At 46.2% G+C, this 60,971-nt stretch overlaps 2 protein-coding genes and 1 long non-coding RNA gene across 4 annotated transcripts; 1 reads left to right on the forward strand and 2 right to left on the reverse strand.

The window, feature by feature from the left end:
* Positions 1-9,337: 9,337 nt before the first annotated feature.
* On the reverse strand, positions 9,338-19,469 carry LOC146074296 (uncharacterized). The gene is made up of 7 exons (XM_083182238.1): positions 18,348-19,469; positions 18,020-18,139; positions 16,943-17,048; positions 15,367-15,468; positions 12,638-12,877; positions 11,412-11,803; positions 9,338-9,958 (listed from the first exon to the last, which is right to left on the reverse strand). The coding sequence occupies exons 1-7, from the start codon at positions 18,399-18,401 to the stop codon at positions 9,809-9,811; spliced, it is 1,164 nt and encodes a 387-aa protein (XP_083038364.1). The 5' UTR covers positions 18,402-19,469; the 3' UTR covers positions 9,338-9,808.
* A 15,839-nt stretch (positions 19,470-35,308) lies between these two features.
* LOC146074298 (WASH complex subunit 3-like) lies at positions 35,309-55,824 on the reverse strand. 2 transcript variants are annotated; one of them, XM_083182239.1, is made up of 8 exons: positions 55,686-55,824; positions 45,633-45,786; positions 45,307-45,405; positions 43,532-43,597; positions 39,567-39,695; positions 36,590-36,715; positions 36,290-36,354; positions 35,309-35,532 (listed from the first exon to the last, which is right to left on the reverse strand). In XM_083182239.1, exons 2-8 carry the CDS (start codon positions 45,681-45,683, stop codon positions 35,454-35,456), a joined length of 615 nt encoding a protein of 204 aa, XP_083038365.1. In that variant the 5' UTR covers positions 45,684-45,786; positions 55,686-55,824; the 3' UTR covers positions 35,309-35,453. The 2 variants fall into 2 exon arrangements, with proteins under 2 accessions (XP_083038365.1, XP_083038366.1); XM_083182240.1 differs by lacking the exon at positions 45,307-45,405.
* LOC146074299 (uncharacterized) lies at positions 55,451-56,437 on the forward strand. Its single transcript, XR_014473402.1, has 2 exons — positions 55,451-55,877; positions 56,077-56,437. It is a non-coding gene; the product is annotated as an uncharacterized LOC146074299 (long non-coding RNA).
* The last annotated feature ends 4,534 nt before the right edge of the window (positions 56,438-60,971 follow it).

Consider the following 60,971-nt stretch of genomic DNA (forward strand, 5'->3'; position numbering starts at 1 on the left):
ACTTTTTCACCTACTTAATTTGTCCCCCATATTTTGGGAACCAGGACCGGCTCTTGGGCCTGGTGCTGATTTAAAAAAATACAGGGAACCCGTATTTGCCTTGTTTTCTGTTTTTTTATAAACCAGGACCGGCTCTGTGAACCTGCAGCTGGTTATGGCTGTGGTTGGGGAGACCCCACGCCGTTTTTTTATTATTATTTATTTTTCTCTTTTTTTACACTGAAGCCTGCAGGGATCTGATTGATTTGTGCAGGCTTCTGCCAAATACACCAGGAAAATTACGTTTATTCTCCTGGCGTATTTTACCGGCAATTAGCGGCCATATTCCAATAATTGCTGGTAATTAAATTTGTCCGCTTAGTAAAATTTGGAATCACCATTCTATTGAATGGTGATTCCTATTTGTATTCTGTCAATGGCGTATACATTCGTATTTGTAAATACAAATAAGAATGTGCCATGAATACGAATAGACATATTTTTGTGATAGTAAATACCAAAGAAAAAATATATACATTTGCGTTCTTACTTGTACGCTTTATTAGATAGTACCCGGTGTATTCAGAAATCACACAGCCTTAAGTATAGCTGTAAAATTGTTTGTACTGTGTTTGTATTGTCAGTGTCTACTGTGTGTTTACTGTGTGTCAGTATCTGTATGTTTTATGTTGGATGACTGGACGCCATCTTCACGAGGCGTGACCGATGATCGATATACTGAGTATTACTTCTGGTTAACGCTCAGTTGAAAAGATCTAAAGCGTATATGTTTGTTTGTTTGTTTGGTAAACACAATATAAGTCATAAGGTGTAAAAGTGTTCACAAGACCGCTAAGACTTTTCTTTGATGAATGCTGTAATAGGCTGGACCTGCCTTTTATCAAAGACTGACACTGGAAGTCACTGTGAACCAATTAGGGTACAGCCCTTATGAAACTAAGTGTGTTTATGTACATGTACTGTTTTGCCTGATTACCTGTCCATTTGTCATTTAAACATCAATAAGCATAAGGTGTATATAAATCAAGATAACACTGGAGTAGCCAAAGGTTAATCTGTCTCTTTGGAGATTGCCAGCCAAATGATTCTTGAAAAAGCCCTTATGATATAGTGTTTTGTGTATTTACGTCTCTTCCAGTAGAACATGTCTAGAGTGTATGTATATATATATATATATATATATATATATAGAGCCAAAATTGATTACAGTAATACAACAAGCACATTTTAGAACAATAAGCGAAATAATTGATCTTGATGGCTCAGATTTGATTTTAAGAGTGGGGTGTCGTTTATTTTGAAACCAGAGGTTCTTCAACATTGAATTGGAAAGCATTACCCAAGCTGCCTTGAATTATTACCAATAGAGAAGTGGATATTTCCAATAATTCGCCCAAACAGTTATTCTGGGTTGATACTCATAAGATAACATTCTGTGCACTTTGTTAGGTGATCAAACAAACCCACACTTCAGCGGTGGAGAAAGTGCTCAGAACAGGGTGCCTGCCCAGGTTATGAAAGTGGTATCATTGTATTGTCTTGATAAGTGGTTATGATTTTTTGGCTTAGATTGAAAACAGGGAACTGAAAGCCGCATCTATATTAAACTTCAGCCAATAGAAGCACAGTTGTTTTACCTTTCTGCACAATGTTACACACTGCTTTACGCACGTGGATACAGGCCACACCCAGAGGAAGTAATTAATCCAATGGGAGTAAACATTGTAAGGATAATGGAGCGCTCCCCCCCAGAGGTTGTGGCAGAAAGGGAAGGTAAGAAATCGATCAAATCGATCGGTTCGATTTTAAGAAGGGCTAATTTTTCTAAGGATGAAATTTTAGATCCTGTCACGTTGAAGCGTTTCCAAGTGACGAACGCTCATTGGCTACAGAAAAAAGGTTATATAGATACAGTTAATATATGGCTTACAGTGTCACAAGAATTAGATGATGAGAAAAGAAAAGTTAAGGAGTTGTCATTTGAAAGTCCACCAGATAGGTGGATAATGCACCATTTGTACACCAACATAGAAGAACTAGACTTGTTCGCAGCAGGGGCCACCACACCCAAAACCACAATTACAACAGCAGGTAGAAACATAGCTGGTATAGCCAGGTCATGTAGAGGGACTGAGGAATTGTATCCAACGTCAGATTTGCAGGCCCTTAAAATTGGAAAGTATTGTCCACAGAGGAAGTGTCCATTATGTGTGTGTTCTGTATACCAGAGGGAGACACAAAATGTCCTAATTGTGGGAATTGGGTAGGGTCAGAGGTTTTTACCATGTGACCCCGAAGTAAGATCTGTAATAAGGCTAAAAGATTATAACCAAAGTAACTATAAGAAGAAATTAAAGTGTTGTTTTTTTATTTATTTAAAAATCCTAGGAATAAATAAATATGTGCCCAGATCAAATAACTGATCTGAGAATAAAAAAATGCTTTACATTTGAAAAGTCTGCAAGTTGGTGATTTTGGAAAATATCCTGGCCAGGAGAATAAATAAATATTTTAATTTTCCCTATATTACCAATGAGCAGAATCAAATGTACAGTTTTGTGTTCAAAGTAATGAACTAAAAGTATCAAGTTTGTGTCATTACATGTGTGTAATGTTTAATGTGCATTTCAAATTCATATGTATGCAATTATGATCTTTGCATTTGGTGAATTTTAATACTAAAGTGTATTTGAACATTCAGTATTTAACATTTAAGCATGTTAAGGATTTAACTGACTTCATGACAGCCAAAGGTCACGAAAGGTTACGTAGCTGCAGTATGTAACAGTGAATGTCTTCTTATGTTCAATGCATGTGACATCCAGCTGCTATCGCAGTAAGCTAGCTAAAATAATCATTCTTTACGATTGAATGCGCTAACTTTAAAATTGTTTTTTTATTTTTCTCTTAGAAATCTGATCAGTATTTAAGTTGTATGTTTTATTTGTTTAAAAGAAAAAAAAAAACAATTATGTGACAGTAACATTTGTTTTTTTGTCTCCTTAGTAGAAGGTTAAAGATACGAGTTGACTGCTATTTTCTGTTTCTTTCTCTTTTTATAGAATCATAGCAAACTTTTCAATACAATTAAGTGTATTTTTTTGCATATCAGATATTTCTTATTTGTCATTGGATATTACTACTTGAATTTTTCCTTAAAGTAAGAAAATATGTGGATATATGCACACATACTCAAACACATATGTGTGCATTTAATAAGAACTTAGTATTTGAAGGGAATGTTATACTTCTTTACTATGACATTATTTGGAAATTTAGTTTTTCGTTAAAAATGTAGTGCTAAGAAACACAGTTCCTATTGGTCATATGTGACTATGTTATCTTTCATAGCTTAATATGAACAATGATACTTTACTGGAACATTGTTGCAAGCCACAGAGTGGCTCATTCCTGTTTTGGATATTTCGTTAGAAATTTTATGTTCTGTGTTTAGTTTGTATGGTCTCTCCGGATTAGCTTTCTAGGTTTTGCATTCGTTTTTGGGGTTTTACCTTATTCAATCGTTCTTGTATCTGTGAGCACAGTTGCTCCTATGGATCTATAGCTTGAGTGTTCTGTTAGGCTGCACAAGTGTAGCTTGTGTGCTCATTAGTGAACTTTATAGTCTGTTTTGTGTCATCTGTGGGTATAGGCAGGTTCTCTCTTGTCACCTAACAGTCTCCATTGTTACTTTGTATCAAATATAAATCCAATATATCCAAAGACTCACTACCTCAAATAGATGCCGCTGTGTATGTGTTTCTCTCCCAATCATCTTTTACAGAGTCTGCTGAAAGTTATCCTCCCAGACTGGATCACATCCCAAGTACTGGACAAGCTGTGGTCTAAGGGGAAGATGGACTCTGGCAAGCTGAACGTACAACCTGTCCAACTGCGATTAAAGCCAGGAGCAGTGCCAGTATCCGTAAAGCAATATCCACTGAATCCTGATCAAAGAGTCGCCATCACCAAGCAACTACAAGCTTATCTACAGTCCGGCATCCTTGTTCAATGTAGATCCGAATGGTCGACGCCTTTGTTTCATGAATGATTCATGACCTTAGGGAGGTCAACAAGAGACTGTTAATTGTCCCATTGTGCCTAATCCACACACCTTGCTGAATCAGATCCCACCATCAGGGGCCTGGTTTACGGTGATCGATCTGGCAAATGCGATGCCTATCACTAAAGACTCTCAAGAACTGTTAGCTTTTACACATGATGGCAAACAATACTGCTGGACAAGATTGCCTCAAGGGGGCGCCACTAGCCCCAGTGACTACTCTGAAGCAATGTCACTGGTTCTCCAGGCTTGGAGACCCTTTTACTCAGAAGAAACTCAGCTTATCCAGTATGTCAATGACCTCTTGTTAGCTACAACAACTCAAGACAAGTGCCAGCAAGAAACAGTGTTTCTACTCAAGTTCCTGGAAGAACAAGACTGCAGGGCTTCAAAAGACAAACTACAGCTCTGTAAACAAAAAGTTGACTTCCTTGGACATTGTATCTCTCAAGTCATCAAACACCTGACAGAAGACAGGAAGAAGCTAATACTACAAGCTAAAATACCAAAGACTGTGAAACAAGTCAGGTCATTTCTAGGCCTGGTGGGCTACTGCAGGGACGGGATACCTCTTGCATCAGTTTACATGCAAACATTATACAATGCAATCAAAATAGAGGGTCCGCATCCAACAGATGAAGACATGGCTCAAGCAGTTCAGCAATTAAAGTTGGCCATTACCTCTTCACCTGCCCTAGGCCTACCAGACTATTCTAAATCTTTCACCTTATATTGCCATGAGGAAAAAGGACATGCTTTGGGAGTGTTAACACAGATCCACAGAACAAGACAAAGACCTCTTGCTTACTATTCCAGCAGGCTTGTCAATATCATTCAAGGATCACCTACATGTATTAAAGCTGTAGCAGCGGTTGCTGTATTGAAGGATAAGTGCATAGACATTGTTCTTAATCATGAACTAACCATACAAGTACCACATGCTGTAACAGAAATCCTACGACAAGCAAGAACCAAACATCTTTCAGCAGCTAGACTCACCAAGTACGAAGTGTCCCTATTGAGTGCAACCAATGTGACAATCAAGAGGTGCATCACTCTTAATCCCGCAACGCTTCTCCCAGCCCTGTTGCCAGAACAGAAGGAGTATGAACATCAATGTTCAAAAAGGAGGGAGAATGAGAAAGAATGAGGGAACAAGCACCTTCGGTCAGCACAGTATCGTCTACAACAGCCCAGAGAATGGAAGTAGATGCAGGAGGTGGAGGTGAGGACAAAGAGGAAAATACTTGTACTCAAAATTTTCTCATGACTGTCTTGCTTTGATGGAATAAGAGACCCAGACATTGCCACCCGTCCAAGATATGCCCATACCCAATGCTCATTATGAACTATACGTTGATGGGTCCAGATACTATGAAAATGGCAAGCCCTACACTGGATATGCCATCACTACCGACACTGAAGTAGTAACTTCTGGAGCCCTACCAGCACACTTATCAGCAAAAGCAGCTGAACTTGTCGCCCTTACTAAAGCATTGGAGCACGCAAAGCATACAACAGCGAACATTTATACAGATTCCAGATATAGATGGGGAGTGACAATGATCTGTTGATCTGGAAAAGCAGAGACTTTAAAACAGTTACAGGTAAACAGATACAGCATGCTGACCTCATTAAAAAACTTTTCCAAGCATTAATGAAGCCACACAAAGTTGCCATCATCAAGATTCAAGCACACACAAAGAATCAAACAAAAGAAACAAGAGGAAACAATCTTGCAGATGCAGAAGCTAAGAGAGCAGCAAAAGCCCAGCCAGTAGGAAAAAGACACTACTTGGTTGTGACAGAAACGGGAGAACCACAACACATGGCAGATATGCAACAATTAAGGAAATTCCAAGACCAAGCAGGTCCAGTGGAAAAAGCAGAATGGCAAAGGAGAGGAGCGTCAAAAGATCAAGAAACGGAGCTTTGGAAAAGAGATGAACTGTTATGCCTACCCAGAGTACTCTACCCAGCTATGTGCCAAATTACTCATGGACAGACCCACCTTGGGAAGGATCAAATGACTGCTATTACTAATGAGAGATGGATAGCTCCAGGATTCCAGATTCTACAGCAGAGAACAATCCTCATCATCTCCAGCCAGGAGATTGGGTGTATCTCAAAAGACACGTTCGAAAATCGCTTGAGCCCAGATATGATGGTCCAATGGGCCACATCATATAAATAAGAAAAGTATTGGGAAAGCTAGTCAACCCAAAGAGTATGAATCCTGGTTCGATACGGCTTTTGGAACTATGTTAGGAGTAATCCTGGGGAATGTAACTTCTCTGAGAACCACAGGTACTCCTTGTAATGATAGGCAGATATTGGACCTGGCCAAATTATTGAATAATATTATCAGAATTTATGGTCAAGCTTTTGACTTGGTAGTAGAGGATTTGAAAATGATAAAAGGGGATAGGTTGTTGGAATTTTGATGACTTTATATACGCAAACAGGAATATTGTGCTGTACATTTATTACCAATGAGACTGACAATGCTCGAGACAATAGAAAAACATATACAAGAGATAGAAAATGAAACACGGATATATGCCACTGAGCATAATACACCTGACACTCTAGGAGGTGATTGGGGCTGGCTATCGTTCCTAAACCCATCTACATGGTTCACAGGAGTCAGTGGATGGGTTATGGGAATTCTTATGTTTGGCCTAAAAATTATAGGGTTATGCATACTTGTTTATATTGCTTTCAAGATATTGATGTGTGTTTTCTCTGTTTGTCTGAAACAGTGCCAGTCTGCAATAACTACAACCAAGTTCAAGAAACTCATATCTGGAAGGACACAGAAAACAGAGGATCAGTCTATTCCGATGGATGTGAGCCAACGGCCATTTGCCTTCTGACCTCAGGAAATAGTTTCCTGGTCTCAGGACTATAACCCACTAGACCCATCTGATGTGACTAATACTTTGCATAGGCAGGTTGTATTGTAAGATGTCTGACCACTATGAGTTTCCTACGTTTATAATAATTTTTTTTTTGTGTGTGTTTTTGTTTACTACTGTATGTAAACAATATTAACTCAATTGTAATGTTTAATTATTATAAAAAGGAGGGAGTAACTGATAGAGTGAAACTTACTAAACACTATATTGTCTATATAAGCTGAATATTCCTTTTAGTAAGATGTATTATGTGTTATTAGAGTTATAGCAAATGCATGTTCAAGAAGCTGAAATAGTTAATCTTTACATATAGTCAGCTTGTCCTTGGTTCTACTAGAATCCCAATTAAAATGGATATGAACCAGCTGTGAGATGTAGGAGAAGACTACATTCTTAAAGTAAGATAAGAAAGAGAAAAACATGCAATTCCATTTTAATGAGAAGAGTTTTGATGAAATCCATATGCCTTTGTGAAGTGACTTAGAAATACTCCCATCATTAGAAGTAAACGCCTATGTTATCGTCAGAGATACTACGCTTTTGCACGTTGAACCAAAGTTTTAATTGTAACCCCACCTTTGGGGTGTGTTGAATATGAATATGTATGCTTTCTTTAATATCTCCTCCTTGCTGGGAGGAGAGCAACATTATGTTAAAGTATAAATATGAGATACTGAGCTCATTAAACAAAGGAACTTTCCAAGCTTCCCTGACGTCAGCTTATCTTTGTTGGTGCTGTGATTTCTGAATATGGCCGATGCTCAAATTACTTTTTCACCTACTTAATTTGTCCCCCATATTTTGGGAACCAGGACCGGCTCTTGGGCCTGGTGCTGATTTAAAAAAATACAGGGAACCCGTATTTGCCTTGTTTTCTGTTTTTTTATAAACCAGGACCGGCTCTGTGAACCTGCAGCTGGTTATGGCTGTGGTTGGGGAGACCCCACGCCGTTTTTTTATTATTATTTATTTTTCTCTTTTTTTACACTGAAGCCTGCAGGGATCTGATTGATTTGTGCAGGCTTCTGCCAAATACACCAGGAAAATTACGTTTATTCTCCTGGCGTATTTTACCGGCAATTAGCGGCCATATTCCAATAATTGCTGGTAATTAAATTTGTCCGCTTAGTAAAATTTGGAATCACCATTCTATTGAATGGTGATTCCTATTTGTATTCTGTCAATGGCGTATACATTCGTATTTGTAAATACAAATAAGAATGTGCCATGAATACGAATAGACATATTTTTGTGATAGTAAATACCAAAAATGAGAAATTGTAAAAAAAAGGTGTATTTCTAGATACGAATACACCTATTTTTTACAAAGAAACCTTAGTAAATTTCCCCCTTAGTGACCAATGGTCATTAATATGGTATCCAATTAGCTGCCATTTTTTTTTCCAACATAAAATGGAGCTGAGATCGTACGGAAACACATGGGATTGGGGATAATGTAAGCTCTCATGAGCAGGGCCCTCTTCCCTGATCTGCTTTTTCTTCTCTTACGTAAACCATCTTCCACATCATACTCACTCCATTCTTGTATGTTATTTAGTACTAAAACATGTGTATAGTTTTGCACCAGTACACAATGTTTAACATTATGTGATTTTTTGCATTAAATATTTTTATTATTTTGCAATATAAAAGTTATAATAATATAATATATTTGGGATAATTAACTCCATGCCTAATGTGGGTACTTGTTTCCTAGCACTGCGCCCAAGATTTCCATCTTATGGCATCTTATGCCATCGCATCGCATGCCATATAGCCGCATGCGATGTGATGCGATTTTTTATTGTAAAGGCACCCTAATGGGTACTTACAATCTTAAATGCACCCCCACGCCATCCCCACTATCAACGTGAACCCGAAGCGTGGGTTTACACTATATAATTACACTATATAATATCAGCTCCACGCCGACGTGAATAGTGGGGTTATGAAAAGGTCGGAGGACGCGTACCTCCGCCGCTCCCGGGCTCGCTGCGCTCGCCACGCTTCGGGTTGGCGTTGATCGTGGCGTGGCGTTAACAATGGGGGGGCATTTGACATAGTATTTACCCATCAGGGTGGGTATGCAATGAAAAATCGGGTCTGGGGGGGCATTTCACATAGGAATCAGCCATCAGGGTGGCTGTACAATTAAAAATCGGGTCAAATCGGTCGCATGCGATGCGACCGATCTTACACACCCCGATTTTACACACCCCATGTCATACAATCTACATCGGTGGCGCCGTGCTAGGAAACAAGTACCGAATATTTCTACCCGTGTGAATTGTCGACATAGATAGAGATACTGTGAGTTGGACCTATAAAATGTTGTGTACCACAAACAGGCAATGAGCATAATTAGAGAACACATCTTTATAGTGTGAAAGGGATCCAGAATGCTGTGTGTTCTCCAGGTTTCTCCCTGATGGACACCAATAACATAGTGGGGGCTAGCTCCTTATGCCTCCCACAAAAAGAGAGTAGAAAAAACACCTTATCCCAAGAGCAGTATCATTTGAAATAGTCAATCTATAAAATTATGTAAGTAAAACATTAATTGAATAAACCAGTAAAAGGTCAGTAAGTGTAATTAAGGAGATCTGTAAAAATAGTTCACATCTGGAGAAGGAGAATGATGATAATTCACCACAGGTTGGGTAACAACTGCTAAATATTTATTCACAGTTATGCCAAGGTCATGTCTTTAAATGTGCTGGGGGATGATAAAATGATGTTTTCTGCAAGACCTGGCTTGATCCCCAGTCACAAATGTATACTAATTGTCCCCATGATGTTAATATATTGTAGGCTTTTTCTTAGAAGCTTAGCTGAGGTCCATGAGGAAATCATCTTCATCAGAGGTTTCCTCCATATCGATGTCATTATTATATGTAGATGTAGATGGTAATGGCGCCTGTTTTGATGCAGCCTCAGATATTTTGCGCTTCATTGGGGGTTGTTCATTTAATGGAATCTGTGGAAGTGACAAAACATAAAAGCATTTTACAAAGGCCCAGTAGTTTCAGAATGAGACATTTTTTCAGTGACATGTGTCAGACAAGAAATCTAATATATATATATATATATATATATATATATATATATATATATATATATATATATATATACATATATATATATATATACATATATATATATGTATATTAGTATATACAGTACTTTTAAGAAGTTTGCTTACTTGGGTGTACTTAATTATTGATTTCAGCACAGCAAATGACATTTTCATCATAATACCCTGTACATGTTACCCACACTCAGCAAAGGTGTGAAACAACCAATGTTCTAGGAACATGACCTTGTTTCTCAGTGAGGTCCATGATTGTTAGAAAACATACAGACTACATTGTTCTAAAGATCATCTGAGTCCATGACATGCTGAATGTGTGATTTATGATGCTATTCTGTCCAGTTGCATAATGCTAATGAAGCAGTGATACTGTACTTTCCACAATAGAGGCCCTGTCCTCACTACCAGGTGGCTTTATTCTCATGTCACAGCTCACCTGCCTCAGGAGCAGTTGCAAGATGGAGAATGTGAAGCAAGGAAGCCCTCCGGCACCAGGACACCAGTTCTGAATGTAAGGCCCAAAGCCCAACATTCCGTGGCGTAAGTTCATCCCAGTTGCCCGGAGGCAAGATATATATTGGTGCCCCCAACACATCCACACACACATACACATATATATATATATATATATATATACGGTATTCGGCGGCAGTCAGTAAAATAAATAAGACAGAACGCCAGAAGACGCCAACGTTTCAATGCTTTATGGCATTTTCGTCAGGGCTGCCCTGATGAAAATGCCACAAAGCATTGAAACGTTGGTGTCATCTGGCGTTCTGTCTTATTTATTTTACTGAGTGCTGCCGAATACCATGCATATTGGACAGGCGGGGTTTGTGGACAAGCCGGTCAGCGGAAGGCACCGGGACCTGTGTCTGTACAACTTATAGTGAGTGCCGGGACCTCCTAAGAATATATATATATATATATATATATATATATATATATATATATATACACACACACACACACACACACACACACACACATATACTGTAAACACACATATATGTCTCATGAAATATATAGTTCTATATATGGAGAGAGAAAGAACACATATATATTTCAGAACTCAGCCACATATGCTATTTCAATGGCTTTCAATTAATGGATTTCAATTTGCAGGGGAGGAGAGGTGTCCCCTTGAGAGCAGGAGCCCGGCGGCAGATGACTCCATTGCCTCCCAGAGTTCTACCAGTGCCAACACTCTCTTAAGAACAAAAAGCGCACAAGGCTTATGTACAGTAAATAACATTTCTTGGGATTGCGCCTCTAGGTGAGATTCATATGTTTTTCTAATACATTATTAAATGAAAATAGGTGCATGAGTTTTACTTACAGCAGGGGGCTTCCTCTTCCTCCCAGCCAAGGTAATAGCAGAGCTCACTCCTGCAGCGATGGGGACTTCTGACTGTTCACACTTTCCAGCATTTATTGCCTTCATTGCCAAATCAGAGCTTACATGTGTAACTCCCGCAGCAATGGTGAGTTCTGACTCAACGCACTTTCTGGATACTTTGCAGGGGGTTGATCCTATGTCCTGCACTTGTGCTTTATCTCTCATGGTGGCGACTTCACAATGTTTGCGCTTCTTGGTGGCTTTTAGAGGTGTGCTTATTGCCTTCATTTGTGTGTTACTTAAATCACAGCTCCGAGGTGTCACTGCAGCAATGGTGGCGTCTGACTGTTCGCACTTTCCAGCATCATGAATTGCCTTCACTTGTGCGTTGTCTGTAACCAAGAATACCGTCAGTTCTCTTACACAGAAAATAAAATAAAGTAAAAATTCCAAACTGAGAAATGAAGAAACACTATGGTATAGTTGGGAACATGTCCACATCCAATATCCCTCCCATTTGTATCTATATCTATACTGTATCTGAACATAATGATTTGCATGTATCTACCCAGAATTCTTAGACAGGAGGTTACACTAAGGGGGTTATTCTGGTTGATTCGCAAGGTTATGAATTACAAGCCTTGCAAGTCTACCAAACCCTGCCTTGTGAATGGTTGGCTGGTGCCACCCATTCGCAAGTGCGATTCGCACACAGGGCATGCAAATGGATGTTTCACAGTACTATCCATTCACAGGCCAGGGGGAACCTACCACATCTTTCAATGGTTGCTGACCTTCGAAAGATGTGGAAGGTGCACGCATATGTAAGGTTGCTCTGAGCAACCTTACATGTACATGCACATTCAGGGGGAAGTGGGCATGTAGCTAACATCCGGTGAGGTCAGCTGCCCGCCGCCATCTGTCCGTCATGGCTGCATTAGCATAAAACGCTGGGTGAACTGAAATGATGCAAAGATGAGGTCACCTAGCTGGGTACTGGGTGATAAATGGCAGTGGTATATCCATGCTATTAAACTGGGGCATGTAGGGCCAATATTGCATGCAGGTGGGGCAGATGTAACATGCAGAAACAAATATAATTGGGTGGGATGGGTTCCAATTGAAATCTACTGTAAATTGCAGACTAAAAATAAAGCTATCTAACATTTGTGGGCTACATGCAAAAGCAGCCAGTATTTACCCTGCACAGAAAAAAAATAACCTACACAAATCAGAGCTTTGTGGTGTCACTCCTGCAGCAATGGGGACTGCGGACTCGTCACACTTTCTGGCAACTTTGCAGGGGGGTGCGTCTGCTTTATCTCCCATGGTGGTGACTGCAGAATATTTGCGCTTCCTGGTGGCTTTTAGAGGTGCGTTACCCATATCACAGCTCCGTGGTATCACTCCTGCAGCAATGGTGACTTCGCACTTTCTGGCATGAATTGCCTTCACTTGTGCTTTATCTGTAACCAAGAATACCGGTCAGTTCTCTTATACAGAAAATAAGCCCAACACATCAATCTTCTGTAAAGTAAAAATTCCAAACTGAGAAATGAAGAAACACTATGTTATAGTTGGGTCTATGTCCACATCCAATATCTCTCCCATTTGTACTATGTACCGTGTTTCCCGATAATAAGACCTACCCCAATTATAAGTGTGAGAAATCCAGCATTGGTAAGGCCCCATACACTAGAGAGAGCTCCCTCAGCCAATCAGCGGCCACCCATTCTTCTGTCCGCCTGGGATGCAGAGCGCTGGGGAGCGCCTCACCTGCCTGGGGAGATTGACTGGGGCAGAACACCTGTCAAATCGTAATGCAGGTGTCCTCAGGTTAGCTCAGGGAGGACAGAAAGCTCCCATGGAGCAGATATCTGCAGAGCGTGGAATCTCCTGACCGGGGGTTCCACGCTCTGCAGATAGGTGTGTGCCAGCAGATAGACTCTGTGTGTTACCTGATAACTTACAAAGCCACATTATCTTTGTGGGAGATGCAGCATAGAAACATAGAAACATAGAATTTGACGGCAGATAAGAACCATTTGGCCCATCTAGTCTGCCCCTTTTTTTACCGTTCAGGTAATCTCAACTCTTTTTAATCCTTATTTCTTTGTATGCCTATCCCAAGCATGTTTAAATTGTTCTACTGTGTGTACACACTTGTACAATTAATAGACTATCTGCATACAATATATACAATTTAGACTATCTGCATACAATTTAGACTATATAGTGCAGATCTGCACTATATAGTCTATGCAGCCAAGACTTTCTGGCTGCGATACGGGAGCGCGCATCAAGTACGCATCTGGATCGCAAGGGATAAAACCCATACAATCTGCATGAGATCCAGATGAGATTTTGACTATATAGTCAAAATCTCATCTGGATCTCATGCAGATTGTACAAGTGTGTACACAGCACCTCTGATGGGAGGCAATTCCACTTATCCACTACCCTTTCTGTGAAGTAATTCTTTCTAACATTTCCCCTGAACCTACTTCCCTCCAGTTTCAGTGCATGTCCTCGTGTTCTATTACTTCTTTTCCTTTGAAGAAAATTCCCTCCTGTACTATGTTAAAACCCTTGATATATTTGAAGATTTCTAACATGTTCCACCTTTCCCTTCTCTGCTCCAAACTAAACATGTAAAGGTCTTCTAGTCTTTCCAGGTAAGTTTTGTAATGTAGGCCATGCACCATTTTAGTGGCCCTTCTTTGTACACTCTCTAATGTATTTATATCCTTCTGAAGATATGGTCTCCAGAACTGGACACAGTATTCCAGATGAGGTCGTACCAATGACCTATAAAGGGGCATTATTACTTTTTTTTCTGCTACTGATTCCTCTCCCTATGCAACCAAGCATCTGACCCTTCTTCCTTATTGCTTTGCTACATTGCTTTCCTGCCTTTAAGTCACTTAAAATAGTGACTCCTAGATCCCTTTCCTCCTCAATAGTTTCCATTATAGTACCCTTGGTACTATATTGAGCCTTTGGGTTTTTGAGTCCCAGGTGCATAATTTTGCATTTTTTAGCATTAAATTGTAGTTGCCATGCTCTTGACCAATTCTCAAGTTTACTTAGATCATCAGTCATTTGATTTACCCCTCCTGGTGTGTCTACTGCATATCTTTGTGTCATCTGCAAAAAGGCATACTTTCCCTTCAATACCATTTGCAATGTCACTAACAAAAATATTAAAGAGCACTGGTCCAAGTACAGATCCCTGGGGCACTCCACTGGTAACATGTCCCTCCATAGAATGCACTCCATTTACTACAACTGTCTATTTCCAATCCTGCAACCACGTTCTTATCCATTTAATTGTTTTATAATCCAATCCCACACTTTTAAGTTTAGCAGTCTGCAATGTGGGACAGTGTCAAATGCCTTACTAAAGTCTAGATATGCCACATCTACAGCCCCCCCTTCATCTAGTATTTTGGTCACGGAGTCAAAAAAGTAAATGAGACTTGTTTGGCATGATCTTCCTGCAGTAAAACCAATGCTGTTTTGGATCCTGTAAGTTGTTTAATTTTAGATATTCCACTATTCTTTCTTTAATAGTGTTTCCATTAATTTCCCTACTACTGATGTAAGGCTCACTGGTCTGTAGTTACTTGCTTCTTCTTTGCTTCTGCTTTTGTGCAGTGGAACTACGTTTGCTCTTCTCCAGTCCTCTGGAACTGCACCTGTATCTAGTATATAGTGCAGATGAAGCCTCATCACACTGTAATTGGGCGGCTTGTTTATGCAGGAGAGATTTATTCTTCTTAATTTTTTCAATGGTATTTACTTGCACATGATCTAGAGACTGTGAACCGACTTTTATCTTTTTTAAGATTCAAAGTTGTTGTTTTTGGTCCCACATTGATGTGAACAGTATCACTTGGGACAAGTCGTTTAATTGCATCACATCTAATATTACAAATAAACACTTCTTTGTTACCTTGTTGCTGCTTGTTGTCATCCAGAGTTTTGTTCTTTTTGGCATTTTCCCGGCGGATTTCATCCCAGGCCAGTACTTCAGCAATCAGCCTATCCGCTCTCTCTGCAGGAAGACAGGTGTCCATGAAATATTAAGCGCTTTTGTATTCAACTATTATAGACCAAACTCTAAAGTGGAAATTTACTAAGCTAAATTCATTAAAAAAAATTGTATTTTCATAGTAAAATACAAATAGTTTTGGCGTATTCGGATGTTTGGCATTTACTATGCCAAAAAATATGATTATTCATATTGATGCGGCCAATCACGTCGTTTTTAAAAATGTATTTATTTATTTTTCTATTTTTTTTTTTACATATTGCAGCCTGCACAGATCTGACTGATCCATGCAGCCTGCCTATAGGAATTCGTATTAGCAGCCGTATATTTGGCCGCTAAATTTGACTGCTTTGTAAATTACCCTTTGGAACACGAATTTGCATATGGCTGAAACAGCCGTATGCATTCGTATTCATTCGTATTAAGAATACGATATATCGTATTCGTATTCTTAGTAAATTTCCCCCGAAATATCTCATAGAGCGCCCTAAATATACCGTGTTACACAGAGAAAGGAGCTTTCAGTAAGATATAGCCTTTTACAGGCTATTTTTATTTAAAACTATATGTATTCTCCCCCTCCCACAATGGTCCTTATTTAACCTAATTTCTATAATGGGGCATTACGGAGGGTGTGGGGCAGTACGGATGGTGTAATGGTGAGCATTATGGCCTCACAGCACTGAGGTCATGGGTTCGATTCCCACCATGGCCCTAACTGTATATTCTCCTTGTACTTGCGTGGGTTTCCGCTGTTTACTCCAGTTTCCTCCCACAATCCAAAAATATACTGGTAGGCTAATTGGCTCCCCAAAAATGAACCCTAGAATGTCTGTGTGTCCATGTAGTAGGGAATATAGATTGTAAGCTCCACTTGGGCAGGGGCTGATGTGACTGTTCAAATATTCTCTGTAATGCGCTGCGGAATATTTGAGCGCTATATAAGAAACTAGTAATAAATAGTAAATAATGCTGTATTTGTTCTGTCTACACAATATGCAGTTACCCATTACTGTGCTGGTCTACTGGCTACTTTAGGATACTGTTTTCCTTAGTCAGAACAATGGATAAAAACACTAGCCCATCACCTTGCTCCCCACACAGAAAATGTAAGTACATCATACATAAGGCAGCAGTAACACCATCAATTACCCAGGACACCTTTTGTGGGGGTGACAGATATTTGGGTAGATATAACATGGCCACCCTGGTGACCACTTGGTGAGAGATGTGACTGTTTGGAGGTTTTCTTCTCCTCTCTCTTATTGGAAGACTGTTATTTAATATGATAAATTGAGGAGAAGAGGTAAGCACACAACGACAGGGCAGAATAACCAATGTGCACATTTAGGGCCTCACATACAGTTAGGAACAGTTTTAATTTTACGCTTGAATTTGCAGTTTTGCCGAGATGTCTCTGCCAACCCAATCAGTCCGCACACTTATAATCTGTGTACTCTGTACACACAGCACTCACCACTGTCATCCAACTTTTTATCCTCTCCAGGTACTTTTCTAGGACGTGGCTTATCAACAGCTTCTGGTAATTTTGTCATGGGGGTCACAAAAAGCTTGCTTGGAGCCTATGAAAGGGGAGAAATAAAATATTTAATATTGTGAGGACCGTTGGTGTACCCACCATGTATGGAAGAGATCAGCCTCAGACATATGTTTATGCATAGGTGCCAACATCCTGGCTGCAGGTCAGCACTGCAGGAGCTGATGTGGGGGAGTGTGGCCTGAAATAGGGGGTGGCACATGGGCATGCTGGGGGCATGGCTACATAATTACAACATCCTGGCCATGGCCCCTGTTATACAATACCAACATTATACAGGAGTCATGGCTACAATGACACAATTCATCACATTAGCGGCCCGATGTATGCCCACAAGTGGGCATCTAGCTGGAGTGCAGCAGGGTGGCTGCAGGAGACTGGCCCACTATTATGGATAGCCAGGAGCATCACGTAATAATCTAGGCAATTTTGATTACGTTGTCAAAATCGCCTGATCAAATCGCATCATGTGTACACCCCTTTACAGTCATTATGAAAAAGATCAAAGGGTCAATTATACAGTTAAAGACAACACTGCCTGGCTCAAAGGAGGGATGGGAAATAGAAAAAATTAATGGATTGAAAGTCTAGGCAATGTGAACAATTGACTCCACAACAGAGAGCCCAAGGCTTACAATAGTTGAGCCATTGGCAGGGAGCCACAGCATGGCCAGAGAGGTACAGAGAAACCACCCAGAAAATCACCTCCGCCAGCCTAGCATGGGTGCCCATTCCAAATATAACCAATAGGAACTCGGACTCTGGGTATGATATACATTTTTAGTTAAAAAACAGCTGGAACTAGTTAAGCACATGTCATCTAACGATGGCGGTTAAGCCGCGCTCCCTTTACAGTATTTTTGTTTTTTTTCCTACTGAAACCGTAAAATGCCTTTGACGTTAGTGAACATAAAGCCCAAGAAAGCACTTTTTACTTGAAACACAAAGTGTCAGGATATATATTTTACACCTTATTGATTGATCTTGATCACTTACATTTCTCGCCTCATCACAAAATGCAAATTCTCTCCAAAAGCAGCGGCCTTCCTTCCATAGATCGGCATCGGTCATATTTCCTAGGGCTGCCTCACGTTTCCGGAAGGGACAGCTGGCGCCCTGTATGACAGAAAACACTGGCATTGTACTTATTCATCGCTACTGGACTACACACAAACATTATTTTAGGATTTCTCCAAAAGAAAAGAAAATGGCAGTGCAGAGTAAAATGACAGAACTGACCCCTGTCATTTATTCCAACACCCCTGACTCTATAGTACAATTTAATGTAGTTGAAATGATTTATCAAATTAATTCTGGATGTTACCATAATGCAGGTGTAGTGAAAATAAAAGTGACAATCATTGTCCTTGTCGGACATCTTTGCTGACGTCTGCGAACCGCAGATCAACTGCGTATCAGGATTACTCCCTACAGAAGAGAGAGGAAGGAAATGCAATTAATGAAGAGAACATATCACGACAAAACATTGGATAAAATGGCCTGCATTATAAATTGTCATGTATAATGTGCTATGCAAGTGCATCACTACCATAGCTGCAGGGAGTGCAGCTGCTATGGGGCCCAGAGCTGAAAGGGGCCCACATTGCCTGTCAAAGTATCATGTGCTATATACATTTTTCAGCATTAGGTGATAAATAGGGGCCCTTACAAACTTTTGCTATGGGGCCCACATGTATTTAGTTACGCCACTGGTGCTATGGCCAGATGAATCAGCCTTAACCATGTTCTTGACATTATTGCTATCGTGCACATGTGGCCTTCAGCCAGTAAGGAGGACCAGTGGTACCCAAACTATGTGCCGTGGCACCCTGGGATGCCTCGGGACCCTTGCAGGGGTGCCCCAGTTTGGTGGCTCAAGACCAAATCAGATTATTTTTGTTATTGTAATAGGCAATACCAGTGCTGTTAGCTTCAAATCATAAACTACATGTGGAAGAACAGAAGTGAATCATGTCCCTCCCCATATAATTATACCTAAGGATGACATATAAACATCATTTTCTCAATTTAATATTTTTTTGTAAATCAGAAACTTTAAGCCTAGTATAATTCTGATACTCCAGGGTGCCGTGATTAAAAAAAGTTTGGGAACCACTGCCGTAGACTGTAACACAACTTTCTGTCCACCAGCTGCTTGTTATTTTTTTTTTAAACTGCACCTCACATGTGTGAAATAGCCAATGAAGTTTCTGTAGCCAGGGCACCCGAGAAGGGGGGGGGGGGGATTGCTGGAGGGGCCCTGCGGGGGCCCTCGTCCGACCCCCCCATACTTTCCCCCTTCGTCCGTCCCATGCAGCAGCAGCAGCACACACCTACAGCATGTGCTGACAGCCGGCTCAGCATGAGTGTCTCACTGACAGCGCGAGAGCTCATGCTGAGCCTGCTGTCAGCACTGCACATGCTGCAGGTGTGTGCACACCCACCTTAAACATTTTTGGGGCGTGTAACCACCTCCCGCTATTAGGCCACGCCTACAAAATTTTACTGGGGCCCGGCACACCTCTCGGCTGCCCTATCTGTAGCACCACTTGATGATTGGCTGATTAAACCATTTGGTACACTATAGTACTGCATGTTTGTCAGGGATCTGCAGTTGAGTGTGTAATAAAGGATTACGAGCCTAATTCAGACCTGATCGCACAGCAAATTTTTTTCACAGATGGACAAAACCATGCTGCACTGCAGATGCGGCAGATGTAACATACTGTAGAACAGCAAGTTTGAGCGGCTTTCGGCTCAAAGCCACCCAGTGTGTATGGCCCGGTGGATGCTGCGTGCTCCCGTATAATCGCTGGGAAACCATTCATCTGCTGGTATTACCAGCAGATGAGCGGCTTTAAGGACGGCTTTGCATAGCACACTGCACTATGCAAAGCCATCCTCCCCCGCTGATGGCGCCGGGCATAGGACAAACGCTCAGTGTGTAAGCACTAAGCGGCTTTCCCCCCAGAAATTATAGCGATCATCGCTGTCCATATACGCTGGGCATAATCGCCCAGTGTGTATGGGCCTTAACTCAATAATGTATATACCTGTTTAGTTACATTGTTAGTTATTTTATATTAATTTAGTTATTTATTCATTTTATACATATTATAAATGCAGACTTGACATTTTATTTTAGATCAGATTATTTTCCCAACATGACAGGGACAAAATGCTCTGCTCCTGGACTGCCTTGCCAGTGGCAGTTGCAGAGGTGGGACTGCACCACTGTCCAATATTCAAATAGGGGAGCCACATCTGCCAGTGAGTATCGGACTATGGTGTTTGGGGTGGCAGTTGGTGGGGTTCCCCTATCTGAATTTTGGACTGTGCTGCAGCCCGGCATATGCCACTGGTATGGATGTCCAGGAACAGAGCATTTTGTCCCTCCTGGAATGGGTCATGTTGGGAGGTATGCTATGACACAGCTCCCAACTGTCATAGTATGAAAGGCAGAAGCCAGCAACATTTCATAAACACAGACTATAAATTCTTATTTTAAACCAGATAATTTCCTACATCTCCTCCATTTAGGCTCTAGGCTACGTACCTTAATATGATGATTGAATACAGTTGTCTTTTCTCGTGGTATGTTCAATAGATTCCCAAAAAAGGTAGTCTAATCTCACACAATGCTGTCTGGCATCTGCTATGCGGCAGTGACTCAGACAAAATGGAGACAACACCTAGTGGGCTGCTTTGTGATGTCACAACTCCCAACTGTCATTTTTCAAACCCAGCCTGTAACATGGCAGGAAGTAGCTGATTGGCTAATACTCTCTCCTCTTTCAAAAGCTGTGTACACTTAAGCACAATATACATAGAGAGAAACATACATATAATACATAGCGCAGTATAGGTAATTAGCACATAGTATCCACCACGTGATGAGGAGTATTTCCAGAAGACTGATCACTGCAGTCTCTTTGTGGTATTCTCCCTATCAAATATTTAATGAATAAAAGTTAATCAGAAAATAGAAAGACTATGTATTTTCTTAGAGTAATCAACCGGTCCCCAAACCCTCTTTTGGGGGAAGTGTATCAAACCTTGGAGAAAGCTAAATTGGAGATAGATAAAGAACCAACCAATCAGTTCCTAACTTTCATTTTTGAAACACGACCAGTAAAATGGCAAAAGCTAACTGCACATGTGCCACAATGTGGAGGCGTGTGTGGGCCTTATAGGTGCCTTACTGTGGATGCACTAATATCCTGTAACAATTAGCAACACTGTATGAAGAGTGCATACAATCTCTCTCCATCTAGATTACTAGAAGTGTGGGTACTTGTGAGTTATCCGGGCTGCCGATTTTTTCATCGCGCCCGAAATCGTGGGCATCGCGTCGGTCGTGGCCGTTATAAGGAGCCGCGACGCGATGCCCGCGATTTCCCATAGACAGTAATGTTAAAAGACACGATGGACACGATTTCCGACACGATTTCCCATAGACAGTAATGTTAAAAGACGCGATGGACCCGATTTCCCATAGACAACAATGTTAAAATAAAATGACAATGTGAAATTGGCCAATATGGGCATTTCACATTGGATATGTTTTAAAAAAAAATGTTTCATGGCCCCCCACCACCGTTAACGCCACCCCGCTATTGACGCCAACCCGAAGCGTGGCGAGCGCAGCGAGCCCGCGAGGGGCGGCGGTACGCGTCCTCCGACCTTTTCATACCCCTACTATCCACTAGGGCGTGGAGTGAGAATAGAATAGTGTGGCGAGCGCAGCGAGCCACCGAGCCCGAAGCGTGGCGAGCCCCGCGAGGGGACGCGGACACCTGTGAAGCCCGCAAGGGCACGCGGATACCTGTGAAGGTATCTGCGTCCCCTCGCGGGGCTCGCTGCGCTCGCCACGCTTCGGGCTCGGTGGCTCGCTGCGCTCGCCACACTATTCTATTCTCACTCCACGCCCTAGTGGATAGTAGGGGTATGAAAAGGTCGGAGGACGCGTACCGCTGCGCTCGCCACGCTTCGGGTTGGCGTCAATAGCGGGGTGGCGTTAACGGTGGTGGGGGGCCATGAAACATTTTTTTTTAAAACATATCCAATGTGAAATGCCCATATTGGCCAATTTCACATTGTCATTTTATTTTAACATTACTGTCTATGGGAAATCGGGTCCATCGTGTCTTTTAACATTACTGTCTATGGGAAATCGCGGGCATCGCGTCGCGGCCCCTTCTAACGGCCACGACCGACGCGATGCCCCCGATTTCGGCTAAATCGCGGGCATCGCGTCGGTCGGGTGTCCTTAAGTTAAGGACAAAATCGGCAGCCCGGATAACTCACAAGTACCGAAGTGTGTTATATGTAATATACTGCTCAATTAAAATAAAGAAGATATCTTTGCTGTTAGTGTCTAGGTTATAGTAGTTATTACACCTAAAATACGCTCTGTTACACTGGGCCTTATTCTAGTTCACTCTTTCTGAAAAAATCCTTCTTAGATGGACAAACCATGTGCACTGCAGGGGGCAGATGTAAAATGTGCAGAGAGAATTAGATTTGGGTGAGTTAATTTTTTTCTGTGCAGGGTAAATACTGGCTGCTTTATTTGTACACTACAATATAGATCTCACTAAAACCCCACCCAAATCTAACTCTCTCTGCACAAGTAACATCTGCCCCCCTGCAGTGCACATGGTTTTGTCCATCAAAGAAGGATTTTGTCAGAAAGAGTGAACTAGAATAAGGCCCACAGACAGAGAAACGTACATGACAGATAAAAATCTGCATGAGATAGGGGGAACATATTTATACCAACCCTATTTTTGTAATACAATTAGCCTATCGATTGCATTTCAGAGAATTAAATAAATTATGGGACGTTCCAAGTTACTATCAAAATGTATATGACGGAGACTACTTAGAAAGATTTTAAGGCTTTGCACCCTACCTTGATATAGCGGTATACTAACAAATGATATAACCAGAATCAGCAGATTACACACATGAACTGAACTACTAGTGGAAGTACTTTATTACAAACAGAAATAATTACTTTGATAAGAGCTTATTGAGGACAGAGAGAATTGCAGACACCTCTAATACAGTGCACAACATTTTAATATTTTTTTACATATTTTCATTTATGTCAAATTAATGTTTATATCTCGCTGGCTTCCAGAAATGTTATAATAGTAACAATAAAAGTTACATTTTATTTGTATTTTTGTTTTCAAGTTCAATAATAATTCTAATACAACTCAATATTAGTCCTATAAGTGCCCCATAATAGGAATACTCTCTCTCTTGTTTTGTACTAGTATTTAATATTCCTGGGAGCACCTCCAAGCATACCGGCCAACAGAATTTAATTTACCAAAATAATATAATAATAGGAAATTACCTATACATGGTAAAGAGTAAGTATAGTGGTCTGTGCAGACACCCCTAAATATATATAAGAGGTCTTACTGTACAGCTTTTAACAGAACAGCCATGGCAGACATCTACCATGAGTGTAGGATGTTATGGAAACTTACATTCCCGATGCTGCTTTTAGATACAGTACTCTACAGTCTACATAATCAGTTTTAGGTAGGAACAGACATTGGTGTGATCACTACCAATGGTTACCACTACCTATCAATGGTTACTTATCAATGATCCTCCATTTTCTTTGACTGACTGGCTCGTGGGCCAATCCGAACCTCAGGGCAAGGCTTCAGTCAGGGGCGGGGTCAGGTTATACTGTGGGGTCAGGTTATACTGTGCCATCAATGGAGGAAAATCGCCTGGTTCTATACCTATAGATGTCAAAACTGTTCTATATCAGTCATAAACCATCGATGATCACAAATCAATGACCATCCCTAGTTTTAGGATACATCAAATGATATAACACTCTGCACCAGGAGAATGGGTCATAGGGTCAACTAAATGTAGGTCGACACTATTCGTCAACACAATAAAAAGGTCAACATGGCTTAGGTCGGCAGGGTCAAAAGTTTGACACAAGAAATATGATGACATGTGTTTTCACACTTTTTGTTGTCTATGTTGATATACATAAAGTAAACAAAAACACCTGGGTACTTGTGTATTATCACGGCGCCCACGTTTTCCATTGTAGGGCATTGTACGACCAAAAATCGCGTTGCATCGCATGCGATGCGATGCAACACGATTGGACCCGATTTTTAATTGTACAGGCACCCAGATGCCTGATTCCTATGTTAAATGCCCCCCAGACCTGATTTTTGATAGTCATTACCCATCAGGGTGGGTGTACAATGTTAAATGCCCCCCATTGTTAACGCCACCCCACTATCAACGCCAACCCGAAGCGTTGCGAGCGCAGCGAGCCCGCGAGGGGAGGCGGTACGCGTCCTCTGACCTTTTCATACCCCCACTATCCACATCGGCGTGGAGTTGATTTTATATAGTGTGGTGACTGGCAAACGCAGCGAGCCCGGAGCACGGCGAGCCCCGCGAGGGGACGCGGATGACTTCACATATATTCCGCGTCCCCTCGTTGGGCTCGCCACGCTTCGGGTCTGGGGGGGCATTTAACATTGGAATAAGCCCAAATTGGGCATGATCGTGTCGCATCGCATGCCATTATACTGGCATGCAATGCGATATTAAAATTGTATACCTCAGCCCGGGGAAAGGCTGAAATCGGGTCCCATCGCATACCTTAATTAGTGGTATGCGGTGCGATGCGATGGGCGCCGTGATAATACACAAGTACCAACACCTGTATTGGAAACAAATATGAAAAACTTATGTTGACCCTTTTCATGTTGCCCTTTCCCATATTGACCGATATTATGTGTCGGCCATTTGACCACGTCAAACTCAGGTACGTTGACCTTTTTCATGTGTTGACCTATGGCATGTTGAACAATAGTGGTTGACCTATTGACTGTTAACCTATTTAATGTCAACCTGCCGACCTCATCCCCTGGGGTCGAATGTCACATGGGTCCCCGGGGACACTGTGTGTGCACAATGGGCCCTCGCCATGCTTTGGGCAAGGAGCCTCGCTACACTCAGCACACTATTATAATCTCACTCTATGTCCACTTGGATAGTAAAGTATGAACCAAGTCGACCTTTGGCAACAAAATAGTGAAAACTCATGTCAACCACGTGACCGTCAACCACAATGCAATCGCTCTCATGCTGGCACCTATCTCCCGTTACTGTTGATCTAGATGTGGGTGATTATCTTTAGGCGTCGACCTAGACGGGTTCGACTCAGCATTGTCGACCATAACATGATCAAAGTAGACATCGTAGATCTGTTGACCAGCTACGGTTCAACTTAGGTGACAGGAAATAGGTGACATCGGGACTCGCATCTAACGGCATGCTAGTGGGGCACAATTTAGACTATATAGTGCAGATCTGCACTATATAGTGTTGCCTGCCCTCTCTATCTGGCTGCCGATTTGCGCTCACACGGGAGCGCGCATTGGCAGCGCATCGGGCTCGCAAGCCCTAAAAAAACATGCAATTTAGCTTCCGATGTTCACTATATCGGGAACATCGGAAGCCAAATCTTACCATGTGTACACACTATCTGTTCTGTGCTAATTCTAATAAACAGATGTTTAACTTAAAAAAAGCCATCACTCCTATGTTGTGCACAAGAGGAACAAATCCACGTGTGGCTGTGTGGTCAGGGGGTGTGGTCGATGATCGTAGCACTGAAATGCCCCTACCCCTCTCTTCTAGTGTTATGCTGTGCACATATGATTTACTAAGGCCCCCATACACTGGCCTGATTTGTTCTAAGCACAAGTCGGATCAGTTTGCCCAGAGCCCCCTGGCAGCTCCCCAGGAGGCTCACGTGCCGTTTTAACATGCAATAAATTGCATGCAATTTATTGCATGTGATTCTCCCGGGGAGCTGCTGTGGTGGCTGGGGGAGGACAGCAGGATCCGGCCAGCTTGTTGTGGTTAGGGGGGGGGGGCAGGTAGCTGCTAGTGGTGGGCAGCAGGGTCTGGCCGAGCGGCGGTGGCTGGGTTGCTGGAGCTTGTAGCAGCATTTTGCCGGGTGGCAGGATGCGGCTGCTGAATATTTTGAAATGACTGGCTGGCCGTTGATTGGCTGAGAGTCATTTCAAAATATTCAGCAGCCGCATCCTGCTGCCTGGAAAAAGAGGATTTTGGTACTTACCGGTAAATCCATTTCTCTGAGATCAGCAGGGACCACTGGAATCACTTCGGGTATTAGAGCTGGGAATGCTGGGAGCTAGGCACTTCTTAATATTAATTAGGGGAAACTGGCTCCTCCCCTCTAAGACCCACAATCCCCCAGTGAGGAAATTGGCCCCCCAGAGGAAAGGGTTACAGAAAAAAACCACAAAAACATGACCATACATACAACACGCAGGCACCTGACCGGGCCGCAACAGCAACCACAACAGACAGAATCCAGCAGCCGGGCGGGTGTCCAGTGGTCCCTGCTGATCTCAGAGAAATGGATTTACCGGTAAGTACCAAAATCCTCTTTTCTCTGACATGCAGCAGGGACCACTGGAATCACTTCGGGGAGGTTCCAAAGACCAAGCCCTGGGTGGGAGAGTGCTGAGGATTCTGCAATACCAGACGACCAAAGGTCGAGGCCGAAGAGGCAAAGGTGTCGAACTGGTAAAATTTCACAAACGTGTTTTGAGACGACCAAGTGGCCGCTCTGCACAGCTGAGAGATTGAAGCCCCTCTCTCAGCGGCCCACGATGTACTCACCGATCTGGTAGAGTGCGCCGTTAAGGAGACAGGAGGCACCTGTCCCGCATGAAGATAAGCACTACGGATCGTCCACTTGATCCATCGTGCAATTGTCTGTTTAGACGCAGGCCAACCCCTGCGGAAAGCGTCAGAGCACAAATAAAGAATCCGATTTACGTATAGACCTGGTTCTATTCACATAAATCCGAAGAGCCCTGACCACGTCCAATGAGGACTGTTCCGGAGAATCTCCCTGAAACGCCGGCACCACGATAGGCTGGTTAATGTGGTATGAGGATACCACCTTCGGAAGAAACCCGGCCTGGGTGCGCAGTTCTGCTCTATCCTCGTGGAAAATTAAATACGGAGGCCTACAGGACAGAGCACTAAGCTCCGATACACGGCGAGCTGAGGCAAGGGCTAGTAAAAGCACTGTCTTCCAGCACAAGAACTTGAGTTCCACCCTGTCCAGTGGCTCAAAGGTTTCAGACCTCAAGAAAGCAGTACCAAATCCAGATCCCAAGGAGCTGTGGGAGGTACGAAGGGAGGCTGGACCCGCAGAACCCCCTGAAAAAAGGTTTGCACCTCAGGCATGAGAGCCAATCTCTTCTGAAAGAGGACGGACAAGGCTGAGACCTGGACCTTAAGAGAACCCAGTCTCAGACCGCCGTCCAACCCTCTCTGTAAGAACAACAGAAGGCGGGACAAACTGAAGACTCGGAAAGGCCAGCCCTTAGACTCGCACCAGCACGCATATGAGCGCCATATTCTGTGATAATGCGCTGCTGAGGTGGGCTTTCGGGCCCTTAACATCGTAGGAATTACTGCTCTTGGAATTCCCTTCTCCCGCAAGACCTCGGTCTCAACAGCCACGCCGTCAAATGCAGCTGTGGCAGATTCTGATGAAAGAAGGGTCCTTGCAGAAGAAGGTCCGGTCTGAGGGACAACCGAACTGGCTCGTCTGCCAGTAACTTCTGGATGTCTGAAAACCACGTTCTGCGAGGCCACCAGGGCGCTATCAGAATAGCCTGCACTGGTTCCCTCTTGAGTCTCTTCAGCACCTGGCCCAGAAGTGGAAGTGGAGGGAACAGATAGACAAAGCTGAACTCCCACGGAGTTGACAGAGCGTCTACCGCTATGGCCTGAGGGTCTCTTGTACGTGCCACGTATGCTGGTAGCTGATGGTTCCTCTGAGACGCCATCAGGTCCACCTCGGGAACTCCCCACCTGTCGGTGAGTTCCCGAAACACCTCGGGGTTGAGAGACCATTCGCCTGGATGTAGGTCCTCCCTGCTGGGAAATCGGCCTCTAGATTTTCCCGACCTGGGAGGAATACCGCCAGCAGAATTACTCCTGACCGTTCCGCCCACTGAAGGATCTTCCTTACTTCCTTCATGGCCATGCCGCTTCTCGTGCCGCTCTGCCTGTTCACGTATGCGACTGCCGTGGCATTGTCCGATCTTATCTTTACGTGCTGCCCCTGAAGGAATTCCTGGGCCTCCAGCAGAGCATTGTATATGGCTCTGATCTCTAACACATTGATGGACAAGTGACTTTCGTGAAGGTCCCACCTGCCCTGGAGACGGAGGTGAAGTACTACGGCACCCCAGCCGCGGAGGCTTGCGTCCGTCGTCAACACAATCCAGTCCTGGACTGCAAACCGACGGCCCTCTACCAAGTTCCTCCTGTGTCGCCACCACAGTAGGGAGTGTCTCGCCTCGGCCGACAAGCGGATCCTTCTGTGAAGATTCAGATGCGAGCCCGCACCCTTCCTGAGAAGATCCCACTGAAACGGTCTTGAGTGGAAACGTCCCCACGTCAGAGCTGGGAAGGCTGCCACCATCTTCCCTAAAAGCTGCGTGCACAGGTAAAGGCTGATCTTCTGTGGAAGTAAGACCCTCTGAACCAGGAGCAAGATTGCCTGGATCTTGTCCTCCGGTAGGAAGATTCTCAGAGACTCCGTGTCTAGCCAAAGACCTAGAAACAAGATCCTCCTGGATGGGACTAGAGAGGATTTCCTGAAATTCATTATCCACCCCAGGCTGGTGAGCGTCTGAGTAGTTAACCTCGCCTGACTCTCCAGTAACTCCTTCGTTGGAGCCTTGATCAGGAGATCGTCCAAATAGGGGATTATGGTCACCCCCTGACATCTGAGGTATGCGATGGCCACTGACAGAGTTTTGGTGAATACTCTGGGCGCTGACGATAATCAGAAGGGCAGAGCCCTGAACTGAAAATGATCCCGACCGATGGCAAAACGGAGAAAGGCCTGGTGAGAAATCCAAATCGGGATGTGTAGGTAAGCATCCTTGATATCCAAGGATATCATGTACTCCCCTGGTTCCAACGAAGCAATCACTGAGTGGACTGATTCCATCTTGAATGGTTGATAAGAGACTAACAGATTCAAAGGTTTCAAGTTGAGAATGGGCCTGACTGACCCATCCGGCTTGGGGACTACAAAGAGGGTTGAGTAGTACCCTGTGTTCCTCTGAGCTGCTGGAACCGGCATGATGACCTGAGCCTCCAGCAAGATCCGAATGGCCTCTAGCAGGCTCGTTCTCTTTTCCTGAGATGTTGGCAGAGCCGTTGTGAAGAATCGTACCGGAGGAGTGGAATCGAACTGAATTCGGTACCCCTCTGAAACGACCCTGCGAACCCAAGGATCCTCCGACAGGGAGAACCATTGGGTTCTGAAGGCCAACAGACGGGCACCTACCGGTAAGCTGTTGACAGAAGCTGGTAAACCGTCATGCCACCGGCTTCTGCTGGGGCTTAGGGTCCTGGACTCTTGGGGCGGCCTGAGGACGGGCCCTGGCCCGGGAACCTCTGGATGACTGGAAGCCCCTTCCTCTGCCCCGAAAGGGGCGCTGAGTCCGAAAGGACTGAAAAGCCGGACCTGCGAACTGTCGCCTAGGAGGGGGAGGAGCTGCAGACGGTAGGAAAGCCGACTTCCCCCCCCCGTCGCCTGTGAGATCCATTTATCTAATTCAGGCCCGAAGAGGATGTCCCCAGAAAAGGGAAGACCCTCGACAGCCCTTTTAGATTCCGCGTCCGCCTGCCAGGAGCGTAGCCAGAGGGCTCTCCGCGCCGAAATGGCGCTTGCTGAGATTCTAGAAGAAATTAAGGAAACATCCTTAGCTGCTTCCCCTAGGAACATAGCAGACTCCTTAATGTGTTCGGCTAGGCGGCGTAACTCATCCATAGGCATGCCGGCCTCCAACCCCTCGATGATTAACTCCGCCCACTTGACGTTAGCCCTATTTACCCAGGCCGAAACTATTGCCGGTCTGAGTTGAGTCCCTGCTGCTACATAAATGGCCTTGAGAGTCGCCTCCATCTTCCTGTCTGAAGGGTCCTTCAAGGCCGAAGCCCCAGGGACTGGCAGAGTGGTCTTCTTGGATAGCCGGGAAACTGAGGTGTCCACAGGCGGTGGAGTTTCCCATTTGCTTAGGGCGGCCGGCTCAAAGGGATACAGAGAAGGAAAACGCCTAGGAATCTGGAACCTCTTGTACTGATTTGGACAGGGAAAGACCACTGACGTCTTCTGAACCCCGCCAAACAGATCAAACTCTTGCGGCTCTGGCCTAGGATCCTCCGGTAAACGAAGCACTTCCTTTACCGCCATAATAAGAGACTCTATACCTAATGGCGTAGGCTCTTCCTCAGGAATGGCATCCTGAACCTCTTCCCATTCACCATCCTCCATTTCATGAAATGGATCCTGCTCCTCCTTTAAATCATCCTCAACAATAAGAGCCTGATAAGGCCGCTTATTGCTGGATGTGGAGGGCCTCTCTGGTCTGCTCATGGAGCTAGCTAACCCCTCCACAGACCTTGCTAGGGCTGTAGCCCAAGAAGGCTCAGCTCTGCGAGCCAGCGCCAATTCAGATGTGAGCTTGGACATAGTACCTACCAAGGTTGAGGCCCACTGGGGCGCCTGAACCCCCGCCAGTGATGCATATTCAGCACCTGAACATGACTGACAAACAGTGGCATTTCCCTCAGCTGTGTATTGAGAAAACTTCGCTGTACAAACAGTACAAGCAAAAACCTTCTGAGAGGCTTTGGACTTGCCCGTCATGATCCCTGCTCTCCCGGTCCAATAACTGCGTGCGATACAGGACCACAGTTTCACACACACACACACACTGAGTACAGATACACCTCTCACAAGCCAAAAACCTCAGGGTTCTGTGAGACCTGGAGGAGAATGAGCTCTGTTAACACAAAGACCTATACAGCGCAAAGCACTGTATATGTCAGCACATAACCTTTACAGAGCCTTCCAAGCTGCAGTCACCTGTAAATAGGAAAGAGTCAGCCTTACTGTGTATCTGCATAATGGCCGCGCCATGCCCGCCTCCGTTGAACAGCGTGTCCCCTCTCCCTCATACCTAGCCAGCCTGTGCAGACCTGACAGCGCACAGAGTCACCCGCTTGCTAGCGCTCCTCCGTGTAATGCCTCCGGCAACTCAGTTCTGCCGCGTGGGACCTGTAACACGAGGACGCGCCGTCCGCAAGATGGCGTCGCCTCACAACGCTGCAGGGAACAGCGCACAGCGCGGCAGACGGGGAGCAGGGGACGGCGTGTGGAAAGTGCGCTCAGCGCAGTACTCACCACCGGAGGCTTCCCAACTTCGTGACTGGCGTCCCCTTTGCTGGAGGGGCGGCAGGAACACGGAACACGTGCAGGCAGGCACCTTTAGCGAGGTCCTGACTGACGACCTGGATATCCAGGGGCGCTGAATACCCGGACCCACACCTTTCAATAGGTGGGGAAGGGATTCACAGTTAGCTACCAAGAGAAAAGTACTCTTGTAAAAAATAGAGAAAAAAAAACTAGAAAATGTGCAGGAGCAGAAAAAACTGTGACCTAACTCCCTGGCACAATTTTCTCACTGGGGGATTGTGGGTCTTAGAGGGGAGGAGCCAGTTTCCCCTAACTAATATTAAGAAGTGCCTAGCTCCCAGCATTCCCAGCTCTAATACCCGAAGTGATTCCAGTGGTCCCTGCTGCATGTCAGAGAAAATTCCGTTATAAGCTCCGGCCCCCCAGCCGCCACTTGGATAGACCCCACTGCAGGTCGTGGACTGGAGGTACATGGACCACATGACAGGATGCCACAGGGGATAACGCAATGGTGGATAGCTCCCCTGGGACACCATGCAAACTTCCTGCCCACTGTAACTTCTGTAGGGTCGACACACATTCAGGGAAGCGGCTCAGGATGATGTCTGCAGTGTCTCTCCCTCCGCCTGTACTGCGCACACATTTCTCTGTGCTGCCTGTATGTCAGGAGTCAGGCTGTCCGAGGCTGCCGGAGGGGAGGGAGCAGTAGAGGAGAGTAGCGTGGAACCGGGTCCCAGTGGCAGAAGATTAAGGAGCTTAGGAGGATGCAATGCAGAACGGGGAATAAGGCTGCAGTGAACATGATACCAGAGGTCCCCATGGGATGAATGCAGAGGTGCAGTGAGGTGAGTTGGTCCAGAGTGTCCCCTATAAGAAACCTTCTTTCACGCATAGGGGGCCAGATTAGTAGCTACTACACACCCCTGGAAGCCTAGCAATATCTCCCCTGCAGCCTAACTCTAACTATATACCACCTCCCCCGCAGCCTAACTCTAACTATACACCACCTCCCCCGCAGCCTAACTCTAACTATACACCCCCTCCCCTGCAGCCTAACTCTAACTTTACATCCCCCGTAGCCTAAATCTAACTATACACCCCCCTCCCGCAGCTTAAGTCTAACTATACACCCCTCTCCCCCGCAGTTTAACTCTAACTATATACCCTCTAGTATCCTAGCCATAACTATACACCCCCCAGTAGCCTAACCCCCTGTGGACGGGTCTATGAAATTAAAACAATGATTTACTTGGGCGTGCTGATAACCTGCAAGTTCCAGCTGTTCAGTGCTGTACGCCCTCCAGCAGTCCATGAAAATAGTGGTGCCTGGCTCTATATTGTCAATTATAGCCACCATCAAAGAGCTGGCATCGCGTCTGTGCACCATGGTGAGTAAACACTGTCCAGTTTCCCAACAAATTCCACCAAAAACACACTGCTGTGGTAATGTACGGCCGACATTCTTCGATATGTCCAGCTGTTGCTGACAGTAGTTGATCGATGTCAGCTCCTGGGCCCATGAATAGATGAAGCGCACCAAGGTGACAAAGGATAAGCGGCACCCTGGAAACCAGTGGGCCGCTCTGAGGCTCACCTTGAGCCGGCACGCTTTAACATGGCACCTCCACATACACTCCTTCACTGACAGCCGCATAGCATGCCCATTAGCGCAATTCTGCATCAGCGGAAGGAGATCATGCTGCTGGAAGAAGTTGATAGCCTCCTCCTCCGTTTTGGGTTTGCTGTGTAGCAGTCAGGTGGGTAACAAGTAAACAGTATAAACAATATAAACAGGTGGGGGAACATGTACAGTCATATAGAAAGTTATTCCGAGGGGACAACGTGTTAGATTACGTGCAAAGGGTTATGGCGCGACTAGACAGTGGGAAGAAAATTTTTAGGCTTCTGGTGGGAATAGCCCTGTAGCGTCTGCCTGATAGCAGCAGGTTAAACAAGCCATGGCCAGGATGTAGTTGGTCCTTGACTATCTTCATTTCCAGCTTTTTTGCTCTAGACAGGTACAGGTCCTGGACAGAGGGAAGGTCCGTCCCGATTATCTTCTACTTTTGGAGTCTGCAGAGTGCACTACACTATCCTGCTAAGTAGGTCCCTGAGTAGGCTGGTAAGAGGCTGTACTACCACTTTAAAAAAACGATGTCACTAGAAAAAACAAAAAGCACTAATACTACCTGCATGGATATTTCCACCAGCGTCACTTGCAAAGACTCCTGGGGGATAGAGGAGGAGGAGGAACAGTGGCGAGTAACAGTGTTGTCTGAAGTCAACTCCGCATTAGAAGGCTCTTAAGAAAGTGTGAAATGGCGGGCGTACAGAGGTGCACTTGAGAGGGGCAGATGGTCAAGGTCATTCCACTTCTGGGCTGACAGGCAGACTAATGCTGCTCTCACACCGCAAAACCTGCTTAGACCAGGTATTTAAAACGTTTTTATAAAACGGGTCAGAGCAAGTTTAACCCCTTTCACACTGCATGTAAATACCTGGTCTAAAGCAGGTTTGCGGTGTGAAAGCAAAGAGAGACACAAACACACACACACAGGTGACCCCAGCACGGGATGAGGCAGGACTCACAGTCAGAGGAACAACAGCTATAACAGATCAGCAGCAAACCCCGACACCTCCAGCAATGGACCTGCGCATGGTAGCAGTTAGCAACCCCGAGAACAGAGTAGTGAAAGCTGTAAAATTCACTGCCCCCCCTTCAGCCTCCTACCCCCATCCCCCACCCAAGGACCTGCACCTGATGCCGCTCTCTCCTGTGCTCCAGGAACAGTGCTGAATGCTCTGGGCAGTGCGGGTACTGCTGCTGGGAGCTCCGGGCATCTGATCCTGTGTGTGACGCTCCGGGTCGTGCCAGTCTGTACTCCGGGAGCCTGGCTGCCCGCTCTGGCACTACTCACCACGGTGCTGGACTGGCCGCTCAGCCTCGGATGTCAGGACTGCAACTGCCTACTTCTTTCCTGGCTGCTCCCAGACTAGCCGCCTGCTGTGGAAGTTCCTCCGCCCGCTGCTGCCCCTAAGTGCCTTCTCCGGCACCTGCTCCCTGAGCCCTGCTGCAGCCTGTCCCGCCCCCAGAGTATCGCACCCAGAATCATGCTGGTCTCTCGATGGTGATGGTGTCTCGGATGTCTGATCGTAGCAGGCACACCGGCTGGGACAGGGCAGACAGCCGCTCGCAGCCCAGCCTGAGCCACCCATCCCCGCTCACATCTCCCCTGCTCCCGGCAGCCAGTAGCACGAGTCCGCCATGCCATGCCCCCAGCGTGATTATTCCCTTCCCTGCCCGCTGTGGGGGGGGAATACCGTTTCAGACACCCCAAAAAAAGGGTCTGAAACGGGTAGGACCTTGCTTTTTTACCGATTCCAAAAAACGGTAAATTCACTCTGCACCTTTCAGACCGCACATATTACCGTTTTAAAACTGTTAAAAATCGGCAAAATACAGTTTTTTAGTGCGGTCTGAAAGGGGCATAAGGCACCAATGGGAGGCTAACATACAGTAGGAAAAGCTTTCAGTGCAGTTCTTGAGGGCAACTTCAAATTGCTCTAGATGCTACTCCTTACGCCCTTTCTCACCAAGCTTGCTTGTAGTTCATAATAAATATACTGTATTTAGATAAAATTTAAACACTATGATGTGGCATTTGTTAAAAAATAGAGTGTTGTGGACAACACAAGACTTTGGTAGAATACTGAAGAACATGGTTGTCTTTCCATGGATTTTTCCACACTCGACAACTCCTGCACAAAATGTAACAGTAACTGTGCTTTACCAATCTTGCTAAACACTTACCCCAATACAGGGATTAGCAAAATATACTATGTGTGGTACTGTATGTGTGGCTGAGATTATATATATATATATACACACACACACATACACACACACACACACACGGTATTTGCTACTTACGAAAAATATTGGCTACGCAATATAACAACCCTAACTTTTATTATATTATGTGGATTAATCCACTGATTATTGACAATTGTGAACAGTGCTACTGTACATAGAAAATAATCTTTAGAGTCCAATCGATGGCATCCAGCTGCAGAGAGCATTGGCAATTTCAGGCATCTTCAGTCACTGAAAGATGATTCGCTGTCAGAGCTGTCTTCTGCTGCGAGTTCCCCATCTGGGACTGGTGCGTTGGGTGTCCTGGGGAAAGTACCAATTCATAAGGCACACAGTGGGCTAAACACACCATAGTAAATACAGCTAGCAGCAAACAAAAGCTGATAATATTGTATCAGCCAATTATCATTTGGAAGTGCAGGAGAGATACTGTCTAAAGCAGGGATGGGGAGCCTTTGTCACTCCAGCTGTTGATGAACTACACATCCTAGCATGCCTTGCAACTGTCTTAGCATGGCTAAATAGAAAAACATGCAGCAGGTTCATGATTGTTGATGCTCAACAACAGCTGCTGGGCCAAAAGTTCCCCATCCCTAGTCTACAGTATTAGAATTTGAGCTCTGCTGAAGAAAAGCGCTATAAAAATAAAATACTATTATATTATATAACAGACTATGACCTGTCTGTTCTCTGTCACGTGCAGTGAGTGTGGTGGGTGTGTGCCAAAACAATGGCTCCAACTACAGTGACAGGACAGGACAGAAGGAGAGAGAGCAGTACAGGGGCACATTGTTGTGGTACCAAAACCGACCAAGCGGTGGATGCAGGAAAGCACTTACTGATTTGCCGCCCAGCTGTAATGTTAGCATCCACATCAAGTGGAGCACGCAGCCAGATGCCTATCTATCTGACGATACATCAGCAGTCAGCTGTGCTGCATCACCGATGTGATATGTCTGCGAGAGAGACGTTCACAGAAATGGCGTTTGCCTACACCCACAAGCGATATATCTGTCATTCGCACTAAACCTCTGGTACTGGAAGAGTCTATTGTACTTACTCTAAGAGATCAGGATTAAGGCCTTCTGCTATCATTTTATTTCTGATTGCCATCACAGGAACACCCTATAAAAATGAACAAAATAAGACTGATGAGTAATGCAATAGTCTGAGGAACGCTAAATAAATAGCTGAATAAATGATACATTTATAATTCCACAAATGCAGTTTTGGGCAATGTACATCACTATACGGATAGAAGAAACCAGTACCTACAGTCACTTCTATCATCAGCTCTACTACACAGCACATTCACATTAATGGCCTGGATAACAATAGTAAGAAGAGATTGGGATCTTACCACTTGGACCATCTTTAGATATCGGGCATATCTTGGATCTTTAGAGACAGTGGGGACGTTGTCTGCTTGTATTTCTTCCTTCTGTAATGTTGTGTGAATATCATTTATGGAATTTTGTTGTATGACCTGAAAAATACCAGCAATAGTTGTATTTCAGCAGAAGAGAAATGCCAGCGACCCCAGCTAGTTATGTATAATCTCCTACACAGAGAGGCGGAACTACCAGTGGTGCAGCAAATGCAGTGCACCAGATCCTCTGAGGACTAAGGGGCCAACTGCTGACTCTACCACCCTCTTCCTGTCACCAAGTTTTTCCTGACACACCCTGCATCCCCCTGCCTCTCCCTGTCACCCACTGCCATGTTGCTAATGTGAACTTGGGTTGGGGTGTTGGAAGGGGGCCCAAATTATATTTTAGAACCTGGGCTCACCTCCCACAAAATGCGCTTTGTAAATAGTTTGCTCACATACCACCAGCACTGTTATCACTATGAATAAACAACAACAATCACCTAAAAGAATATCTCCACCCCAAAAGTTAGACATGTAGTTGGTGGCATTGCATTTAAAAAAAATATTTTCTAGAAAACCCAAAAGGCTTAATTTTTCTTTATCAGAGAATGAAGCTGAAAGCCAGGGTTCTTTATGACTCCATAAGAGATTAAAGAAACACAATAAGCCACACCCCCATACCACCTTATTACCATTCAGAGAACTAGAACAAATGAACATCTCAACTCAGCGGAACAGTCATTTTATCCTGTAATATATATTTTCTATTCATAAACGACCCCCAGACAGTGCCAATTAAAGTCACAGGAAACTAGAATAGATCATCGTGTAACACTAGGAGTTTGAGTGCGCAGTGGAAAAATCTGGGCTAATGGTGTGTACTCACAGCAGATACTGCCGTGAGATGCGAGTCCCGATATGATCAGATCGCATCGGGAATCGCATCTCACCGCATGCTAGAGGGGCACCATTTACACTATATAGTGCAGATCTGCACTATATATAGTCTTGGCTGCCCTCTATCTGGCTGCCGATATGCGCTCACACGGGAGCGCATCGGGCTCGCAAGCCCTAAAAAAGCATGCAATATGGCTTCCGATGTTCCCTATATCAGGAACATCGGAAGCCAAATCTTAACATCTGTACACACCATAAGACACACAGATATCTAAAACCTTACCTACTGTAGCAAACAGAATGAAAACAAATATTAAAAAAAAAAAAAAAAAAAAAAAAAAAAAATTTCAAACCAGACTCTCCTGTTCAAAAAGCAAACTGTCCAATGGCAATGCTAGACATGGAACACACCCAGTGACAGATTGCATGAGCATAGCTAGAATATACCCAGGCACATAGCACTAGACAAACAACTGCATCTCAAAACACAAGAATACAGTATTTGTATATCACTTGTAGGGAATGGTTTGCATGCTATAGCAATTTAAGCTGTGTGACAGAACTAAAACCCGAGTACTCACATTTTTTTGGTTAACTATTCAGCCATCCATGACTGGTTTCTGACAGAATATGGCCCTCTCCCAGATCCTGGAGGCAGGGAAGGGAAGCTCCTCCGAGCTTGTCAGAACCCGGCAGCATGAATGATCTGTAAAGCTCAGAGGCATGCTTCCATCTGTGGAAACAAATGTCTTGTGGAACCACCTGCCCCATTAGCCCTGCTAGTCAGACACGGGGAGGACATGATGGGGAAGGGAGGTCCACAACAGCTGGAAAGCTACTGGGTGCCTATGTATGATGTAGCTTCCTTCCATTCAGATTATGCAGCAGAGATAGAGAGAGCAGGTCTGTGCTTAACAACTATGGAAGAGACGCTGTTCCTGTGGGATACGGTCACTAGGTCGGCCCTATGAAGTTTGATATACATTAGGTCGAGGTGGCTTAGGTCGACACCTGAAATAGGTCGACATGGTTAAGGATGACACAAGCATTAGTTCAACAATGGGGAGGTTGACATGAGTTTCTCACATTTATTTTAATGGGTAGCGTATTTCATGCCCTACCATCCACTACAGCGGTGGGAGAATATAATAGTGTTCCGAGGGCAGCGAGCCACGTGAGGGGACACGGTACACTTAGATGGTGTCCGTGTCGACTAGGTCAACATTCTGGACTAAAAACTGGAAAATCTCATGTTAACCTTTCCATTGTGGACCTAATGCATGGGTCACATTCTTCTCCCAGAATGAGAGCATAATGCACTCCCTAGGAAGATCTCTGGTAAATAATGGTTTGCACGTATCTGCCAACAAATCCTTAACACCGCCTTCACCTTGCAAAATGCAGGGTCGCACCGGGACTTTGAAACATTTCAGTCCCGCTGCGACCCTGCATTTTGTGTTATTTGGATCGCTTCAGCGAAGCAGCAATATTTCCGGTTCGCTGATGTCATGCGGGGTGGAGCGGCAGGGGAGGAGGCAGCGCATAGAGCTAGCGTTGCCCCAAGCACTGCCTCCTCCATAGTGTGAATGGGAAACGGGTTGTTCGAATCGATTAACCTGTTTACACCGCAAAACAACACGGCAACAAACCGGTAAATACCCTTCTTTTTTACCGGTTCGTATTGCCGTGTTGCTACCAGTTTGCTGGACCAGGTAACCCCTTTCACATCGAACCAATTACCGGGTCAAACCCAATAAATTAGGTGCGATGTGAAAGGCATATAAGTTAGGAATAAATCCCGCATGGTTTTGGGTTTACATCGGGGGGGCATACAAATGCTTTTAAAGTAAAGGTTGGCTCAGCCCATCTCCAACCTCATACATTATATTTAGTTAATTACTTAAAAAATAAAAAAACACATCGGGGCATTCATAACATTGTGACACACACTCCATGCCGTGCACATTTCTCCCAGCATCAGGGAAAGTTCTACATGGATTTACCTTACTGTATTTCTGGCACAACAAAGATATACGGAACCAAACACAACCAATGACAATCAACTCACTTCTGATGGAGGAGACACCGCGATAGATTCTGTATCAGTCTGTGACTGCAAATTTCCATTGGGAATAGTGTTCTTTGACAGATGTTGTGTTTCAACTTTAACATCTTCTAAGCCAGGAATAGATGAAAGCTAAAAGAAAAAGAAAAAAAAGGGAGATGGCACATAAGTTTAGCGAAAAAAAAAACTTGAAGCTTTGTCATAAACAAAATGTAATTTAATAGTTTCCGACTTTACCTTTTAAGCTTCTTTGTGATTGTTTTGGTTAAGTAATTCCAACCCTTTTAAAAACATTATAGAGAACCGAAACAGATTCTTCAGGGACAATGCGATTATCGGTAATGTGCGATCATTCTCACAGCACACAGTCAGCATCGCTGACAGTAATAGTGCTCCCTTAAGGCCCCCATACATTACGGCCCCCAAACAAGTTGAACCTAATCATACTGACAGCTCCCCAGGGTGAGGGGGGGGATGGGGAGTCACACACGATTTGGCACTTGATGAGACAATATTTGCATGGAATAAATCGCATGCGGAGCTGTGAGGGAGCTGTGAACTGAGCAGAGTGTGGCGGGGGGAGCCAGGCAGAGAGCCAGTAGCAGCACTGGGCGGCGAGGGGACCAGTTCCGAGTACTGTAGGGGAACCTGGGCAGCAGCGGGCACACCTAGAAAAAAACAACACATAGAAATGAATAGACAGCCAGTGACTGGCTGAGAGCTCTCTGACTGAGCCAATCACTTGGGGCCTTATTTTGGTTCATTCTTTCTGACAAAATCCTTCTTAGATGGGCAAAACCATGTGCACTGCAGGTGGGGCAGGTGTTACTTGTGCAGAGAGAATTAGATTTGGGTGGGGTTTTACTTCAAAGTGAGATCTATATTGCAGTGTAAAAATAAAGCAGTCAGTATTTTCCCTGCACAGAAACAAAATTACTCACCCAAATCTAATTCTCTCTGCACATGTTACATCTGCCCCCCCTGCAGTGCACATGGTTTTGTCCATCTAAGAAGGATTTTGTCAGAAAGAATGAACCAAAATAAGGCCCTTAGTGTCCATTCATTTCTATGTGGTTTTTTTCTATATGCGCCCATACAAACGAATAGGAAGTCATTGATTGGATGAGACCTATTTTTTTTTTTTTTTTTTTAAGTGCTCTGCTCGTGCTGCCCCGCTGCAGCATCTTCTCCTGCCTGGCACTTTGCCGCCCCCCCCCCGCTGATGGCAGCGGCTTCCTCCACTGCCCAGCTCTTTGCACCCCCCCCCTGCGCCCTCTGTCAGGCTATGGTAGCTCCCCCGCCAGCTGCAGTCCCCCGCACGGCTCCGGGCAGCAAATCTTATGTGCAGCCCGTCTGACCTCCCAACTCCGATGCGCACGGTACCACGCGTTGGGTCAGTGGGGATGTCTCCATATGGGATTTGGGACGATGTCATGGCCCGATTCATCTGAATCTGGAGAAATCGTGCCCAAATCGCATAGTGTATGGGGGCCTTTAAAGTGTGTGTTTAGCTACAAGAAGATCCAGCCCTTTCAGTGTCTGGCAGACTTCTACATCCTGTGCTGTTAGGACAGGACTGTTACCTACACCCAGCTCCTGCAACCCCTTACCTGTAAATTAGGGGAGGGGAACTGTCTGCGAAGGGGCCAGATGCAGGAGGTGATGGCAGGGAATTAAACTATTCTAACAGTGCCAGGGTGGTTATTGGGCAGAAATATCAAACTAAAATTAGGCACAGACATTATTATTACATTTTATTTATAAGGTGCCACCCAATAACGGTCACAGACTCCATATATTGCAACAATTGGAGTCTGTGATTGTTATGCATACTGAGTGCTGCTTGCAGGACATCTACATATTTGTGTATGTGCACCTGGGTACGTTGAACATTGCTGTAGTGAGTGCCGGACCCAAACCACACACACACACACACCACATATTAGAACAGTACAGGGTACACAGAACAGTAACTTAAAAACTAAAACAGAGCACAGTTAACAATTAGCAGCACAATTCTTAGTACACAATACAGGCGACATGTAGGGAAGCAAAGGAGTTGTCTGCATGCTACCAGGGGCAGGTTGTTGTTGGTAGAGATGAATGAACACTAGTGGGAAGAGAAGCAAGCATTGATGGTAGTGGAGTAAGAGAGCTGTAATTGAAGCGCAAGAGAAGAAGAGGGCCCTGCTCCAAGGAGCTTACAGTCTAGAGGGAGTGGGAGACAGATATGCAACATGAGGTGCAGGCAAGGAGACCTGAAGGCAGTAGAATGGCAGGGATGGCCATGATATGAAGGTGGCGGGTAGGGAGAGTGGTTTTGGTGCTAGTTTATGCAGAAGGGTATGATTTTATGAACTGGTGGCCCATGCCAGTGAAGGGGGGAGCGATGGCAAAATTTAAGATACGTGCATGGCATTCAGTGACCAGGGTCATTGGCTCACGGGAGAGGGCAGCACGGAGTGGGTAGGGAAGTGAGGTTGGAGATGTAGGGTGCAGTGGAGGTGTATGTGAAGGGGAGGAGTTTGAAGAGTATTCTGTAGGGCACTGGTTTTCAAACTGTGGCTCCCGACCATCACAGCATGGGGTCACGACTCCATGTTGCTGACCATCAGATGAATGTGTCTGTGGAGGGGAGGGGGGAGGGGATAACTCATTAAGTAAACACCTTCTGCTTCCCTCTTCCATCCCCTCATTACCTACTGCCAAAATAAAGGTTACTTCACACATGTGGCGTCCATTCTGTGGTAACTTGCTGGGGTCCAGTAATAACTTTTATTGTCTGTATTCCTGAAGGTGCTTGGCAGAAGTGGAGTGGCGGTAGAGGAAGAGAAGTCTAGCTGCAGAGTGGAGGACAGACTAGAGGGAAGCAATCTGCTAGTGCGGGAGGCCAGGAAAGAGAATGTTGCTGTAATCGCGCAGTGAGTGAATAATAAGTTCAGTCTTATGCTGGCCACACATCAGACCAACTTTCTTCCAACCATCCAACTAGTTGGTTGGATGGAAGAAAAACCTGGTACTGGATAGGAGCAAATGTAATTTGTAATTAAGTCATTTTGTTTCCAAAATCTGAAAATAAATAACAACTGTCACTCAGACAATGTACTGTAGTTGGACCTATTTGATTTAAACAATTTCACTGAATGTTTTTGTCCATTCTCCTGAGTTTGTGAGCAAATTGCTTTTTGGCATTTGCCCCCATACGGTACCAGATTTTGAGTCCAACCAACCAACTAGTTGGATGGTTGGAGGAAAGTTGGTCTGATGTGTGGCCAACATAACTCTGGAGGAGAAAAGACCTGATGCAAGCAAGTTTGCATAGCTGGAACAGACAGGATTAAGCCAGGGGGCACATGAAAGCTGGGAATCGAGAATGACACTCAAGCAGCAGAGAAGGCGAAGATGATGGAAATATTGGGGGGAGGGAGACTCTGGATGGAGGAAAGATGAGGAGTTCAGTTTTGGTCGTGTTGAGCTTCAGAGAGCGCTTAGACAGGGGGAGATGGTAGAGAGGCAGCTGGATACCCAGAAAGGACAGAGGGGCAGAGAAAGCAAGAGTAGGTGGAGTACGGTAAACATAGATGAGAGGGAGGAAGGACAAATGAGACAGGATTACATGGGGGAATAAGTAGGCCTACAGAAATGACACATGGATAAGTACGGACACACACACACAAAAAAAGAGAGGAAGGGATATGGGGGAGGAGGGGAGAGAGATACAGATGGGGAGGAGGGCAGGGGACAACCTCCATCGCCAAACATGATAACTAGCAACCCTTGTTTGACAGGTAGACAACACTACAGTGCAAATATTCCCCTATAATGAATGAACATCTATGTTCTTGATAAAAAAAACATGAAAAATGCAATAAATTACTTCACTTTAGACAACATCGGTTTATGTATGTATTGAAAGTATTTTTAATTAATCACCAGCATTTAAAACAGATTTTTTTTTTTTTACAAACCTTTGCATCTAAAATATTAAGCGTTGTTTCAATTTGTTGAACACGAAGTGACAGAGCTGATAGTTTCTAAAAAAAAAAAAAAAAAAAGAAAGAAAAAGAACAGGTGATGAAAGATTGCCTAATTCCAAATATAAAATCAATGAAATTGTTTTTTTGAAAGACTAAAAACAAAGGGGCAGATTTATTGAGCTTGGTTAAGTGATAATGTGGCTGGTACTTTATCACCGGCCAATCAGCTCTTAACTATGAAGTTACAGGCTTGGTTTGAAAAATGACAGGTAGGAGCTGATTGGCCAGTGATAAAGACCAGACACTATCACTTCACCGAGCTTAATAAATCTATCCCAAAGTGACAAGTGAGGAATAACATCTATTTTGCCAGTTGTAGGGTGGTATGCAATTAGTGATGTAAAATTATTGGGATCTGGATTTTTAGCACCATCCTAATGCCTAAAAAAAACACAATTACTGTAAACTTTGAACACCTGCTTGAGGCAGGTAAAACAAAATCCCTGATAATCTGTGGCACACTTTTTGGAGGCAATAGGAAACCCCCCTAATGCCCCGTAGTTAAGCGATGCACCAGCGATGTGTGCTGAGTGATCTGTCACGTCCAGTGATCTCAATTGAGAGAACGGATTCAGTACTGAATCCCGGCGGTCGGGATCCCGGCGTTCAGAATCCCGACAGCCGAAATGCCGACAAGGGGGGGGACGTGGATCGCCCCCCTTGCGGGCTCGCCACGCTCGGCACACTAATTTATTCTCCCTCCAGGGGTGTCGTGGACACCCACGGAGGGAGAATGTGTTGGGATTTCGGCGGTCGGGATTCCGAACGCCGGGATTTTAACTGCATCCCGAGAGAACACTGGTGAGCGATCCGTGCTTCATTTTAAGCAATCTAGACAGATCCCTTAGAAATGGGTCTGTTATCGCCCTATGTGTCCATGTGTATGACCCATTAGGACTTGCATTAATTTGAACAATGCAACTGCACTAATAATAGACAAGCAGAACAAAACATATCATAGATGAAGCTAAATACGTTGCTAGGTATTAGTAATAATGGTTAGAGGAATTACCATGTACCCTATGTTTCATACAGCACTACAGACGGGTTGGGATCATTTGGCCTATTGCATTATGGTAGAAAGTCATTAGGTCGAATCCATTAGGTCGACATGCCAAAAGGTCGACATGACTCTAGGTCGACATGGGAAAAGGTCGACATGATTCTAGGTCGAAAGGTCATTAGTTCGACAGGTCATTAGTTCGACAAGGTCATTAGTTCGACATTGTCTATGTCGACATTCACAAGGTCGACATGGTGTTTTTCACTGTTTTTTTACCTGAATGTCAACACAGTCGACATGGACACAGTTTAAAGTGCACTGCATCCCCTCGCATCGCTCGCTGCGCTCGCAATGCGTCGGGCACGGTGCCTCGCTACGCTCGGCACACTATTTTATTCTCCCACCACGCCCTAGTGGATGGTAGGGCATGAAATACCGCCTGTCGGCACATGTTGGCTCAAAAAACAGTGAAAAACTCCATGTCGACCTTGTGAATGTCGACATAGACAATGTCGAACTAATGACCTTGTCGAACTAATGACCTGTCGAACTAATGACCTTTCGACCTAGAATCATGTCGACCTTTTCCCATGTCGACCTTTTAGCATGTCGACCTAATGGATTCGACCTAATGACTTTCTACCATAATGCAATAGGCCAAATGACCGCATTCCCTACAGACAGTACAGGGGATTTAACAAACCTCTTCACAAACTGTTGAGAAGCGATTAAGAAACTGGACCGTGTGCACCACAAACTGATTGAGGAATGCCACCGTTCTCTTCTGCTGGATGGCTGGGACCTGCACAGACACAAATACCACCGCTTTACAGATGTGTATGGTTATTGCTGCCATAATGTACTGTATATACTGTACATCGGGATCAGCAACATAAAGCTGCAAAATATATGGCATTCATTTAGCCTATCCGGAAGGCAGGGTGCTGATTTGGAGACAGTTGGTACACCACAGCTTTATCACAGTCACCACGTAATGCAGTTTCACTATTAAACATAAAATGTGCACACCTTAGTGAGGTCTATGCCGGATCCAACTATAGGCAGTCCATCCTCGTCCATCCTGCCAGGAGATGACCACACAAATGCCTCACTTCCTCCAGCTGTCAGGAGTCGCTCTTGTGACCAGTCTTAGCAGGTCACACAAATACAAAATAACGGTGACCTGTAAGGGTGAAATGGCATATGTATGAAGATTACTCAGGATGTGACCATTCAACCAAAATAAGATATTTATTTATGACTAAAACATAAGCCTTTAAAAATTCTCTTCTTAAAAAGGTTTTAAATGTTAAACAAGAAGAAAATCACTGATGTCTCTGCTGTGTTTTTGCACCAGAAGATGCAGTGGGACAGCAGATGTCATCAACTTATGAAGCAGCAAAAAGCCCGGCTAGCACTCTGCTTACCAGAAGGACTTACCAATGCATGGCACCATGTAGTAACGGTTATTCTCTATTGCTTAGTGACAGTGTTTCACCATGTAATACCCTGCAGCCGCATACCCACAGCCTGTCACAGTGGCAGCATCCCCAGGCCTGTCACAGTGGCAGCATCCCCAGGCCTGTCCCCACAGCCTGTCACAGTGGCAGCATCCCCAGGCCTGTCCCGACAGCCTGTCACAGTGGCAGCATCCCCAGGCCTGTCCCCACAGCCTGTCACAGTGGCAGCATCCCCAGGCCTGTCCCCACAGCCTGTCACGGTGGCAGCATCCCCAGGCATGTCCCCACAGCCTGTCACGGTGGCAGCATCCCCAGGCCTGTCCCCACAGCATGTCACGGTGGCAGCATCCCCAGGCCTGTCAACCCCGGGGCCTGTCACACTGGCAGCAACCCCAGGCCTGTCCCCAAAGACTGTCACACTGGCAGCATCCCCAGGCCTGTCACACTGGCAGCATCCCCAGGCCTGTCCCCACAGCCTGTCACACTGGCAACATCCCCAGGCCTGTCCCCACGGCAGCATCCCCAGGCCTGTCCCCACAGCCTGTCACAATGGCAGCATCCCCAGGCCTGTCCCCACAGCCTGTCACACTGGCAGCATCCCCAGGCCTGACCTCACAGTCTGTCACACTGGCAACATCCCCAGGCCTGTCCCCACGGCAGCATCCCCAGGCCTGTCCCCACAGCCTGTCACAATGGCAGCATCCCCAGGCCTGACCTCACAGTCTGTCACACTGGCAGAACCCCCAAGCCTTCCCCACAGCCTGCCACAATCCACAAAGCTGACAGCAGGGTAGTGGCCGCCACTGCCACTCTCATTGAGGAAGGAGGAGACAGGGGGGCAGATGTATGAAGCGTCGTTATGTGCTTTATGCACATAGCGCACGATAATTACCTGTGTTACCGCATCTTTCTAATGTATGAAGGCAGTGTTAACGTGCGAAGTGTCAGTGCGTTCCTCATAACGAATATCTGGGTAATGAGTGGGTTTTTTCCCCTTACCCGAATGTATGATCAGTTCCTGGGTGTTTTTCGCTCGTTATCTATTCCTGCTTTCTTCGCCTGCTCAGAGCTGCCGATAACTGAGTATTTTCTGCTCTGTTGTATTTTTTAATAAAGTTTTTTTTTTTGTATCCTGAGAGGATTGGAGCCGCACTGCAGGCAGGCACGCCGGGGCTGGGGCGGCTGACAGGACCTGCGTCTGAGAGGAGAGGATCGGCGGCTGGTGACTGGTGAGCAGATTGGCGGCCACAAAAGGGGATTTGGTGAAAACCGGACCGCCGGACCTCCGGACCGGACCAGCTGTGTCCGTCTCCCTGCTTTGCGCGCTCCCGTCTGTCCGGGGGGGAGTGATTACTGACACACTCCTTCCCCGTAGCTGCCGGACCGGACTGAGACGTACTCACGGCCCCGGAGCTTACTAGCGCTGTCTTCTGCTGCTCCCGCAGTGACGGCGAGTGCAGCCAGTGTCAAACTTACATGAAGCAGGGACTGGGGACATGAATTGCAGTTCATCTGTCATTCATTTGAGTAAAAGGAGCGAAGGAGGCGCTGTCCCCGGCCGCTCTGCATCCCTGCTGCTGCCACCTCTTTGCCTGTCAAGCTGTGTTTTACAGCTTGACAGGCAAAGAGGCGGCGGCAGCAGCAGCAGGGCACCAGGAGCACACACAGATTTAGGGGGGGGCACCCGGGCACTTCCCCCCCCCCTGTCACTTCTACCTTTTTTTTTTTTTAACTGACGCGCGTAGGAGCTTCCAGGGCTCAGGCTGCCCCGTCGGCTGCACTGAGCCGCGCGCACACAGCGAGTGGTGCGATCCACTATTAAATTGTAGTTTTACCCACCCCCAGTGGCGTAACGACATTTTGGGCGCCCCCCCCGCCGTTAAAGGGAGCCGTCAATGCCGCTGGGGGGACGGACGCTGCGGGGGACGGACGCTGCGGAGGACACAGAGGCGGCAATTACTTACAGCTGAGCCGGGCAGGGGGAGCCGGGAGCTCTCACAGTCATTACGGAAGGGAAAAAAAAAAAGCCCATACAATGAATGGGCAGCCTGTGATTGGCTGAGCGCTCTCTCAGCCAGTCAGCAATTGGCTGAGAGAGCGCTCAGCAGCCAATCACAGGCTGCCCATTCATTGTATGGGCTTTTTTTTTCTTTTTCAGTACAGACAGCTCCCGGCTCAGCTGTAAGTAATTGCCGCAGCTGTGTCCCCCGCAGCGTCCGTCCCCCCAGCCGCCTCGCAGCGTCCCCCCCACCTGTACAGGTAAAGACTGGGGATGGTGCGGCGGGCGGCGGGGTGTAATGTAACTATAGCACTGCAGCCCCCGGCGCCCGCACATGCATAGCGCCCCCCCGTGGTCACGGGGGCTGCGGTGCTATAGTTACGCCCCTGCCCACCCCCCTGTGTTGCGCCCCACAGACTAGACTGGCAGGTGGAGATAGAGTAACCTCCCCGCCTTCTGACCCGGCTCTTGTAGTGTACGAGGTGCTGAGTGATGTCACTCCTGCACGCTCCCTGTGTTAGGGGGACAGGTGGATCTTTCTGCAGACACGCACCAGAGGAATGCTAAAAAGGAGGGACTGCTGACAGCTGCCTGTCCAAGAAAAGAGACAGCAGGTATTTAATCTGGCATTTGTCATGTATTTTTCCCCCCCTTCCTCTACCCGCCCATGTCCTCTAACCATGGCTTATGGCCACAGCCTGTCACCCCACACACATTGTCCCCACTCATCCTGTCACCCCAAACTCGCTATCCCCACCTTCCCACTCCCAGGCTGTCACCTCACACCCATAGTCCCTGTGCATCCTGTCACCCCACACTGGCCACACTCACCTTCCTGCTCACACCCTCACAGGCTGCCCCTCCCTCCCTATCACCGTGTGCCTCAATGGCTGCCCAGTTACAGCCTGCCCCCCTACCCATGACGGTGTCCCTCATAGCCTGCCCATCAAAGTGTGCCTCACAGCCCAACACACCCTCCACATCACTTCATGCCTCACAAACAAACTGCACCCCATCACATTGTGCCTCACAGCCTGAACCCTACACACATAAGTGCATGCCTCATCATAGTTCCTCAACTCCCAATCACTGTGTGCCTCAGTCTACCCTTAGCAGAGGGATGAGTGCATGACACACGGACAATATAAAAACTTCAAAACCAAATTTATAATTAAATCAAACTAAGTGGGGAAAATCAATTGTTCAAACAATATATTAAAATATAAAACTTTAAAGACAAATGTCATTTAACAACCATGTAACAAGACAAAGGAGCAAAGGCAAAAGAGAGGGGAGAGATAGAGAGATAAAAAGAGAGATAAAGAGAGATAAAGAGAGAGCTAAAGAGCAAAAGAGCGAGCGAGAGACAGAGCGAGAGAGCGAGCGCAACAGAGCGAGAGAGCGAGCGCAACAGAGCGAGAGAGAGAGCGCAACAGAGCGAGAGAGAGAGCGCAACAGAGCGAGAGAGAGAGCGCAACAGAGCGAGAGAGAGAGCGCAACAGAGCGAGAGAGAGAGAGCGCAACAGAGCGAGAGAGAGAGCGCAACAGAGCGAGAGAGAGAGCGCAACAGAGCGAGAGAGAGAGCGCAACAGAGCGAGAGAGAGAGCGCAACAGAGAGAGAGAGCACAACAGAGAGAGCGCAACAGAGCGAGAGAGAGAGCAACAGATCGAGAGAGCGAGAGAGAGGTAAAGAGTGAAATAAGAAGGATAAAGGAGCAGATAAAAAGAGAGACCATTCTGGCTGCAGGGAAGGGCTAAAGTGGAGAGAGATGGATTAAAGGAACAGGGGGAAGATGGTATGAAGTGAGAGAGGGAGGCCAGAGTACACAGATCACAAACACACCACAATGGCGGGTCTCCACCCAGTGCAGCCATTCAGCTCCACTGCTGCCTTGCAGATGGATGCCGTACCAGCACTGGCTTCCGGACGGCAGAAGCTTCCATCACCTGCTCGGCCCCAAACAGGCCCTCAGACAGCACTGGCTCCCAGGGGCTGATTGCGATTGAAAAGCAGCCCGGTAAAAGTATGAAAGCAGCCCTGACGGGGTGGAATCTTTTGAGGGCCTGTTTCTCACTTGAACACAATTTTGGCTGTCCTTGAATCTTTGCTGCAGTTGCGTCTGGACTTCTTTGTTCCTAGACACATCCCTCTATACCGCCACTACATTACTGATCCCAAAAAACCTGCCAGTATATTATAGTCCTATCTATACATGCTCCCACTTTACTGACCCCTCTATACCCTACGCTACATTACTGACCTCTCTATACCCAACACTACATTACTATCCCCATTATACCCTACACTATATTAATGACCCGTCTCGAAGTTGAACTGCTCTGTAAAACATCACTACTACCTCTGTGTACAGGATGTGGTCATGGTGCCAAAGCCGTAACGTCTACAGCCACCATTCCAGGTTAGGGTATGGCTATGGAAGGGGGTGAATTAAGTTCAGGCACTAGTAGGATTTAGAGTAAGGCTGTAGGTAATGGCGATTAAGGATAATGCGGCAGAGGAGGGGGGGGGGGGGAGGCAAGTTTAGGCAGTAGGGTGCAGGGATTAGGTTTAGACATTAGTATGGAGGGACATAGTCAGGCTAGAGGGGGGCGGTTAGGGTCTGGCTTTTTGGGGGGAGGAGGCATAGGCTGCTGTAAGGGATGGTTAGGGCTGGTGGGTAGGTAGGGTGGGTTAGGACATATACAGAGCCCCTGTAAAGATTATCTGCATAGAAATGCTGGGGTCAGTCTTTGGACTGCAGCATCCCCACCACTGGAATATTTTATGTATCCCCTGTGCACTACATAAATACACTATTTTACAAGGTAAAGTACAGACAAAATGGGAAAACCCCCATCCTCAACTGAAAACTCAGACAAATGTATTATACTCATACTATCGACAACCTTTTACCAGCCTGACAGATCCTACACATGCACACACACTCCATAGTACATGGATTTACCATGGGGACTGTATGTATTTACCATGGGGACATGTGTCTGTATAATTTTTTGCAGGCGCAGGCCAGTATGTATAGGTTATCACTGTCACTTTCCACCAACGTTTATTAGAATATGCGGTATCATATACATTGCTGTTGCAGGCTATCAATGTATATGTGATCGCTACCACTGCCCACCAATATTTATATTTCCACTGCCCATCCAATATTTATATGCCCACTGCCACCAATTATTATATTTTTATATGACCACTGCAACCAATGAAAATTTAATTAAATGATCACTGCCCACCAATGTATTTATTTAAATGGCAAATATATATATGTGTATGTATTGCGTGTGCAGGCCAGCAATGTATACATTAATGCTGTGTACACACGGGGGAGATATATTGCTAGCAATATATTGCTGAGTAATATATTGCTCAGTGTACTTGCAATATATCTCCGCAATATATTTCTCAGCAATATATTGCTCAGTTTCCAGTTTTTCAGAGGGACCTGCAATTTTCCCTGAAAATTGCTAGCAATTTTGACTAGATTTTTTTTTACCCTCTATTTAAAATCATTTATGAGTGACTTGGGTTGTGGGAAGTCCTTCTGGAAGGGAATAAAAGTGTATATGGTGTATATACAGATGTAGCAGGGGTCATCTTTGTAGGGGCAGGATAATCTAGCGGCAGCAGCCGCTAGTGCCCCGCTCCTGCCAGGGGTGTGGGGGGCACAAGACGGCCGTGCGGCCCCTGCCACCCCGACACCAATGCCCCCTTCATTTATATTGAGCCCACATACTATTGGTGTGGGGCAGCATGGTAATGATCATGCCGCCCACCGATGGTGCAAATCACCATCGATGGGCAGCATGAACATAATCATGCTGCCCGACGCCAATGCCCCCTTCATTTTTTCAATGCCACATACTATTGGTGTGGGGCAGCATGGTAATGCTCATGCCGCCCACCGATGGTGCAAATCACCATCGATGGGCAGCATGAACATAATCATGCTGCCCGACGCCAATGCCCCCTTCATTTTTTCAATGCCACATACTATTGGTGTGGGGCAGCATGGTAATGCTCATGCCGCCCACCGATGGTGCAAATCACCATCGATGGGCAGCATGAACATAATCATGCTGCCCGACGCCAATGCCCCCTTCATTTTTTCAATGCCACATACTATTGGTGTGGGGCAGCATGGTAATGCTCATGCCGCCCACCGATGGTGCAAATCACCATCGATGGGCAGCATGAACATAATCATGCTGCCCGACGCCAATGCCCCCTTCATTTTTTCAAAGCCACATACTATTGGTGTGGGGCAGCATGGTAATGCTCATGCCGCCCACCGATGGTGCAAATCACCATCGATGGGCAGCATGAACATAATCATGCTGCCCGACGCCAATGCCCCCTTCATTTTTTCAAAGCCACATACTATTGGTGTGGGGCAGCATGGTAATGCTCATGCCGCCCACCGATGGTGCAAATCACCATCGATGGGCAGCATGAACATAATCATGCTGCCCGACGCCAATGCCCCCTTCATTTTTTCAATGCCACATACTATTGGTGTGGGGCAGCATGGTAATGCTCATGCCGCCCACCGATGGTGCAAATCACCATCGATGGGCAGCATGAACATAATCATGCTGCCCGACGCCAATGCCCCCTTCATTTTTTCAATGCCACATACTATTGGTGTGGGGCAGCATGGTAATGCTCATGCCGCCCACCGATGGTGCAAATCACCATCGATGGGCAGCATGAACATAATCATGCTGCCCGACGCCAATGCCCCCTTCATTTTTTCAATGCCACATACTATTGGTGTGGGGCAGCATGGTAATGCTCATGCCGCCCACCGATGGTGCAAATCACCATCGATGGGCAGCATGAACATAATCATGCTGCCCGACGCCAATGCCCCCTTCATTTTTTCAATGCCACATACTATTGGTGTGGGGCAGCATGGTAATGCTCATGCCGCCCACCGATGGTGCAAATCACCATCGATGGGCAGCATGAACATAATCATGCTGCCCGACGCCAATGCCCCCTTCATTTTTTCAATGCCACATACTATTGGTGTGGGGCAGCATGGTAATGCTCATGCCGCCCACCGATGGTGCAAATCACCATCGATGGGCAGCATGAACATAATCATGCTGCCCGACGCCAATGCCCCCTTCATTTTTTCAAAGCCACATACTATTGGTGTGGGGCAGCATGGTAATGCTCATGCCGCCCACCGATGGTGCAAATCACCATCGATGGGCAGCATGAACATAATCATGCTGCCCGACGCCAATGCCCCCTTCATTTTTTCAAAGCCACATACTATTGGTGTGGGGCAGCATGGTAATGCTCATGCCGCCCACCGATGGTGCAAATCACCATCGATGGGCAGCATGAACATAATCATGCTGCCCGACGCCAATGCCCCCTTCATTTTTTCAATGCCACATACTATTGGTGTGGGGCAGCATGGTAATGCTCATGCCGCCCACCGATGGTGCAAATCACCATCGATGGGCAGCATGAACATAATCATGCTGCCCGACGCCAATGCCCCCTTCATTTTTTCAAAGCCACATACTATTGGTGTGGGGCAGCATGGTAATGCTCATGCCGCCCACCGATGGTGCAAATCACCATCGATGGGCAGCATGAACATAATCATGCTGCCCGACGCCAATGCCCCCTTCATTTTTTCAATGCCACATACTATTGGTGTGGGGCAGCATGGTAATGCTCATGCCGCCCACCGATGGTGCAAATCACCATCGATGGGCAGCATGAACATAATCATGCTGCCCGACGCCAATGCCCCCTTCATTTTTTCAATGCCACATACTATTGGTGTGGGGCAGCATGGTAATGCTCATGCCGCCCACCGATGGTGCAAATCACCATCGATGGGCAGCATGAACATAATCATGCTGCCCGACGCCAATGCCCCCTTCATTTTTTCAATGCCACATACTATTGGTGTGGGGCAGCATGGTAATGCTCATGCCGCCCACCGATGGTGCAAATCACCATCGATGGGCAGCATGAACATAATCATGCTGCCCGACGCCAATGCCCCCTTCATTTTTTCAATGCCACATACTATTGGTGTGGGGCAGCATGGTAATGCTCATGCCGCCCACCGATGGTGCAAATCACCATCGATGGGCAGCATGAACATAATCATGCTGCCCGACGCCAATGCCCCCTTCATTTTTTCAAAGCCACATACTATTGGTGTGGGGCAGCATGGTAATGCTCATGCCGCCCACCGATGGTGCAAATCACCATCGATGGGCAGCATGAACATAATCATGCTGCCCGACGCCAATGCCCCCTTCATTTTTTCAAAGCCACATACTATTGGTGTGGGGCAGCATGGTAATGCTCATGCCGCCCACCGATGGTGCAAATCACCATCGATGGGCAGCATGAACATAATCATGCTGCCCGACGCCAATGCCCCCTTCATTTTTTCAAAGCCACATACTATTGGTGTGGGGCAGCATGGTAATGCTCATGCCGCCCACCGATGGTGCAAATCACCATCGATGGGCAGCATGAACATAATCATGCTGCCCGACGCCAATGCCCCCTTCATTTTTTCAATGCCACATACTATTGGTGTGGGGCAGCATGGTAATGCTCATGCTGCCCACCAATGGTGCAAATCACCATCGATGGGCAGCATGAACATAATCATGCTGCCCAACACCAATGCCCTCTACAACAGCCTATGCACTTACTGGATAGTGCGGCTGTACAGGACTAGCGTGCTGATGGGGGAGATGCTGCTGTGAGCGCGGGCAGAGAAACGGCGGTACTGTTGAAGCAGGAGATGGCTCCGTGACACGGCGGGTGGGCGGTGACACGGCAGGCGCTGGACTAGTATGTGTCGCTTGTCGCTGGTGCACAGTGCTTTGTGCACCGGCGACCAGCAATTTTGGGGGAGAATCGGAGGAGCAAGCTCCTGCGACCAGCGACCATGAAGGGCTGGCCGCGGGAGCGCGCTCCCAGCCATTTATCGCTGGCTGCACATGAAATAACTGGCAATATGGTCACTGAGCGACCATTTTGCCAGCGATTTCGTGACTAATTGCAGCAGTGTGTACGCACCTTAACACTGACACTGTCCACCAACGTTGATTAAAATTGGTGGTAATGTATACATTGCTGGCCTATGCCAGCAATGTATAAATACAGTGGACATATACATATATATACATTGGTGGGCTGTGGGCTTATACATAAATAAAAATTGGTCCCAGTGGGCATCAGCATATAAACAAACATTGGTGGCAGTGGGCATTGGCATATAAATAAACTAAAATTGGTGGCAGTGGGGATTGGCATATAAATAAACATTGGTGGCAGTGTAGTCACTTTTGTGCTGCTGGCGTGGGGACAGTTGGACGTGCAGGCACTTGATTCTCCCCCCCTCCTCCCTGCTCTGTGCACTGCAGAGAAAAGACGAGCAGGGGGGGAGGGAGCAGGGAAAGGTCAGCAGCCAGACTCTGCTGCTGCACAACGGAACGGAGCAGGGAGAGGAGAAAAGTTAACCCCTCAATTAGACAGCGGCTCCCTTCTCCCTGCAGTGGATATGGCCGGTCACCAACAAGTTACTGTTGCTGCATTAAAATACTTACTTTGCTTGCCCAGCTACACGGCTCTGTTTACCTCAGAGACTACACAGGACACCGGAGGATGAAGGAGCGCAGCACAGCCAATCATAACCGCAGAACAGAACACATGACACAAACCATGAGGCATCATGGGATTTTCACATTGCGCATGTGCAGTAGATACAAGCCAGACGAAAAATCACCCGGATAGCGAAGGTCAGGCATCGCAACTGACATAAAATAACGCATCCATATATCGCAAAATCATAAGATGATACATTTGCCTATAACTGGAGTCCACTTCTCTGCGAAAACGTAGAGAAGTGAAACTCGATATTTAACATGCGAAATTTACATGTTGATACATCTGCCCCAGTGTGTTTCTTAACGTTGTTTTTAACTTTTTGTACTTCAGGTTGCAGACTGAAGAAAAAGTGACCTGCATTTTTTGAATAATTATTCTATCACTTTGGGTGTTTTTCTGTTCACAATATGGTTTTTGATTTATATGGATGTACTGGTGCCCACGATGCTGTAACTGAATGGTTTCCATTGGCTGCTCTGGTATTAGCTACTATCTATCCTGGTGAGTGAGAGCCACTTGGTGTGATATAAGCGTACCGGTCCAGCTTCTGTGAAGTAACCATCCAGTTAATATCTGTGGGTGTATGATATATATGTTTTGTTTCTCTCAGTTCGTTTTATTGATTAATAAATGTACAGCAAAGAACCATTCTCTATTCATGTATTTATGTGATATAAAACATGTTAAAATATGTTTGATTTTGATGAATTACTATATGAATGTATTTATTACACAGGCGCATCACTGTGTTTTGAGCATAGGCTGTGAGTTCGATGACAGGGGCTTGACTAAGCAGGTGTGAGCTGCTGAGGTCTGTCTGGCTGCAGAGAACTGACAGCCGATTGCTCACACAGGATATTTCATTGTGTGCGGCAATCGGCTGAGCAGCGTCCTGTTGCTATGGCAGCGCGGGTGGGAGCCGCGCTGTCAGTGTCAGGCCGGGACGCTTGTCGGGTTACTATGGTGATGACGCAGCGGGTGTGAGCCGTATGCGTCATCGGCCGGTGCCTGACGGAGCGCAGCTGTGCTGATTTCCACGTGAATGTAACTGATTTGGCGCCTGTTTGAAACATTTAAAAGGTAAAGACATGTGTGATACTGTGTCATCTTGCTGCTTGTAAGCTATTCTGTTTGCCTCTTGAGAAAGGGGCTGATGCCCCGAAACGAGCCGTTGAGGCTCTAATAAAGAATTGTCCATTTGCTGCAGTGACGTGTCGTTTCAACTTTTCTTGGAGGAGGAGAAACCCTGCTGTGTATGTATCCTGGCAAAGGCACGCAGCCACATTTAAAGAACGATGTATGAAGCGTCGTTATGTGCTTTATGCACATAACGCACGATAATTACCTGTGTTACCGCATCTTTCTAATGTATGAAGGCAGTGTTAACGTGCGAAGTGTCAGTGCGTTCCTCATAACGAATATCTGGGTAATGAGTGGGTTTTTTCCCCTTACCCGAATGTATGATCAGTTCCTGGCTGCTTTTCGCTCGTTATCTACTCCCGCTTTTTTCGCCTGCTCAGAGCTGCCGATACTGAGTATTTTCTGCTCTGTTGTATTTTTTTATAAAGTTTTTTTTTTTTGTATCCTGAGAGGATTGGCTGGGGCGGCTAACAGGGGCTGGGGCGGCTGACAGGACCTGCGTCTGAGAGGAGAGGATCGGCGGCTGGTGACTGGTGAGCAGATTGGCGGCCACAAAAGGGGATTTGGTGAAATCCGGACCACCGGACTGCCTGACCTCCGAACCGGACCAGCTGTGTCCGTCTCCCTGCTTTGCGCGCTCCGGTCTGTCCGGGGGGAGTGATTACTGACACACTCCTTCCCCGTAGCTGCCGGACCGGGCTGAGACGTACTCTCTGCCCCGGAGCTTACTAGCGCTGTCTTCTGCCGCTGCTGCTCCCGCAGTGACGGCGAGTGCAGCCAGTGTCAAACTTACATGAAGCAGGGACTGGGGACATGAATTGCAGTTCATCTGTCATTCATTTGAGTAAAAGGAGCGAAGGAGGCGCTGTCCCCGGCCGCTCTGCATCCCTGCTGCTGCCACCTCTTTGCCTGTCAAGCTGTGTTTTACAGCTTGACAGGCAAAGAGGCGGCGGCAGCAGCAGCAGGGCACCAGGAGCACACACAGATTTAGGGGGGGGGCACCCGGGCACTTCCCCCCCCCTGTCACTTCTACCTTTTTTTTTTAACTGACGCGCGTAGGAGCTTCTAGGGCTCAGGCTGCACCGTCGGCTGCACTGAGCCGCGCGCACACAGCGAGTGGTGCGATCCACTATTAAATTGTAGTTTTACCCACCCCCCTGTGTTGCGCCCCACAGACTAGACTGGCAGGTGGAGATAGAGTAACCTCCCCGCCTTCTGACCCGGCTCTTGTAGTGTACGAGGTGCTGAGTGATGTCACTCCTGCACGCTCCCTGTGTTAGGGGGACAGGTGGATCTTTCTGCAGACACGCACCAGAGGAATGCTAAAAAGGAGGGACTGCTGACAGCTGCCTGTCCAAGAAAAGAGACAGCAGGTTTTTAATCTGGCATTTGTCATGTATTTTTTCCCCCCTTCCTCTACCCGCCCATGTCCTCTAACCATGGCTTATGGCCACAGCCTGTCACCCCACAAACATTGTCCCCACTCATCCTGTCACCCCAAACTCGCTATCCCCACCTTCCCACTCCCAGGCTGTCACCTCACACCCATAGTCCCTGTGCATCCTGTCACCCCACACTGGCCACACTCACCTTCCTGCTCACACCCTGTCACCCCACCCCCATTGTCCCCACTCATCCTGTCACCCCCGACATTCCTGCTCACAGCCCGTCACCCTGAGCCATTGTCCCAGCTTATCCTGTCATCCCAAACTTGCTACCCCCACCTTCCTGCTCAGATTCCACCCCCCCACATCCATTGTCCGCACTCATCCTGTCACCCCACAGACACTATCACCACCTTCCTGCTCAAAGCTCATCAACCCACACCCCTTGTCCTCACTCATCCTGTCACCCCAAACCTGCTTCCCCTGCATTCCCGCTCACAGCCGATCACCCAACACCCTTTGTCCCCACTTATCCTGTCACCCCACACACACTACCCCACCTCCCTGTGGCTCCCCTGCACCCTGTCACACTAGAGCAGGCAGCGCGGCAGCTGTGACACACAGTAGTGTGCTGTGGAGGGGGCCTGATTAGCACATGGAGGCAAGACACTCTCCTGTCCCTCCTTTCTCTCCCCATCGCTGTCCCTCTCTTTTGGTCTCGCTCTCTCTCTGTCCCTCCTCTCTCTCCCTGGCGCTGTCCCTACTTTTCTCTCTTTCTCCTTGTCGCTGTCCCTCTTCTCCTCTCGCTCTCCATCGCTGTCATTTTCTCTCCCCATCACTGTCCCTCTTTCAATCTCTCCCCATCGCTGTCACCCTCTCTCCCCATCATTGTCCGTCATTCTCTCTCCCCACTGCTGTCACCTCACCCCATCGCTGTCCCTTCTCTCTTCCCACCGCTCTCACCCTCCCCATTGCTGGACCTCCCTCTCTCCCCATCCCTATCCCTCCTTCTTCTTTCTCTACCTGATGCTGTCTCTCCTTCTTTAGCTCCCTTCTTTAGCTCCCCAACATTGTCCCTGGGTAGGGCCCTTTAAGTATTTTGCTACGGAGCCCATGTTCTAGTTACGCCCCTGGTGGTAGCTTGAGCTGTGCTTTAGCAGCCGTAAGCACCATAGAAGTGTCAGCTCAGCACAGCATGTGATGTCCACATTCTCATGCCTTACACACTACACTTAAGGACATGCCCATTTTAAGTGACCACGCCCCTTTATAGGTGACCACGCCCCCTTTTAAAGTAGCCACGCCGGCTTGCCCTTGCCTTTACTTTTGCATACCCCCACTTCTAAATTTCCACTTCGAGCACTGTATATATATATATATATATATATATTTTTTTTTTTTTAATATTTTTCTTTTTTATTTACTGTTACTATGGTGATGGTTTGCTATGTCACTACTGGCGCGTCTCTTCTGGATGACGTCAGGTAGGTGTGAAGGGAGACTGTGATACTATTGGTTCTCACCTCTCCCGCCTCCACGTGGTTTTGCTATTTAAACTGGACTGTTTGTTACTTCTCTAACCTGATGACAAATTAAACAGATTTGAAACGTTGACAACCGAACCGGCTGCTGTTTGAATTCATTATTAGAGGTACGAGTGCCGCGCCATCGACTACTACTATATATATATATATATATATATATATATATATATATATATATATATATATATATATATATATATAGTAGCAGAGATAAACTGCACACACAAACAGGTTCAGCCACTGAGTGCCCGGCTCAGATAAAGTGTTGTATAGAGAGACAAAACTGATAGCCAGCAACATCAGGTTTTTTAACCCCTTCCCGACATTTGACGTACATTTACGTCATGGTCGGGAAGTACTTCCCGACACATGGCGTAAATGTACGTCATGGCTTTAAACTGTCACCGCATCTATAGACGCGGTGACAGTTTAAACATGTCTGCTGTCCCTGACAGCAGACATGTCCCTGCATGCCCAGGGGGGGCTGCGATGCCGCCCCCCCGTCGGCGATCGCTGTGATTGGCTGTTCAGTGTGAACAGCCAATTACAGCGTTTTCTGTGTTACCGGCGAATAACGTTTGCCGGTGACACAGGGATCGGAGGTGATTGGTGCTGTAAAGTACAGCACCAATCACCACGGGGTGTAAGGGTGACACTGGTGTCACCCCACCTCATCCCGCCCGCCCCCAAAGGCCGTGATTGGTTCGTCGGACCGACAAACCAATCACAGCCATGGAGAGGGATTTAAACTAACGGTGACTGCACTGCAGACGCCATTCGGGTCTGGAATTTGCGTGCAGTGCGGTCACCGTGGCTATCTGCCGTAGTATACTGACCTGATCCTTGCAAATACTTACCTGATCACTGCTTGTAGCGTGCTGGATGCTTCCTGGATCCTGTTACTACTTGTGACTTCCTGTGTTGTGCTGCTGCAGTGTGATAGCGTTATAGATAGAGAGAGATAGAGAGAGATAGTGACAGAGAGTGCTATATTTTGTGCTGCTGCAGTGTGATAGAGTTATAGATAGAGAGATAGAGAGAGATAGAGAGATGTACAGAATGTGTATATATGTAAAAAATATATAGCACAATCTGTCACAATCTGTCACTATTTCTCTATCTCTCGCTTCCCTCCAAGCTACTTGAGACACTCACC

This window comes from Crinia signifera, chromosome 4 (assembly GCF_055691185.1).
Source record: "Crinia signifera chromosome 4, ASM5569118v1, whole genome shotgun sequence".
Lineage (NCBI taxonomy): Eukaryota > Metazoa > Chordata > Amphibia > Anura > Myobatrachidae > Crinia > Crinia signifera.

Bases quoted from the DNA above. Each gene is read 5' to 3' on its own strand.
- LOC146074296 (XM_083182238.1), bottom strand. From the start codon at position 18,401: ATGTCCGACAAGGACAATGATTGTCACTTTTATTTTCACTACACCTGC. The intron at 18,140-18,347 runs GTAACATCCAGA...TCTGTCATACAG, and splicing joins TTCACTACACCTGCATTATG to GGCGCCAGCTGTCCCTTCCG. The intron at 17,049-18,019 runs GTAAGTGATCAA...CCCCTTTCATAG, and splicing joins TTTGTGATGAGGCGAGAAAT to GCTCCAAGCAAGCTTTTTGT.
- LOC146074298 (XM_083182239.1), bottom strand. From the start codon at position 45,683: ATGGACGAGGATGGACTGCCTATAGTTGGATCCGGCATAGACCTCACT. The intron at 36,716-39,566 runs GTGAGTTGATTG...GGTATTTTTCAG, and splicing joins CGGTGTCTCCTCCATCAGAA to GTCATACAACAAAATTCCAT. The intron at 35,533-36,289 runs GTAAGTACAATA...TACTTTCCCCAG, and splicing joins CTTAATCCTGATCTCTTAGA to GACACCCAACGCACCAGTCC.